General features: G+C 38.9%; 2 protein-coding genes across 2 annotated transcripts in view; one reads left to right on the forward strand and one right to left on the reverse strand.

Annotated features, from left to right (window-relative positions):
- Nucleotides 1–2,893: 2,893 nt before the first annotated feature.
- On the forward strand, nucleotides 2,894–55,408 carry LGR5 (leucine-rich repeat containing G protein-coupled receptor 5). Its single transcript, XM_010561780.1, has 17 exons — nucleotides 2,894–2,982; nucleotides 17,679–17,750; nucleotides 19,365–19,436; nucleotides 30,282–30,497; nucleotides 33,257–33,328; nucleotides 35,937–36,005; nucleotides 39,041–39,112; nucleotides 39,938–40,009; nucleotides 40,110–40,178; nucleotides 40,329–40,400; nucleotides 42,984–43,049; nucleotides 43,262–43,333; nucleotides 44,212–44,283; nucleotides 46,233–46,358; nucleotides 51,229–51,374; nucleotides 52,374–52,457; nucleotides 54,318–55,408. The coding sequence occupies exons 1-17, from the start codon at nucleotides 2,921–2,923 to the stop codon at nucleotides 55,406–55,408; spliced, it is 2,505 nt and encodes an 834-aa protein (XP_010560082.1). The 5' UTR covers nucleotides 2,894–2,920.
- Nucleotides 55,409–65,708: 10,300 nt separating this feature from the next.
- The window catches only part of ZFC3H1 (zinc finger, C3H1-type containing), a 52,852-nt gene continuing 46,471 nt past the window's right edge, over nucleotides 65,709–72,089 (reverse strand). Inside the window, exon 36 of the mRNA XM_010561781.1 lies at nucleotides 65,709–66,204. The gene's annotated coding sequence lies outside the window, so the exon portion shown is untranslated. The remainder of the gene's footprint in view (nucleotides 66,205–72,089) is intronic.

A 72,089-nucleotide genomic window follows, 5' to 3' on the forward strand; every position in this document is an offset into this window, starting at 1 on the left:
GATTTCTCTCATAAGTCCCTTAGTTACTTCAGTGAACAAAAATTGGATTAAATGCATCCATGGCAATTCTGACCCAAAAGAGTATTCTGAATCTAAAAACTGTAAGCACAGATGAACTACTGCTTTGCCAGTGTAAGCCGTGTGACATTTTTAGGGAGAAATAATGTCGCCTATTTAGCCAACTGGTACAGTTGGAAGAAGTAGAGTTTTTTTATTTTTGTGCCTGAAAGTTTCTCAGTTTTTCCAGCTGTATCAGCTAGCCTAATCAAAGATTTTACCTCATCCTGTAGTAGTAGTCTCCCTTATATTCTTAAACCCTTATAGCTACAACAATAGCACATCACCAGTATAGACTGGGATGGCCTGTGTATTAGTTACTAGGCTGTTAAAAACTAGTTTGGAAAGACGTTATTGAGCAAATTTGGAAATAATTTCTGTTACCTCCACCATCCCTGGAGGTATTTAAAAGACGTGTAGGCATGGCACTTATGGACATGGTTTAGTGGTGGATTTGGTAGTGTTAGGTTAATAGTTGGACTCAATCTTAAGGGTCTTTTCCACCCTAAATGATTCTGTGATTCTATGAAATATGCATAGGTAATGTTTAGTTGTTCTGTTGCACAAAAACATCTTTGTACTTTATGTTCCAAGAAAAGAATAATCTGGGAAAAAAGGAGCCTATGTAACAGAATGAGACTATTTAACTGGTAGGTTTGAAAAGAGCTAGCAATTGCTGCAGTGTAGATTGGGAAAAAGAAGAGGTTCTTCTCCATCATTTGATGTGGAGCACATACTTTACCACATGAGTGGAGTCCAAAAAGGAGACCAGGACATTGTAGTTCGCTGTTGGTAAATCCACCTCTGGGGTCTAAAGATGTTTTTAAGAAAAGTGCATGTATTATTTATTTTCTCATTGTGCATCAAAGCACGTAATGAAAGCCACCTTCTTTTATTCTGATCTTCTCAAGATATTAGGGTCTGGTCTGTAGATTGCTTGTGACAGGGTCATCATGGGGTCCTGTGGGTGATACAAGCAGACAAGTACTGCCTACCACTGATAGAAATTAATACGCTAGAAGAACAGGCTTCAGGTTCCCTGGTCAGGCAGAGCACTGGTTAATGCTGGTTTTGTAGAATGCCCTAAATATATGTCTGTCTGTCATAAGATGATTCACTCCCATCTTCTGGCTTTTTAAGTCTAAAATGTGTTTTGGTATGTTTACAAAAACCCATTAAGACATGTGTTGAAAATCTCACAATCAAAATGATATTGTTAAAATATTGGGTTTATCTTAATATTCAGTAGTATATGATTCACTACCTGGATGAGTTTTTCTTTTACCAAATAAATCCATGTTTTTGTTCCTTTGCCAGAATAAATCCTTTGAGCCTTTATCAAAGTGAAAGGGTAATAACCTGCTAAACAGTATGAAAGAATTGGGTGATAAAGTATTACAGTAAAGAATGAATTTAGTAAGTACACAGTTCTCAGATTATACCTTGATTTTGAAGTGAATGCAGAGACCTTACCCAACAGTGATTTGATAATTGTTGTAAAGTATTAACACATTTCCTTTATTTCAAAATCTCTACGTGAAGTATGTTTTTAGATTATACATTCTAAAATTCAGCAAAAGATCAAACATCAAAATTAACTATGCTGACTAAAAGCATATATTCTGTAATGTGAAACAGACTGTGGGTAATAAGAAGTAGATGGAATAGGAATAGGATGTCTACCCACCAAAGTACAGATACTTACTTACCTTGTAAGCTCTCAACAGCTGGAAGAAATAAAGTTATCTAAATACTGCCTGAAGTAGCTGGAAACTATAAGGGCCTCTACAAATATATATATATATATATGTTTAAATAGTGAGGAGTTTTAAATTATCACATAATGTTTGCATAAAATATGCAGGCATCCAATATTTTTATTTAACTCTCTACAGGAATTTTGATGTAGTTGCATAAGTCGTATCTTCCACACAGAATTTTATTATGCGGTCTGTTTACAGTTTTTATACTTAATGCAAAGCAATTATAATGGTACTGTGGGGCATGGGGAAGACAATGGAAAACAATGAGAAAGCATGTTAAGAATAAAAAGGTATTTTATAAAATTTAGTCTAAAACATAGCTTGAATGAGCTCTGACAGAGCTGATATGGCTGGTTGTTTCCTGTGCCAGGAACTACCGTGGAACCCCACCAGGAAGTGTGCTACAGAGCAGGATCACATTACACCCTTGTTTTATGGTTCATTTCACTTATTTAATGCAATTTGAGAACCTGCAAAAAAAGAGCACTCTAAAAAGGGGATGTTTATTATTTGAAAATATGTCATTTCTTTGACTCAAGTAAGTTGGGGGTTGGGGACACCTGATGAGCCTAATGTAAGGCAAGGCAAATCAGTACGACTGTGCAGCAGGTTGTACAGCAAAAGCAAAATGTTCCCATATTCATGAAAAGTAAAGAATGATGCAGATGATAGTTTATATCTGTACGCTTTTGCTTGTCTACTTCAGTATACCAAGTGTGCTACAGTGCTACAACAACAACAAAAATCGTAGTAGTTTTCCTTTACTACTCCAAGTAAATTTTAATACAGTACAGCGGTTTATTAAAATTATGTAGACTAAAAGGGTTGTTTAGTGTTCCAGCTGATTTATAGAGCATGATAAAACATTCCAAAATCTTTGGAAACAAGGAACATGCTACAGCCTGTATTTGGTTTGACAAAGCTGTGTTCATATGAAAGAATGTTTAACGTGCTAACTAGATAATGATTCATCAGTTCTGGCAGAGGAACTAATTTTTGTTAATGTAGTACTTAAAAATGTGTGGAATGAACAGCTGGATACCACAGTTGTGGCATGCCATATTAAGTCTCTGTCTGTTTTCCCCTACAGTGATCTCAGTATGAACAACATTACTAAGCTGCCCTCAAACCCTGTGCACAATCTCCGCTTCCTGGAAGAGCTGTAAGTATCATTGTATCCTTGATGGGCATAGTCAGCACTAGACACATTCCTGTGTTTGTCTCTCATACTTACTGTGGGAACCAGATAAAACGGTGCAGGAAAGCTGTCAGCCTGACACTTTTGGCACATGCGGAAACACTTAGTTGAAAAAAACCAATTGCTTGTGATTCTGGAAATGAACTTATAAAAGAGTTACCGTGAGGCTACAACTTCTCTAAGCAGAGACAGAGCCAAACAAATTAAAATTTTTAAACAAGGGCTGTTTAAAAGAGCTGGATTGCTTTTTGGAAATAGTTAAGCAGCAGGATATTAAAAGTTTGAATACTGGCTCATGTTTATTAAAATCGCAAGTAAAGCTATAATCAAAACCAAAACCTGCTGCCTTGTTCTGCCTGTGTCAAGGACAATTGAGTCCACATTTCATAGTATCAAGGCTTCTTGTCCTAATCACTTTTAATTACTGTTTCCTTACTCTTAAATTTAGCATCCCTGAAGGCTGACTGTAAAATGCAGAATCTTGCAAAAAGCTTAGTTACGCTATCTAGTACGTTCACTGAGGGGAAAAAGTACACTGAGAAAACTAGCTAATCAAGCACAACATCAAAAGAGGAATGCTGGTTTGAAGCGATGGTGACTAACCAAAAGTGAAAAGTATTGTGCATTCATGAGGCCTGGATTTGGCAGTGACCCTAGTTATAATGGCCCAGGCTTAAAAGAAAATTTAGGTTCCTGAGGAGTGATGGAGACTCTGTAGCTGATGCACCATAGATCTTGTGGGAAAAAGCTGGCACCTGCATTTGCATGAGTACCTCTAAAAGTTGATTAAAAGAATTGTCTGGGCATCCAGCCTCTTATGAAACATGGTTTATAAGTTTTTAAAACTGAAGGCCTCCTTTATTTATAGCATGTTTAGCTGCTAACACACCATAAAACCCATGTAAGATATGCAAATTCATGGTGCTGCCCTTCTTGCAAAGACATGGTCTATTTTAAGCTATGAAATGTGTACAGTCCTCTGCAATTTAGGTGGGTATTGCACTGACAACTTTTGCTGTCCTTGCTATCGCTCATTTGAATTTTGCCACCTGGTCTTTCCAGCCGGCATCTATGAAAAAAAAACCAAGAAATTAAAACCATTTTGTACTGCTAACTTTGAACAATACCCTATTTGCAAGCAGATTTTCCTTTCTTGTCTTATTTTTATTAGTGGTAGCATTTGTGTTTAGAAAGCACTATTTCTTTTAATTCTTTCTCTTCCTTTACTTCTTGTCTTTGGTTATCATTATCTGTATTGCTCTTGGTGCAGCTTTCAAATAACATACAGATATGGACATAACAAGGAGAGATGTCACACAACAAGTGTTAACAGTATCAAGTGTGTATGAAGTGAATCACGTCACAAAGACCCTGTTTGTGGATTTTTGCATCATGTTTGTGTTTGCTTGTCCAATCTGTCAGCTGTAATAACCCTACTAAAAACTTTCAACCCAATGGTTGGTTTCTCTCCAGCCATTAAAGAAAAGAAAAACAGAAGTTTGGGCTTTTCCTGGAAGGAAATTCTAATACATTAAGCCAAGTTACCTTCACTCTTTCATTTTATGGTCCAAAGTTAGATGACCCAAATAGTGACACTTGCATCGCTGCTTGAGAAACTGTTCCGCAGTCTACTTCATCTTCCTGATAAAGACCTTTGAAAGTGTTCTTACCTTATTCTTGTGCTGGGCCTACTTTTTCCACTGGAAATATTAAGCCGTTATCCTTATAACCCTCTGTTCCAAATTAAGTAATTCCAATCCTTCATTGCTGGTAGTATCATAAAAATATTTATTTCTTTACTATGTTTTGTTTTACATATACAGTCAGCTCCTCCATTCGTTTCACACAAGCCAATCATTTCCATTTCTCATTAATTGTGATGCTGTTTTATGAAACCCTCCAGTTTGTATTGACTTTTCAAAGAAGCATAGAAAACTGAAGTCTTTGAAGAGGTGAGGCAACTGATTACCTCTTCTTAATGCAGATTCAAACCCATTGTGCTGAGAGATTCTTCAGTGTTTAGAGGCATGTAATACAATTCAGTCTAGTATTGCATAGAAAAAAATATAGACAATGGAAAGGGAACTGGATATTAAATTTTGAAGTAAAGGGTAACAGCCATTGTAGTTCCCGTGCTCTTATATGTTCATTTCTGAGCAATGATTGTACATATGAAAATTATTTTGCCCATCCAGGCATTGCCACATGATTTTTATTCCCAGCTTACCTGGGAATTCTGTGTTTTGTTTCTGTTGCTTAGCTGAAGGGGACTATTGCAAAATATAACTTGGCCCATAATGCAGACATTGTAAAAATAAGATAATACATGACCTTTATACCAAAGCAATGTTTCCATGAAATTAAAATGCATCTTAGTAATATCTATCTGCTCTTTGAAATACAAGAACAGGAGCTTAAAATGCATTTTTTAGGGTTTTTTAGTGTTGAAATAAGTGTTACTAATCCCTTTATTAGAGGTCTGCCTCAAAAATCTGATAAAAGCTAACAATTGATCCACTGAGTTTTAGCTTAGATGTTATGTCCTAGGTGCCTGGTTTGGCAATACTGGTAAGTCTTTACCACAAAAGAACAGAGATTTTATTAAGACAGTTAAACCAATTGTTTTGACTCCAAAGCAAGGATGGATAAGCCAGGTCTGTTCAGCAAGTTCTGACCTTCTAAGCTGAATCTGATTCACTCTTCCAACCAAGATTAGACACCTCTGCTATCAGCATTCTTGTAATCCTGATGATTATGCCTGGTATTTATCCTTAACTAAAGAGTTTGATCACTGAAGTACAACATATTGAAACTATGCTGTATTTTTGAGGTGCGTGTTCCTCTAAAAATTTTGGAAAACCTTGCAGTAATTTGAAAACTGAACTGTTCAAGCTCTTGAAAAGTTTAGTTTTGAGCAAGACCTTTTATTTGTGAAAATGATGGGCCTTTCAGGCCTAATTTTCTCTTAAAGTGCATATGATGGAACTCCCACTAAGAAAGAAATATGCTTCAGCTGCTTGATTATCAGCAAGTTGCTCTGCATGAACTTGTACAACACCATTAAGTCAAATTCTTTATTATAAATTCAAAATAACTGCAGATATTTATCAGTATGACTGAGTCCAAGACTCAGTCTCATGTGGAGTATTTCTAGATGTATGTCATTGTGCAATATGTGTAGAATGCCCATATTAATAGAGCAGTAAGTTAGAGTAATGCATGAAAAAAAGGGGTTTTAGGAGGGTAAAGAATTACCTAGGGTGGGACACTTATATAAGAGTTTAAGAGGCAGCTACATCTGAGTCTAGACATATCATTTTGTGATTAAGAATACTTCAAAGCAGTGCCTGAAACTGTTTCATTTTATAAATTAATGTCTCTATCAAGAGTGAGGAAGAAAGCCAATAATAATTTAAAACTATTTTAATCAGACCTAACTACAAATATCTCCAACTAGATATATCTCCACACATACATACATATGCATATGCATAAATATATGAACACGCACCCACACATGCACATATATAAGGCTTTTATTTTAATTTTAAACACTGGAACATTCCACAGATAAGAAAACTCCAAGTGATTTTTAGTATCTTGCTATTTTTCAGCAACTTAAAATAGGTGTTTTAGTAAAACAGCAACAAAGGACTGGTTTATTACAATTATTTTACCTACAGAGTAAAACAGTTCCAAATAGCTTCCATTTCACAAAATCAAGCAATGAAACCACCTTAAATTAATAGCAACCTACATATAGGTGCAAGAAAGTTTACTGAAACCCATGTTATTTCTTAAAATAACCTTGAAGGGAATTAAATGTATGTACAAAGTTTTTCAAATTGATCACGGTATTATTACAGCAGTTACTCAGGCAGAAGTGCCTTTAAAAGTTCATTTTACTACAATACTGAAGTGCAGAATTACAGATACAATACAGAACAGACATATTATGTGAATCTCGCCATGATTTGTGTGGAAATCCCTTTACACTGCAGAAGTGGTCAAGAGGCCACTGTATACATGAAAATGAAGTCCTAAATTACCAGACACAATCCGTTACCATCTGTTCTTATTTATTGTTTTCCCTTCTCTCTCGGTTTGCTCTTTCTTCCTACAAAGAGGTTTTCAAAGCTGCTAATGGGAATTAGGTGTTCTTTTCCCCACTGACTTGGAGTGGTGGGACTGAGCTCTCTGGTCATTTACATCTTTGAAAACTGAGAGCATTAACTCTTGGGGTGTCGTACAGTCTTTATTTTTGTGCTAGTGCAGGCACATTATGGCCAGCACTGAAAACTGATTCTGCACTTTTCACTATTATGTAAGCTAGTATAAAACATGAAACTGCTGCAGCCATAGTCCAAAACTTTCTGGAGAAAGTGGGCGAATCTTGTAATTTACTTCCACAATCTTTGGACAGGATGCTTAAATAACTAAAATCTTTCCCAAAGATTAATCTGCATAGATTTAAAAACCTCCAAGGCAAAAAAGTAGAAATACCTGCAACTGACATGCACAAAAAAAAGTAAAAATAGAGTATCTATTGGCCTCAAACTGTCCACACATGCTTCTTTCCGATGTCACTTAAATATGTTTTATAGTTCTTGCACAGCAGGTTTTAGTGGAGCTGTTCGTGGTGGAAATTGGCTTGCGCCACCTCTGTCAGCTAAAGTTTCAAGAACTTTCACTGCTAAATGACTTACAATCCCATAGGTAATTTCAGAGCTGCACACAATCCAACACGCAAGTTGTGAATTTGATTTCTTCACATAAATTGTGAATTTGGTTTCTTCACTTCAAACATGCATACATGTAGAGACGATCTGTTCAGACTATGCCACTGTGTTCGATACGTGGTGTTTGTCAGTGAGAGGTACCTGGCACCAGCCAGGCAAGTGGCCCATGGCACATTGTAAATTCTGTTGCCATAAGACAGACTTTGTTGATAACTCAGGGCTGTGGCTCCCCAACTTTGCTTTAATACAGCCAGGGAGACACTCAAAGTCCTGACGGAGGGAAGTGCAGTGGTCATTTTGAAATTAACCGTACGTTGGTAAAAACAGTGAGAAGATGTTTGTATAGTTAATCAGTTGGAAGCAATTACAGTAGTTTTCTCCTGTAGTTTTTGCATACACAGTTAGTTTGATTACCTAGAAAAGAACAAACATAAACGCAGAAGTTTCCTACTGTATGGAATAACAACTTGTAACCTTTGCATTCACAAAACAATGGCCCTGATGTTCTGGAGCTGTCACTGCCTTTTTTGCTGTCCCTTTGATGCCACCAAAGTGCGCAACAACAAAGAATTCTCCCATGTGGATGTGTCAGTCTGACACCCTCCAAACTGCCCTTTTTGCTGTCTTATCAAGAATGACAAGATGAGGAACAAAAAAAAAGAGAAACAACAGAGCAAATGCCTTACTAAGTCAGAGCTACTTGCATTGCTTGTTGAATAGCTTGTGCTGACAGACAATTATTCTGGAAATGTTAATGCAAATTGCATGGAGCAACCTTGACATGGGAACTGCTGTGCATCTGTGGTGTAAAGGGGCAGAAGGGGAGAAGATGGGGGAAGGAAGAAGATAAAAGAGAAGTGAAAAGAGTAAGATATGCATGCAGGAGGAAACAATAAATGTTCTAGGTTGATATCCAAGAAACCTTGTCAGTGCTGCTGCGTTGCTCTTACTGAGTGTGTGTTGAAGTTTATTTTTGGCTTGTAGCTTGTAAATGCTTTCTGGAACTTGTAATTTGTTATCCGGCAATATTCGTTAGGAACTAGTTTAGAATATCAAAAAAAAGTCATAGGAAGAGCTTTTTGTGTTTTGCGATCAATACAGATAGTGAAATTATACTTAATTAAACTAAGGTGAAACGATGCTTTATTAAACGTGCTATATATCTGTAGAACCTGAGGCAGGATTTTAATTTAAGTCTTACACATTCCATGTGTACTGCAGCAGCAAGTATGCAGAAATAATTTCCTTTTTTGTCAGAGGAAGTTCAGCTTGTTTGTAGACTGCTTGATTTCAGTGCAGTGAACGCTTCTGATACCTACACTGTTCAATTTTCCACTTGCTTAGGTTCATGGGTAAAGTATTCAGCCACTATCACATTTATATCTAATAGGTTGGCAAGCACAGTAAAACCAACTTCTTCTTTCTTAGTTGTTTTTTTGAATTTCCAAACAGGAGGAGCAGTAATTTCTCCAGTAATTCTTTGGTGTTGCTTCATTGTACTACTCAGAAAACAGTAGTAACCTCGAAACTTGGATCTACACAATTTGTGTCCTTTGCCTATCACGCAGGAATGACAAAACAGCTAACACATTTTTCTTTATTGATAGTTTGATTGTAGTGTGTTGTACTGCAGTACACTTCACCCAGTTCCTGTTATTAATGATTATTACTATTAGTTCTTACCCTTTCTGGTGATATTGACTCTACTGGGATAAAACAAAAACCAGTATCAGAAGTGTAAATGGCACTTGGAAGACCCAGCCTAGGAAGTGTGATCTATATGATCCACCATTTGTTGCTGCATCTTGCTGTAACATTTAAACACTGAGACAGGAATTTTAACAAGTTTAAGGTTACTCTGGGAGTAGTGATTTGGTGACAGCATTCTTTAAACACAGAAGTAAAGTTACGTCTCCCACTGGTTCTATCCTCGGGATCCACTGCTGGGAATCGGCGTGGGATTCCCCGGCTGATGCTGCAGTACCTCCCGACAGCTGGCCTTGCTGCGATCAGAAGGCAGGTACCTGGCTGCCTGTTCAGCAGAAGGGCCCTCCTGGAGCCCTGTAGAAGGACGCTGCCTTCTGCAGCGCTGAGAGCAAAACAGCTTGTTCTCAGCACTGGCCACGGACAGCTTCATGAAGGGAAAGATCAGTTGTCTTTAGCATTCATGCCAGGTGCATAAAGAGTCTCTGCCTTTTGTAAGTGGAGAAAGAAATAGTACATTTTAGACCGTATCCTTAACTGACAAAAATCTATGATCTGTTTTATCAAAGCCAGCTCAAGATCAAATACACAGTGATTTCATTCCAAGTGCTTGAGGTCAGTTGGAGTTATTCCAATTTACACCCTATGAGAATTTGGCACATGCATTTTAAAAGCCAATTAGGCCCTAAAGCAAGAGCAGATTGTGTTATATTTGAATTTCCAACTAAACTGTAAGTAGCAATAAATATAATATACAGCACAATTACAAGTTGCACACTCCCCTCCCCTTTTTTAAAGAAAGGAGAATATCTTTACATTTTCTTCTTTGATCTCTCTGAGCATCAGATTTTTTAATATATCATTTGACGCACATTTCTTTTTATATTACTATAATGATTACAGTTTTAATTAACATGACAGATTGAAATATAAAAAGGTAATTAAAATACAGAGTAACATTTAAATTCCTAGTCTAACAAAGTAATTCCTCAAAAACATTTTGAAATATATATGTTGATATCATCCATTAATTAACTAATAATTAACACAGTAATTAATCATCTGTTAATTCATACATTTCTATTGCATTGGCCCAAGAATAATCACTAATAAACATCAAATTAAACTCTTACCTTGAAATTTTAGTTGACTTTGGGTAAGTGCTTGATGAGTATCCGTATTGTCAAAGCTTTTTTGATGTAAGAAGCAAGAACATTTCCTGTTACCTATTTATGGATGTGTATGTAAGCTGAAGAAAAATATCATCATAGAAATATATAAATTATATATACTGGTTATATATTTACATAGTTGGACTAAATATATGTGTAGCTGTGTGCTTGTGTATCTTTGATTAAGTTTGACAGGAAACAAAATTGAAGCAAAAGATTCAAGATTGGTAATTCTTCCTTGAACAGAGGCAATTTTTTATATCCAGAACAAGCTGTTTTAGAAAAAGATTTGAACATTTATGTTTTCCTGTTATACTTCCACGTTGTTCTTCCACAAACAGCCATTTCCTTTATTAGAAATGCAGGTAATAGTTTTAGGATTGGTACTAATGCTACTGGTACAACTCCTCAGAGAAGAGTAAATTGCTGGCAAATACGATACTAAGGGAGGATGCAAATGAGAGTCCTATTTCTACTTGTGTCAACACAAATTTTTGCACAGACATCAATGAGACTAAGATTTCACCACGGATCTTTATCAGTTATTCAGAGCAATTATGGCAGTTAGAGAGGCGGATCAGGCTTTTAAGAAAGAAGTTTCAAATTACAAAAGAGAATTTCTTATCTGTACCCAAGGTATAAAAGACAATTCACGGTTACATGAATTTTAATGGAATTTTCTACATGGCATGCTAGTGGTTTAGCACCAAATTCAGGAAGGTTAGTACCACATAGCAGCAGAACTGTCCCAACTGCTGGGGTTTTTCACTGGCTCAGGCCTTCTGTACTTTCAATTTATATTCACAAAAGCAAAGACTTTTTTCATCAGTCTCTAGGTTCTTCTATATTATTTCTTTTCAATTTTCTGTCTGGAGAGTTTGTTAGTCATGGTATATAATGTAGCAAATGAGGAATGAAATGTCTGTTTTCCAAGAAAACAGGCAAATATAAAACTGAGTTGTGACATTATTGATGTTAACCTACTCATCTTTAAACATACATACATACATATATATATATATAACACCAAGTTCAGGATAGCATTCTCTTAGCATGTGCAGTCTTTGCTCATTCTTTAAATAAAATCAGCAAACCAGTTAGTGAACAGAAGTAAAATGCAAAGTCAAAGGGACATCAAGGCAAGATAGTAGTTCACAGAATTATTATTGTAGAAATCCCTCAGTATCTTTGCACAGCTGAAGGATGATTTCAGATTGCATTCACAATTACATTCTGCATAGGATATTGCAGTATATGTGGAGTGATAAAATATAATGCAACGCAAGTTGTGCAACAATATGTAATCTAATCTGTATTAGAGGGCATGCACTGGCACTAGTCTAGAAACATTGAGTCAGTCTGGTATTGTTATTATAGTTTACTGGCATAATAATAAGAGTCCAATATATTTATCATAAATTTGAGTGTAATGAAGTTCTACTTAACTGTATCTGTTCTGAAATAGAATTATGACAGATTTCACTGGATTTTCACTTCTTAATAGTGGAGCTTATCTCCTTTCACACTGCTTATTCCTGTCATATGTTGAGCCACCCCAAGATCCAGAGTGCCATCTATTCTCCTACATTTCAGCACCTTGCAAGATTTGATCAGTAACTTGTTCCAAAAAATTCCATTGTGCTATTCCTGTTAGAACACAACATGAATATGAATTAATGGAAACGTTATGCTTTTTTCCAAAGGAGACTATTATCTTCCTTTCAAGTCCTTCCTATAGGTTTGATACTGCTAGATTTTGAAATACACTTTAGAGGTGCTTGTTCAGCATTTGCTGCACTAGATCTTACTCAAGCAAAGAAGAAAAGCGGTCACCACCCATATCATACTGTCACTGTCTGCTGCAGACAATGAGGAATAGCCGGGTTAGATTTGCCACGGCTTCTTTCCACAGTAAGTGGAGAGGTGCTTTCTTTGTTAAATGCCACAGTTTGTTAGCTGTAGAGAGAAGACTTTTCAGTGTTTCAAGTTCACCTTCCACCCCAGCAAGTAATGAGGAGACACTCGGACCCAGGCATGGCTTGTCCTGATGCAGAAAACATGCGCATACAAAGCAGTTTTGAGGTGGCGAAGAAAAATTATTGTACTAGAAACATAAAGAAAATAGTTGACTGTGCTCAGTCACAACTTCGTGTTTATTTGCTTCTTGCTGAGGAATGAAGTTTTTCTTTTCAGACATGAGCAACAATCGAAAGAAAACAAAAAGGTTCTAATCATTTTCAGAGCTTTCTGTGGGTGTCTCATTAGTTGTGTTGACTTTGGGAATGTTCTGCTGACTTGGTGACCACCGTTTCTCAGAACTATGACACTGCAGGAGAGGTCAGAATACACCAAAGGGGTAAACAGATGGGGAACACTCAAAGGAGAACCCAGACACACCTTTTCTTAGATCCAGCCATAGGCCATGAACCTGACCTGCAGCACTGCAGCTATTCCAACAGTGAGCAGAGATTGCCAGCTGGGCTGAACTGCATTGAAAGATATTTTATAAAATGCTGCCATTTAAAAGAATGGAGGCAACATGCTTTTCTCTAAGCTTATTTATTTTACATCTTTTAGAAAGAAACATGCAGTAGTATAAAAACTTAGTCTATGCTTAAGCCAAAAGTATTGTAGTATTTTGACTCCAACAGTGGCAAGTAGCAGGTACTGAGGATAGCATGTGGTAACACTTCCCCATAAACTTTTCCAGCCTCCATTAATTTGCAAGATTATATGAAGCAGTGTAGGTATAATCTAGTTCTAAAATAATATAGCTCCAAAAGTATGGTCCAAAATCAGAAATGCTGTGTACTTTTGATTACTTTTTCATTAAAGAGATGTGATACATTTGAGTCTGAATGTACTTTATGAGATATTCCTAAAATAATGTCAGAAATGCTGGAAATAAATAACTTTTAAAAATTCAAATTCGAAGTCATTCAAACAATAGAAGCCAGCCATTTGGTTGTGTAAGTGCTATAAACAAGCTAGTTCATTCCGGCTCTCAGAAATCATTAACTAAATGCTGAACTATAGAGACAGATAGTATGTCCATCCTCATCTGTTCAGGGAAAGCAATATTTACCCATCCAGAGTAAAATCACTACCCAAAGTCCATCCAAAGTTCAGTACAATACTGGGCAGCTTCCCTCAAATAATTTAGGGTAATGGAAAACAAAATCCCTGAGGTGGAGAAGAGTAAACCCTGATAGATACTTCATAGATACTGTAGTGTCAACAAGGGGATTAATTTTCCCTTATGCCAAGACTGAGCATAGAAACACAGTAATAGCAGGAAAAAGCTGCAAGGAAGGTATTAAAAATGGTCAGGAACAAATAAGCCAAACTTAATGAGCTTTGCAGCAGGCCTTAAAGAACTGATGTGCTAACTTTCATCCCAGAATATTGGAAGAATTAGACAATGATCCAAATGAATCGGTTTTGCTGATTTTTACCAAATACCACAATGCTGAGGAATTCCAACCACACACCTACCACAGCTGGGAAGATGCTACTGTTGTGCCAGTGTTCAGAAGGGTGCCATGGAGTGTCTTGGGAATAGATAGGTGGTTTGCCTGAAGTCAGTTCCACAGAAAGTCATGAAAAGGGCATCATGAGAGAGAATTTAATATGGTAACTGAATGTCAGACAACATCATTACATAGAAAATAGTTGTTGCCAGATGTCTACCTTTTCTGACATGGTCAGTTTGCTTCGTGAGAGAACTAGACAGGCATACATGTATTTTGGCATTTGTGATATATTTGATGTAGCCCTCTACTGAAATCTGTAAGGCTATACATGATGAGCATGATCTGCTGCTGCATAAGCAGAGGAGTATTATATAAGATAGTATTAATCACTGTCTGCAAAATTAGTGAGCGCTCTCTCCAAACTCAAAAATATTCAAAGCAGAACTTCAAGAATGACCTGAGGTTTGAAAAACTCATAAGGAGTAAATGCAGAAGCTGTCTCTACCAAAAAGAAAATTAACATGTGGTTTCATCTGTCTAAAGTGTTTGTACAAGACATATTTAATAATTGAGAAGTTGTGATCTAGAAGGAAAAGAAGCAGAATATAAAACAAGGGTTGGAATCTGAAACAAAACAAAACAAAAGAGGAAAAAATTACATCTCACTTTAGTAGTGCAGGTAACTATCACTCAGAACAGCTCAGGAACATGGCTCAGCATCCCTCGCTTACAACTTACCGTCTGTCAGCTTTGGATATTCCTCTAAAAGGTGTTGGAGCTGGGGCCATGCGTAGGGGTCAGGCTCTTAGGGTGGTATATTGTGGGTGGCTAGATGGAACTTACAGTCAGAATGACAGCTGTTTAAGCTGGCAAATCTTCTCCTGAAGCCAGTTTGACAGAAGACCTGGCCACAAAAGGAAACAGGGAAAAAACGTGTAGCATGTACATGTATAGGTGTCTCTCTGTCCTTAGGTATTTCTTTCTAAATATATTAGATATACATTACAGCTGCCATAAAAATGTCTTAAAATTATGATAGTACATTTTCAAAAAATGCCAAACATTAAGTCTTACCACAGAAAGCCATGATGATGCTCTGAAGCTGGGGAAAGTGAGTATTACACATTGAAACAAGACTTTAAAGCTGCATAGTGTCCCAATTAAATTGCCAGTCCTGCATTTGCAGCAGGGAGGAGCGTGCTTGGTAATTGCCAAAGCCTTCTCCAGGAGCTTTTAAACAGGTCTGATTTTCTCAGCTGGCCCATTTTATGAAGAGTATTCCAGTTCAAACAGGCGGTATGAACATGTAGTGTGTTTAGCAGTTTGCATTGCGACAGTTACGAAAATTGCCGCAGCACAGCCACACTTAAAGAAGGGATGGTGGCCTGAAAGAGCACCAGCTTAAGTCTTTAGACGTGTGGGTTTAGTTCAGTTCTCTGCTCTTTATCAAGCTTTCCATGTGACACTCAAAGCAGTAATCTACAGCTCTAAGTGAAAACCTCAATATCTGTACCTACTTTTTTTCCAGTAAAGTTTTGCAGACGCCTCACTTTCTGGTTCATGCCAGACTCATGTTGAGACTCATGTCCAGTCATGTCATTAAAATAACAGATCAAAAGGGTGCTGTGGGGGTGAATTCTTTCCAAAAAATCATGTCATAAACTGAGATCAGCATTAGATAGGTCCTGAGCCTCTACTAGTCAGTGATCCACAAATGGCATTTACTTTCAGAGACCCAGTCTGGTGTGCCTGACCTAGCACACATCTGCTTGATCCAGCAACAACCCAAAAGTCATTGCCATTTTCATTCAGAATGAAAGCTGAAGCTGGAGAAGCCACTCACACATCTGGAAAAAAAATAGACTCGGCCTGTGAGTGCTTCACCTTGGAGCAAGAGTGACCCAGGTTTGGTTCACTCATCTGCCTCCAGGTACTCAGGTGCACGTGCCCAATTCTCAGATGTCTGAACGACAAACTCCGGTGTACTCCAAAGGGAGACACAAGCTCAGCAGCTCTTGTCTGAAGCTGAGTGCCTCTGCAGAGCACAATTAAATTCATTAAACAGAGAGAGGAAGAGCCACTTGCTTGGAGTTACAGGTCACATTGTTCAGCAGGTGTGTGTGTAGAGGGAAGAGCCTTTTCCACAAACTGGAAATGCCTGAAAAGTCTTTGGAGCTGGGATCTAGAATCATGTTTTCTTTCTTTATGGCCCAATTTATATTTTTATTTTCTGCATGAAAGAGGTGTCTAAGGAGAAGGTGTGCTCAGGACCCTGTAGTTAGCTTGAGGCAACTAAACTCCAAAGGAAGACTGCGTTGAAGGGCCAGTCAGTGCTGGATCTTTGGGACTGCAGTCATAAGCACCCGGCCTTTGCCATGAACAGTACTGGCAACCCTGGTGCCTACTTCAGTGCTGTAGGTTCCTCTCTGCCAGCTTGGTACCTAAGGCATTTTCTGGATCTAGTCCTGTGGTCTTTCCTAAGGGGCCAGAGGCCAAATCAAATGTCAACTCTGTTATCACATCAGCTGGTCTGTGGTAACTGTCTGCAATTTTGGTGTGCACTATCTTAGCTGATGGGAAATATCAATTGCACTTGGCTTAACTTGGTCTGCAAATAGAAGAGGGTTACATCATCATATCAACCTGCATTTGTTGCCAGCTAAGAGCAGACACTATGGCTCTACTGACACAAAGTAACTTGACGAGGAATCTGACCCCTGCCAGTCAGTTTTCCAGGTAGGGTACAGGTATCATAGCACATTCATGCCGACCTGAGATGTCGGGAGGCTAAATGCGAGATGCTGTGGAGATGCACTGATGGGGAACGTGGAAATACCATTATTTCACATTAAATGCATGAGATCTTTCCTAGGCATAAACCTTACAGAATGCGGTCTTTTTTTGTCAGAGTTAACATGCTTTACAGAGGTATTTGTTGTACTTACATAGGTCTGTAAAATACTTTCAGGCGTTCTGAGAAGGAATACGTAATAGAAGTAGGGAAAAAAGCCCTACAAATTTTAGCAAATACACTTTATGCCAACCTATTACACATCTGCTCACAGGAAAAATTATGATTCCACCAGTATGGCAGTTTTATGTGTAGTTATTTTAAAATGAACTGTGGCCATTACTATGTGGATATATTTTGATATTAGTGCAAATGAGTTAAATGTTCACAGACATCATACGTGCACAATTCCAAAAGTGCATGGCTGTAAATCCAGTGATGCTAATTGTTGTCAGTATATCTGTATTTTAGTTGCTGAGATTGCTGTAATCCTTAAAAAGAACAATATGAAGAATTCAGTGTGCATTCTAAACCATAAGCTCGATTTGCAATGAAATTGCATTTTGTCTCTGCAGTCCAGCTGTCAGTAAATCAACTGTACAGTTAATGGCTTCTCAGGTTTTTTTGCTTTTAAAAGTGTATTAATGACAAAACAAGGCTATTAAACTACTGCCTCTGGCATCAGTCACTCAAACATAGCTGTGTTGCACTTTTTAACAACCAAATTAATTCCACATGAAGAGAAAAAGTATTCACTCTTTTCCTTTTTCAAACTTTGCAGACGTCTTGCAGGAAATGGCTTGACATACATTCCTAAGGGAGCATTTGCTGGCCTTTTCAGTCTTAAAGTGCTGTAAGTAAACTGTGTGTTGTTTGATATATTTCTGATTTCCTAAATGCTCCAGGGAACTAATTAACCAGTGAAGTTTTGATCAAGTAAATTACATATTTTGATCAGCTCATTTTGAACAATTCAATTGAAGTGAAGATACATATGAACATCATTAAATCTTTGTTTTTTCATATAGAAAATATCCTAAACACAAAGGTTGGAAAACATTAATGGCATTCTAAAAACAACTTGCTCATCAAGTAGATGTCTCTGTACAATATCAAAGGTAAAAATTGGTTTGGTTAATAGTTTCTTTAATTGTCTCAAAAGTTCTGATTTCAAGTCTAAAAATCTTAGTGAACTTTTTGTGATCACACAAAACTGGGGGTAAATTGCCTTTTCCTTTTCTTGAGAGCCAGGGGGAAAAAAACATTATTATAGAAAGAACACCATGTAATTTAAAATGCAGTTTGTATTTCATATCTTGTTCTTTGCAACGTAATTACTATAAGATAAATTATGAAAAATATGACAAAACCCTGTATTATTTGGAGTAATAAGACAGTACATATGGTTACTAAAATTATTAGCAGGCCACATCTCATAATATTTATACTAGAGGGTATCTTTGCCTATGTAAAGTTCAAGAAACTGTATTATTATCAAGAACACCAACCTCCTAGGCAGCATCAAGCCAAGCCAGATGCTACTGTAAGAGTATACAAAGCTCTGCTGAAAAAATATGTAAGTGGGAAAGAAGTATGAAGAGCTTCCCACTCCATCTACTCTTAAGTTGGCCAGCTGTAGCTCTTGGTGGCCTAAGGAGATTTAGGCCTGCCAAAAATGATTTAGTTTACAATGTGCCATCGAGTATGCCTCATTTTGAAGGCAGCGTGTACTACTTCAGTTTTACCCACATAGAATCCTTTTATATATGTAGCAGTTGGTCCAAACAAGGATATTAGGTGGTGTGAATGAAACCACATTCAAAGGGAGGAAAAGATTCTTTTGGAATGAAAAGTGATTTTTCAATCTTTGCAAGCTAAGTGATGTGATATATCAGAAAAGAAATTTGTCAGGTAATTGCTAGAAACCTTCCATTTGAGAAAATTTATTTCATTGGGAAAAATTCAGCAGTTTTTACAGAGGTAGAATTTTATTCAAACCAAATCATAAACTCCTGATACAGTCAAAAGTTCTGTTTGCCATAGCAGCATTTGCCTGAATAAGGATTTCAAGGGTCAATCCTTCACAGCTTTATCAGAATAAGAAACTGCAGCAGTTCAGAAGGAAAAAAAAATCAGTACACGAGGATGACAATTTGGGAATCACTGGAGGCAATTAGGATCTCAAGCACTATTGAAAGCAAATCGGATTTATTCTTTTAACTTCCTCAGCTGCTTTGAAAATCCTGCTCAAAGCTGATGTGTAGCTGTTAACAAAGCTAATATGCTACAGGTATTTGTTTGCTTTGAAGAGAACTGGCATTTGACAGGGGCAGAGGAACAGATTATTTGTGTAGCTTTCCTTTGTTTGTAATCTTGAAGTAGAACCAGTACAAAGGAGGTAAGCTTACAATAGAAAGAAAATATCTTTACTGTGTTGATTCTGGTTTTTGTGCTACTCAAAATGTAGGATGCTGCAGAATAACCAACTACGCCAGGTTCCTACTGAAGCACTCCAGAACTTGCGCAGCCTGCAGTCTCTGTGAGTATACTTGATAAATGAACTTGTAACCTTGCATGAACAGTAATATGTGATTATCTGTTAACTACTTGTTAATATCACTTAATAATGTGCTGAATCAACTTTTTCTTTTAACTCTCTTTGAGCTGCTTTTCAAGAGAATTGTACTCTCAATTAAACATCAAAAGTGACTGATTTCATTCCAGTAATTTCATGACAGCGGCAGCTTCTTTGCAGTGTTATAAACTGTTTTACCATCTGAGAAGACATTTCTTGCCCTGCAATGCTTTCCGTCTGTCAAGAAGAATATGGTCCCTTGAGCACTGGTCTTTCCCATGGTTTCTTGTTAAGATTCTTCACTGGGGAAAAGAAAGAACCCCAAATGACTCCCATGGTTTTTTTCATTTGGCATAATTTTTTTCTTTTTAAGCAGTATGGAAAACACTATTAACTCATGAAACAAAGTGTACTAGAGGATGCTTAATTATATTCTGTGCTTCAGGCAGGTCTCCGTATTTATAGTTCTTGACTGTGCTGTGCTGACTCAGTCCACAAGCTTCAGTTTTAACAGAACTCCTGCCAAAACTCTAGACAAGGAGTGAGGATTGGCTGCTTCGTGGTATGAATGAAATTATTTTGATGTGCTTCTGCCCCGTAACATAAGGATGGTTGTACCAGGTTATGCTAAAAGCTGACCTAGACCAGTATCCAGTCTTCAACAGCAGATGCCAAAGGAAAACTAGAAGGTCCGGCAAAGAATATAGTAATACTCCTTTGGTAAAATGTCCCAGCTGCCGGAGGTTTGTACTCAAAGACTCACTGAGCATATTGTGGCTTCTTTGAATTTAATCGCTCTTAAAGGGTTTTCTTCTCTGAGTTTGTACGATTGCTTTTTGAGCCAACGTAACATGATTTTTCGTGGTAGCGTATCTGCTGATTGGCTAGCCCTGTGTAGCATGGTGAAGTAGCTCCTGTTACTTACTTGGAACTTCCCACCACATTTGATGTCCCCAAAGTGCAGCATCAGGGGAAAGTGGAAACAGCAGTTCTTTATTGATGTATGCCAGATTTTATAGACTTCTGTTGTATCTCCGTTAGTCATGTTTTTCAGACATAGGCTGATAGGATTGTTTCTCATATGGGAGCTATTCCCTTCCTCTGGTCATTCTTCTCACTCTTACTGAACTTTTTTTCAGTTCTCATATATATGATTTGAGACAAGTCAAGGAAGGATCAGACCTGCACAGCATGTTTAAATTTGCACACCATGGATTTATAGAGGGGAATTATGGGTGCTTTTTTGTTCGCTTTCCTACTAACTCCCCAAACTTTGTTTTGCTTAAATTTTTTTTAACCTTTACTGAACACTGACCTGTTATTTTCATACTTACTACAACTGTGGGACCTCTTTCTAGCATGTTAGTAGCTACTCGAGAGTTTTTCATGTAAAGTTTGAATTGCCTTTTCCCTAAGTACCTCACTTGACACCTATCTATACCGAAATTCATCTGCCATGTTCTTGTTCAGTTGGTTGAGTATCATGAGTTCCTTCTGCTGCACTTGCAGGTCACATTTTGCAACCACAAGGCCACTCTTGCTGTCTCAATGCAGGACACAGTAAATAGAGTATGTTTCTGAATTATCCACAGAATTTCATTGTCAACTGATGCAAAAAAAAAAGACTAAATTTTCTAAAGGACCTACTGATTTTGAATGTGCAGCATAAAATATCTAGATGATTGAAGATAGGCAGGCAGGTTCTTTGGACAGAGGAAAATGTCAACTGACTCTTCTCTGTGCTTTAGTTGAACACCTTATATTTTCACAGAATTACTTTGAAATAAAATTATTTTCCAAAAAAGTTCCAAGATCCAAATGTGGAAGTCAATCTGGAAGTTCAAATAACTATCACAAAAATTGTTGCTACAGTGTGCACTGATCACCAACGTCACTGGTAAAAGTCTTAACAATGACAAGGATAGAGTGAGCATCCGTAGCAAGCTATCCAGTCTGGTTAAGATGTATTGGTTGAGAAATGTACTGTGTTGAACGTGCTCTTCTGTTTTTTTAATATAAAGAAGTTCCACCAGAAGGTTAACATCTTTTGCATACATTCAATTCAGCCAAAATCTGAATAACAGAATTAATGAAATGAATTGATTTTCAGCAAAATTATGTCATCTGTGTATAACTTACCACTACACAGACACACATTATACTGTATTAGCTCCCAGGTTCTTACGTCCGTCTTGAACAACATTTACCTCCTTAATATACAAAGCATTTGTTAAGGTTCCTAAAGGTTAAACAGCCCTAAGAATTAATTATCTTATAATTGTTATTTGGTCAGTGCCTTTTTTCTTTATTGACCAGACAGACTGAAATATCTCAGCCATATACTTTTGAGGTTACAGTTCTTTCCTTTGATCTTTGAAAAAGTCATGAGAAAATGCTGGTCTAGTGACTATAGTAGATTTTCTTTCTGCTAAACAAACAAAAAAAATCTTGTTGAGATCACATCGCTGTATACATATTCTGGACCAAAACACGATAAGCCAAGCAAACAAGAGTTCCTTTGTTGCTCTGAAAGAGACTGTTGAATTTTCAGCACAGTTTCTAAACAAAATGACAGTCTCACTCAGACTTTGTTGCAAATTTTTTTTTCCTTGGGTGAAGAAGTTGAAGAAGTAAACCAAACATAGTCTATGTAAAGGACCGATATTTTGTGACAGAATTAAAACAGAGGAAGAATAGGAGCGGTCAGTGGAAACCTTTAGACAGCTGTGTAGCAGACCCAAGATGGAATGATACGGGTTTGTACAGAAAAGCTACTCACCTGAAAGACGATCACCAGCAAAAGAGACTTCTCTGAGGAAAGGAAAACTATTACTCTTTTGTTTGCTTAAATGGGGTTGTGCCTGTCAGATGAAGGTGTGCACAGATTCAGTTTCTTGTTTCATACAGTCTAGGAATTTGCTGCTCACAGGGTGGTTCTTGCATTGGTTTCTGATTTACAATAGGAATTATTTCTTGAAACCTTTGAAATAGCAGGAGTCTTTTCAAGAGTGTAATTAAGAGGTTAAAAGCCTTCACAAAGGCAATTCCTATAAGATAGCAACTTCTTGTATTTATTATGTTTAACTATGCAGGTGGCATGATTCCTGAAAGCCTGGTTAACCCTTTGCTTTAGGTTAGTATAGATGCAAAAAACTGGAAACCAGTGACAGGACTGAGGCCATACTAACTGCTACCTTAATCAATGTGAAGAGGATTGTGTCAAAATCATTTTTATATAAGTATACATATATAATTGTGTGTGTGTACATGCACAATATATGGGTATATGTATGCACACACAAGTTTTCCATGTTCACTCATCATGCAAATTCATCACATATTTTTGCACAAAAAGGTATTTCTGGATAATATGCTCCCCTTATTATCTAGTTCCAGGCTCAAAAATTACAGTATAGGTATCAATATTGATAGATACATTAATTAATGTTAAATGGCATGTGGCACACAGAACAAGAACTGGTGTATTGCTGGAATGAGCAACAATTTCTTCCACTCTCTTGTTCAAGTTGTAATATTGCTGCCATGCAAAATGGCGTGAGAAGTTTGAGTGATAAATATTCATAAATTTCTTAAGGCTTGACCTAACTCTAGAATAGATCAGTCTTCTTCAGACAGCAGACATTATTTAATAAATACTATAAAATGAGAAATGGCCACAAAAAAATTAACCAAAAAAGCCTAAGATCTGTGAATTTCATCTTCCAACAGCAAAAAATCTATGAGAAAACCTTTATACTGTTGCCTCAAAACAAACAAACAACAATATGTTTTTTTCTGTCACTGAAGAAAAAATAAGATTAAACAATATTAAAACTTCTCCAATTTTATAAAAGTCTTTGTAGTTCAATAGTCAACAACAGTGATGTGCTACTTTGACTGATAAATGAGTTCAGCTACCAGAGCTTGGGCAATGATTGTGTAGGACTCCAATGCCCTTTGTGGCAGGAGGATTTAAGGAAGTAACCAGAACTTGTTGATTTTGAGATGTGGTTTTGATCTCCAAGTTCAGCATAAGGATATCTTCAATGTATTATATGGGCTATAATTTTCCTCTGAAAACTAGTGTGAATACAAATTATCTGGATTACTAGTCCTAATGATTCAAATGGCATTTATTTCCATTAAGCCAAAAAGAGGAAAATATGTTCGCAGGTACCATGGTTGAAAGGGAGGAACACATAATCACTGACGTGTCACTACTTAGATCTTGGCAGCAGGGTCTGAAGTGTCACTTGAATGCTGTCTTCCCTGTTACTCACCTTGAGCAAATGTGTTTCTTTAGAACTGACTATAAGCAGATGGTCTCTGGTTTTTGTGTTTCCCACAGCATCAATATCTCCATTCTGCTTTTAAATCAAGCATTTTAGTGATTTTTAATATACCTGTATAGTCCAAAAATCTTTTACATGGTATATTGATTTCTTTTTCAAGTATCATTAGTAATTAACAGCTTGTTTTCTGTCCAACTTTTTTCATTTAATGTATGTATTTGTTTAAATAGGTAACTTTTTTTCCTCCAGTGTGATTGTCCTGCAGTTTCCAGTGATATCCCTTATATACCAGAATTGGCATATAATTTAAGTATTTTTGAACAAGAAGGGATTGGTAAAGCAGGCAATGACATATCAATAACTTTTTTAAAATTTTTTCCCTAAACATGTTAACACAAATTTTGTATTACTAGCAACTGCTAAGTTGCAGATTTCCATTTGCGAATGTTGCTAAATAAAGGAGGAAAGTGTAATTGGCATTGCTGATGGAAAAGCAATCCTTTGCAGTGAATACTACTCATGAAACTTCACTCCCTATTTATTTTCTTGTTTAGACATCATTGTTAATGAGCAGCTTTTACTGCTGCATTGTCAGACACAGAAATAGTCAAAACCAAGAACACATTGGGTGCTATCTCACTGCCCATGCCAAACCGGTCATGAAGGACATTTAAAAGCAAGCATTATTTACTGTATCACCTGCTTTCATTCCTGTAAAATTTAAGAGGACTTTTACTTTAATAGTAGAAAATAGGGCAGAATACAACATAGCTCATCTTCAAATCGCTGGAAACCGTTGATAGAGGGAAAAAATAAACTATTTTTTCTCCCTTGACAACCTGCAAAGTTGGGATTTAGGGAAGCAAATTAATTTGACTTCACAAGGAACAAGAAAATAATATCAATGAAATTTGTTTTAAATTTCCTAACAGAATTTGTAAATCACTTAAATTTTATTTTTAAGATATTTTGGTATTTGTGGAGCAGCTGATGGTGACCCCGAGTTTTACATAAAAGATTACCTAGAAATCATCTTGGATGTTCTTAATTACCTGGCTGGAACAGGTCAGCAAGTGGATTTTTCATCTTCCTACTCTTCCAAATATTTGACATTACAAGAGAAGTTTCCATTCTTAATCCAAACAAAGAGTTGAAGACTTTGAGGGCAGAGTTCTGAAATGTTTCCAGTTAAGGCTTGAAACTAAAAAGCCTTTTTTTCAGAATTGTTAACTTTAAACAATTTTTTTTCCGGTTTGATGCTTGTGTTAACAATCCTGATTTTTAGTTAAAAGAGAATACAACTTTGATGAAATCACATTCTCCCAAGAGAACTGTTTGCATGAAAAGACAGGAGCTTTAGTTGTGGTTTTCCATGTCACACCCCATGGTAATGCAGCCTACAGAAGGCATTATCCTTCTTAGGAAACCCGGTACCTCAACAGGTACCCACAAACCCCCTGAGGAGGAATTTCCCACAGTTTAAATCACGTTTGTGTGTACCCATGCAGGTGTCTGTACACATATGCAAAGATGTCTCAAAACTCACCGTTGCAGTCTGCTCATGTTATTGCACATCTTAACCATCCGAGCTACTAGAGCCCAGGGGCACACAAGAGTGACTGAAACATGGAGCACTAGTACAATCACAGACCACCTCTCTCAGTCACGCTTTTCTAGCTTGATAAGCAGCTGGGAGGAAGACAGAGGTGCAAGGCTCCCTAAAATGTATGTGCTACTAATTTTTTTGGGTGCAGTCCCTAACTCAACCATCTGTAGGGCCAGTTGCTTTCAAAGTGGGGTGCAAATAGGCCAAACTAGATCAGCAATTCCAGGCCACTGGGTGATGTTTTCTTTCATCTAGTAGAAGCCACTAGGCATCTGACTCTTTTCTGTCTTCTGAGTAATCTCAAAAGGGGTTTTTTTTTGTCACATTTGTAAGGGACAGACAAATTTCTCAACCTCAGAACTGCTAGCCAAAAATCATCCTGCATGGCTGAAGCCCGCCAGGTCGTACACCACATGTGAGAGGAGGACAAGAAGCCACTGTTGGAGTGGTTAGCAGTACAGAGGCTCACCCTAGATTTCCAAGAAGATCCTCCTGGGCACCACACAGTGACAGACTGTGGCTACAGCCAGCCTAGCAAAGCAAACAGTGCTTCAGAGTGCTCCCAGGCACTGGCCATGACAGTCTGTCCTGCTGCACTGTTAACAGGGTCCTTGGCACACTTTTGACCCGTGCCAAATAACATTTGCGTGAACTGTTCCCGGGAGCCATCTGGCAGTTCTTGTGCCCCTGGGACCGTCCCCAGTAGGTGCCCTGCATACAGCCACCTCGCCTGGGAGGCGAGGAGAGGTCACCAGCGTAACGCGGGCCACTCCGAGCCAGTTGGCTGCAGGACCTGGGAGCATTCCCAGCCACACCAAATGTGCCGGTCTAGCTGTGGATTCCTGATCTGAGTCTGCAGCCAGATTCCTAGGATAGCCCAACAACTCCTGCTGGCTTCCACTTTTTTCCACCTGTGGGGATTGAGGGTACCCAGTATCATAGCCAATCTTTGTATAAACATAGCATTACAATTGGCTGGGTTTGCTTTATGCAACGTGCTAGCATCCTGGCCCACCGTCTCAAATGCAGGTTAACCAAACACGAGCAGCATGTTTGGATACAAAGAGAAACACTAAGGATTGAAACTCCCAGAGCCGCAGAGACCTCCTGATGTAAAACTGAGCAGTGGGACAGAAACAAACGCTACTAAACTGTGACTTGTGACTTCTCTTTTTTGTCTTGCTGTTGCCATACTGGGTTCTTTGTATCAGTCCTGTAGAAGCCCATACAAGGGCAGAGATGAAAGTGAGCTGTGGGAACCGCTGTGCTGGTGTGTTGTAATTAAGCTTTTACAATAGTCCTATCATTTTCCCCTGTGGACTGAAGGGGATATCCTGCGTCAAAGGCCATGTTTGAAAAACATGGCTCACAATAGCCAGCTATATTTTCATTACATCCACTTTTCAGAGCCAGTTTCGATGTCACTTGCCATTATTTAAATGAGGCTTTAGTCAAACTCCTGTGAACAAACCCTTGAGATGGTCCGTGTCACCACACGCTAGCAAAGATGGTGGGGCTGCAGGTGACTGCCTCCTGCCTGTTATATGGGGGGGGGGCCCAGACAGGCCATGTCCCCAGCCCCTATCCGTCATTGACCCATACCTTGGGGTGAGGCTCCGCTGTGGCTCCCAATGTAACAGAGCCGGGTCAGGAGAAGAGGAAGGTGGTAGGAGAGGGAGGAGCCTCTTTAAAGGAGATTCTTTAATCCACCATGCCCAAAATCAGTCCTCGTGTGCTCTCACTTCTCTGCCTCCCCTACCTGTTATGTATAGCCCCTTTTCATTTGGTTTCACCTCTCCTATTTTAAACTTAAATGTCAGAAGAAACATTTTGTCCTTGACTCTTTATCTGTCTTTGTGGCTCTCCTCTTTTCTGGTCCCTTCATTGTATTCAGGCCCTCATCCATTGCAAGAAGAGACAATCCATGTAATAGCTGTTTATTTCAGAGAGGAGAATGATGTGGGAGAAACCTCCTTCCTGATCCCACATCTAGCATTGATTTAACACTGAATGAATGAGCAAGACTCTCCCAACAGGACATGAAGGAATTTCATGATCACAGGGTACATCCAGTTTGTAGCTGGGCTTGCTCTTGAGAAAAAACTCAGAAAAAGGAAAAAAAATATATATTCCCTTAGAAACCTACCAGTGGCATAAAACTAAGTATCCGGTCATATTGAATTGATCAAAAAACTGCAAATCAAATATTTTTCAAACATCTACCTTCACCCATTTTAGAGTACCAATAAATGAGCCCTGTTTACAATTCTGTATGAATAATATCTTTTCATAATTTATGCACATGGCTGTAGCATTTGCAGTATGTCACAGGAAACACCAGTGGGATACAGTCCACATAGCTCAAGCATTTACTTTGAAAGGTTTGGACATTTTAAGTGAGCTCATGGTGAATTTCATACTGGCTGCTTTATTTACATGCTGCCTATCAGAAGAAATCAAGTATTTCTGTTTCCCTAAATTGGCTCCCTCTGGAATATAATAGCAGCTTTCAAACTCACCACATGTTATCTATCTATTTTCAATTCTAAATAGGGTCCTGTTTGTGAGTTAATGGGTTTAGTTCTGGAAGTGCCAAAACTTTGATCAACACATGTAAAACAATTGGCTGAAAACGGCGATTATGTTCAATGCTTTATACATCAGTGTGCATTACCTACAGTATGACAGGAAACATAACCACTGCTGAAACCTTATAATATCTGCAAGAGGGAAAACAGTACTTGGAAATTTTAAAAAGATTAGATAACCAAAGAGTACTTGAGGCAGTACTTCTTACAAGCACTTGCAGGATATGTAATCAAGTTATAGGCCCTGCAGCACAAATCGTTGTAGCTTCTTGCTTTATTTAAACAATAATTCAACTACCTAGAATTTCATTTATATTACAGCACTCCTCCTTTTCTTTCTATGTTGTGTATTTTGTTTACATAGGCAGTGGTGGGTTTATATTTGGAAACTTCAGCTATAAAAAAAATCAGTTCCTTGATTTGCTACTGAATATTGGTAAGATAAAAATCCTGGTCTCACTGGTGATAGCAGAAATATTGCCATTTCAGCCACAGGACTGCATACAAACAACTGACTGTTGGCTTTACCACGCAGCCAGGCATCCTGTGAGTAACTCCTGTGGAGTCAACGGGGATGTCAGAGCTGCACAGGCAGGCTCCATATTGAACAAGATGTTAACTGTAATACAGTAACACATTTAGTTTGAATAAAGCCTCTATTCTTTAATCAGTGTAACTGTCAAACTAAGGCAACTGTAACTTCTTAGTTTACATACCAGCATCACCCAGGGAAGAAATTTACTTCTGACTGAACACAAAGAAACCTCATCTACTCGTTTAAATTATACCTTATTTGAAAACACAGGCATAGCATGGTTGTTGCCTGGGGAATGGGGGAGGTACAGCATGAGTATTTCTAAACATTTCCAGCCTCACCCATTTGTTGACAGACCCTTGAGTTATTTTGGAAGCTCTGTCTCTGCTGCCTGCCATGTCAGTTATTATATTGAAAATTTAATTGTACAAGGGCTTTGACACTGAACTTTATAAATTTGTTCCAACTGACCTTGTCTCAGTTATTTGCCAGCCTGGCACGGAGCCTTAGCAGTCATTATTTGTTCTCATGCAGTAGGTAGGAGCAGCATGGAGCAGGAGATAGAATGGACCTGACATTTTACATGACTGTAAATGAGGAAGCAGCTTTAAATAAAGAGATTAGTATGCTCACCACAAAGAGTATTGCGTTTCTCTCAAACAGACCGAATTTAGGTTGTACAGAATTACTTCTTTGTACCCTGGGTGTGGCTGTTTGTTCTATAGTGTTTTCAAACATCTATTTAAATTTATTTCTCTTTCACCATTCACTTAATTACTCCTCTGGACAGACATCTTCAAGAAAAGTTTTAGAGCATAGCTTTCATGTTCTGAACAAGGTACAAGTTACTACAACACATTAAAAGCAGAAAAAGTGTATTGGAGTACAGATCACCATCTGGATGTTTCACAAAGTTTCAGAAATCTGAAGCACGCTTTTAAATCTTTCCCTGAAAGCATCACAACGGGAAAGCAAAACAGAGCAAAAGCAAAAGCCAATGAATATATGACATAGTATTTCTAGTGCCACATCTGCAAAAAGTTCAGTAGATCTAATCCTTATTTACACAAGTGTGAGAGCAAGATATCACCTGCAGACTCTGAAGAGGTACAATGTGCAGTTGAGCTCCCTCTGTTGGCTCTGCAGCGACTGAAGTGTATTTAGTAACTTTCAAAATAAATACACGTATTAGCAATGCTAATCTCTATTCAAAAACCATTTTGCTCCACTGCTAAAAAAATGTGAACTTCAGTGTTTGTTAGAATCATTGGAATAAACGATATTTAAGAAAAGGTAAAACGGGAACAGAGACTCAGAAGTGAGTTTTATTTTTGGCTCTTAGAATGAGTGTCTAGTGTATGAAAACCCAAATCATCTTGCAGCTCAGTGATTTATAGGTTCTGAAAGAGAATCTCTGGCTGAGTTTCTTGCACTTTTTTATTCCATACTTTCAAATAATTGGGAAAGGAAACAAATTCATACTCTGTCTGTAGAGAGGCTCTGCTCAAAAACGATCAGTGTGTGCTCTCAGTGAGTTGATGGCTCCAAAGGAGAGCTGTCTGCAGGGAGCCGGCTGACAAGGAGACTTGTAGACACCATGTCAGGTCTCAGGGGTGAGGCTGCAAGCCAGGTGGAAATGTAGAATCTCCAGGAAATGAAAAATGGATGTGGCAACCCATGTCCATCCTTTGGGGTTGTGTTCTTGGTGATAAATTCTGATAGCCATTGTGTAAGTAAGTCCACTGTTCTTTTCTCAGAGTCAATTTTCTCTATTTCTTTTTCTCCTAGACGTCTGGATGCCAACCACATCAACTATGTGCCCCCCAACTGCTTCAATGGCTTGGTCTCCCTTAGACACCTGTGGCTAGACGATAATTCTTTGACAGAAATTCCCGTCCAAGCTTTTAGAAGTTTACCAGCACTTCAGGCAATGACATTGGCACTGAATAAAATTCATTACATACCAGACTATGCTTTTGGAAACCTCTCTAGTTTGGTAGTTCTGTAAGTTTTATTGATTGCTTTTTAGACACAATCTCAGCTTCTTTGCAAGGCTTTGACCTCTTTATGATAAATTACTTGAAGATGCAATGTTTAATTCAGATGTTGCTTGAGACAATCTTTAATGATTAAATATTCCCCTAGTCCCTCCCCAGTTGGCAAATGATAGGTAAATAGGTATATACATGGGTTAATTAAACATCTGTTTTGTTCTTACAGTCTTAATATTAAATTGATATCTTGGGGCTATAAATCTGCAGTTTCCCTTTTACATTTGTACTAGGCTTAGTGATACTCCTTTACCAAGAGGTCAGTTTTGTTTGTTGCAGAAATCATTCTTTTTGAAATATAAATTAAGTTTTCTGGATTGTGTATGTACTACAAACCAAAACTTCAAAAAATTATCTTGGTGAAGCAGATTTTTTACATCGTCCTACATTTAAACTAGCATTTGCTAAATCACTTGTTTTGATCTAGCTTAGAAGTTTTCATGTTCAATAAAGAACTATGTAAGGGCATTAAAAAATCACCCTATCATCTGGTCAGCAAAGCAAACAGGAAGAGATGAATTGTGTGCCCTCTTAAGACTCTAAGGCTGAATGAGGGAAGATTAGAAACAGGAAATGAACTGAAAGCTTTCTGGGTGACTTGGAAAGAATGCTGTCCAGTAGAAGAAGTATGCATTTCCCTTCATGGAAAGTATATGTAGTTTTGTATTTTGTTATACTTGCATACCAGTGCAACTAAACAAAACCTGTGTAGCTTGCACAAAAATCTGGAAGGTATATTGTGGACCGCGGTTTCAGTTTTTTATCTTCTGGGAATGAACCAAGTGGAAAAAATTCTAGACTGGCTGGAGAAACTGAGGTGGAGAAGTTATTTCAGGATACTTTGGAAAACATTAGCATTATTAAAGAGAGAATAATATATTCAAGCTTTACAAGCTGCCTGAAACCATAGTCTGTAAGACACTTAGCATATTTTAGCATATTCTAGCCCCAGTGTAAGCATTGAACCTGGCACACTCCAGGGTTCTTTATTGACATTTATAGTCACCATCTCTGTCTGGTGCTTAATATATTCATATAAGCATATAGGGCACCAAAAATGGCAGTAACAACCGCCGTGTGCTGCAAAATCTTTGCCTTCTCTTTACATTAAGTATCAATCCCATTCAAGTTAAGGAGCGGATGGACTTGTCATTTGACTGAGCCTCTAGACTTGTCTCAGTAATGAGATACTTCTCATAGATTGAATGTTGTTCTCTAGATCCCTACCAGAAATATAGTGTTAAGAGAACAGTTAAGAAATGCAGGAGAAAATAATTTCTTTTCAAGCCCTGATTGCTTCTGCTCAAGTTAGGTTTCCTTAATTCAGATCTGCCTTGCTTATTTCTAATCTTCTGGGCTTCATATTGATTAATAATTGAATCATTCCTCATGATCTACAACATCTGATATTTTTGGCTCATCAAAATCTTTGTGTGTGGTTCTGCTTTCTTTTGTTTGCTACTCTATACAGTCTGGCAAATTTTCAACTCAGTGCAAAAATGCATGGTCAATTGGAGCAGGTTTGAAGCTCTATCATTAAAGACTCAACCATAATTGGAATTTGAAGATGCACTCTTCATGCTAACTAAAGCATTAAAGGTCAGTGTAGTCATTAAAAAAAAAAAAGTTGATTATGTTTCTTCCTAGCAAAGGAAAAACCCACAGCACATTTGCATTTTGCCATCAGAATCCCTGCCTTTATGGACAGGTAGACTCAATTTCTGTAGGTTCAGCAGAACATTCAGAGAGTCTCTGACCTTTAATATTATTTTCAGAGTAGAATGAAGCATTGAAGGGAAAGGGCCTGGAAGCCCCTCATTCACAGCCCTTCTTTTCTTTTAAAGTACTACTCCCATAGTTTCCCTCCACTATAGGGGTAGAGTGTCAAGAATAAAAGGGAAAATCTGCTGGGAAAAAGGCATCCTTTTTAAAAAAAACAATCTGAAGTGGCTCCAAGTTGTATATACTCACATTAATGAGCTTCACGTAGAGTGGGTTTTTTCCATATTGGTCTAAAAGGCTTAGAAATAGGCAGCACTCTGAGCCTTTGGGGGGGGTGTTTGAAAGATATAAAAAAATTACTTTCAATTGCTAAACATTTGAGAAAGTAGCTCTTGATTTTTGTAGTTACAAAGGAAGGCAAGTTACAGCACTCCTAAGATTGGTTAGTTTACTCATCTCAGTGAAGCAATGACTTTTTTGTCCTGTGGCTTTGTGTCTTCTTTCATACTGCAAGCCTAATGCCCCTTTCCTGTCTGCTGTATTATCCATCTCCTCACCTGCTCCTGTGCTGTGCCATACCCTCTGACGCCCTCTGAATACACACCTTCCAAATATACATCTCACACACCACACAGTTTTTAAGACATGTTAATTAACCACCAGTGAGATTATGTCTATGATTTCCCAGTATTCGACACGCAAACCCCAACCTGGAACTCCAGGATATACCCTTTTTAAACAATCTAGGTGGTTTTAAAACAAATCCCTTCTATGAAACCAATGGAAGCCTGCGTGGGTGGGGAGATATCAGGAGAAAGGGGGGAGGGCATTGAAGGTGCCTCCTATACATGCTCTTGCAAAAACATGACTTGCATATAATCAGTGCATGCCTGAAAATAAGTTTCTTTTGATTTAACCATCAAAATGTTTTGCTTAAGTCCACTGTGTGTAGTGTGCTTTCCTGACTGTGTGCTTAATGTTCCCCTGCAGACATCTCCATAACAATAGAATCTACTCCCTGGGAAAGAAATGCTTTGATGGGCTCCACAGCCTAGAGACTTTGTGAGTTGACCTCTTATTTGTTTCCTTTTTTCTAGAGTGTTTTCATTAATATTCTGAAAGAATAAAAATAGCCTAAAAGCCAAATGTGGTTTTTGGCTTGCCTAATCGCTACAGGATCTAAGTGATGGTTTACAATGACTCTATGTAGCAAATCCTATTTTTGACTATAAAATTAGTTTGCCTTTTTAATAAGCATTGTCAATTGATAAATTGTTTGAATGACAGTTGAAAACTGTACTGAGCATTGAAAAAGAAGTGGCTATTCATGAACAGTTACATTTGCCTAGTTTAGTACTATTTGTTTGTCTTGTTTAATCAATAAAGCTAATAGTCACAATGAAAGCTAATAGTCACAATGAAAAGCTTTAACATTAAGAAACTGTCTTGCCATAGAGGAGGGTTATAAAATTAGATGGTTTTATTTTTTTATCCCTGGAAAAAGCGAAAGTGCCAGGTGGCCGAATTATGCATGTGTTTTACAAGGCAGGAAGAGGAATGTTTCAGTTGTATCCAAGTTTTTGTCTTTAAAGAGCTCTAATGAAGAATAGCACTGGTAGAGATTGACATTTCCTCAAGTTTTCACTGTAGTTCTGTTCATACCAATTCAAATTTTCTTGAGTTTTCTAACAAAAAATAATTCTACAGAAGAACACACAACAGGAATGCGGTGCTGACGGTTATCAAAGTATTTTGCTAGAGTTAGTCAAATAAAGATGTTGTCTGCTAGAGTAGCCCACAGACCCCAAAAATGCTATGGGGACAATAAAACCTTGTGTATCCTTCCCCCTGGCACCTGCCACAGTCAGCTGCATCATTTTCAGAGATTTTAGGTATTTCATCCAACCAGGACAGAGCCTAAAAGGCCTGTTATAAGGAACAAATAGACAAAGTTTCAAACATGAATAATGCTAGTCTAAAGGTAACTTTTGCTTTCTCATCCACAGAACTGTGTACTGCCCACTTTCATGTTTCATTAAGATCAGAAAGCAAGAAGTTTGGGGCTTTTTTTTTTTAATCACTAATTTTGATCACATTGATCCCTTGCCACTGAATCGCAATTTTACAATTTTGACTTTTAGCTGGCTATGAGTTGAGAGGAAGTCCCTTAGTGTAGCACCGGAAAGGGGGACAGGAAAAGGAGAAGGAAAATGGAATTGTTTGTTTTGTTTTTGTAAGTGAGATTCACATGGCATTTGGTCAAAAGTGGGGAAAAACAGAACAATAGAATAAGTAATTGCAAACCCAGTCCCAGCCACCTGGCACAAGAGATTAAAATATAGAGGACAGTCAGGAACCTGGGAATAAGTGTAGGTGCAGCCACTTCAATTCAATAGGAGAATGTAGCACTTGCCTCAAGCATAGTAATTGCATACTGTATAGACTAGTTTCCAGATAGTTTCAAGATAAGCTAAAGAGATCTCGGTGTAAATGATGGACGCCAGCTTTAAGATCATTCATTTGCATGGACGCATAGGTCTGGAAATAACATATCACTGGAGGGCAAAACCAAACAGTACACGCCTGTAATCTCTTTTTGTCAATAAGCAGGAGAGAGAGATTTACAAGCAGGAAGGAAAGCCTTGTTGAGTTCAGACAGCAGTTTCCTGCCTGCATTACTTCAGCCTGATACTGTTTCATTTTCAATCTATTGTAAACTGTGATTTGTGTTTTGCCTTTTCAAAAAGGCTTTTGCTCAAGTTTTTCAGACTATATTCTTCACAAAGTAGTACCAGAGAGCATCACAGTAAAGTGGTATATGTCAATTTTAGTTTCAGGTGTCTCCTGAATGCTAAAGGACACACGTGTCATGCTGAGGGCAGAAGTAGGCTTATAGTCCATTCAGCCTACCAGAGTAAAATCTAATTACCACTGCAGCAAGAGCAGTTCTTAAAGTGGAGGTCACTACCCTAGCTAAACTATCATTTTTATGCTTTGTGTTTACAAACATTCTCTGTATGAATATTGACAAATCTTAAAATTAACAATACAGTTAATGGTAATGTTGAATTTTTACTGTATGTTTTTCCACTTGTTTTAGCCAGAGGAAGATTTCCCCCAATCCTTTTTACCATCCAAACTCCAGTATGTCTTATTTTTACCACTTAACCATCAGGAAAAATCTCTTCAGAGGTTTTTTCATCAGCGAAAAAAAAGAAAGACTAATACAACTAGACAGTGAGTCAGAGGCAAATGAAACCTTTGTAGTAAGATGTATTAGCCATGTAAAATGCGGCTCACCATACAAAGTTGTTGAATATTCTGTTTGAAAGATTTTTTTTTTCCTGTTAATACTTTCAAGTAATGAAAAGGGTGGGCAATTTACAAAACAGCAAATCCCATAGTAGTATCTGAATCCACTTATGTTGTCTTTATTGCAGAATAGCTAAGATATAACTAAAAATAGGATGCTGATAAAAAAATAGGAATGATAATGTGCCCTAAATAGAGTTTGTTGGAAAACATCCATACACTTTTGAGGATTTCCTGGCTTTTGGCTGGATATGTTTATTCAATGCATGGAAGATGATATTTCATTACAAATGCCAACAATTCTGTATTATCCACTATGCATTGCATAACCTAAATAATAAAATCTATTTTCACACAGAGATTTAAATTACAACAGTCTGGACGAGTTCCCCACTGCTATCAGGACACTAACAAACCTAAAAGAACTGTAAGTACAGAGCTCATATTAGGAAGGAGGATGTTTTGTCTAGTGTGTGATTATTTTTTTTTTTAATGCTGGTGATTTTATCAGTAATCCTTAAAAACTGATATCCTAGGAAAAACTAATAAACATGCCATCATGCATAAAAGATCATTTTCAACATTCAGTTTAGAGCATTCAGGTTCTGACAACTTTTACTTTTATACTGCATTCTGCAGTGGCTTTTTTCCAGGAACTTCATCCTTGGAATACAGTAAATAATAAACACAATTAATTCACTTTGAGTCCCAAACACAACAGTTGGATTATGCAAACAATTCAATATATCACAGTCTTCTAGTCTAAGAAGAAGAAGGTGTGGCACCCTCATTAGTCCACCAGATTTTAATGTCTTTACCTTCTTTCCTCCCTCCCCCCCATTAAATTAAAGCACTTTCTTTTCAATATAGATAGTCCTTTTAATGCTGTAAATAAAATATTTCTGGATGCATAGACATAGTTTGCATTTAAAAAAATCAGCAATTAAAAGAACCCAGCCAAGTTTATTGTAAGAAACAGTTGAATTATAAAAAAAATGAACGAAATTATATTCACACATCATACGCACAATGTACACTTAAATGCATACGTTCAGAATTCTTTCCATTTGAATTATTTACCATGTTACTGGTACCATCAGCATAGATTTTTGAAAAAAAATAGGTAATCATATACTAGTTGGACGTGGTTGTACCCCTGCTACATCACAAACTAATCTTAAAGCTGCTTTAAGTAGCTACCTTGGATTTTTTCCAAAGGAGGGATCCCCAGGCAGTGTTGACTTCAGCTCAGCACCTCCAGTGTTGGCAGAGTGCAGCTCTGGAGGAGGGAGTGGGGCTATGAGTTTCTCAGCCCTACTGTTCTCAGCTGCTGCTACGTCATCTGTTGGCTAAAATAATTGGTATGAAATCCAGTGGCCTTGAAGGATAGCCTTTTTGCTGACCTCTGGAGTTAGTACCCAAACATGGATAATCCAGGTTTGCAGTAAATGCACCTTGCCTGATCCAGCAAAGTGCCTGATGTGCTTGAAAATACTTACTGACCCCTGTAGGACTTCACCTCTAAGTATCAAACTTATTGTTTCAGATAAGCTCCTAGGTGCAAGAAATCTTTGGAGTGTGAAACTGCAACTTGACATCCCAAACCCAGCGCAGACCATGAGACCATGTGCTTCAGTGCTTTGTTTGGGCCCTGGAAGCCGATCTTATAAGTGCAAGGTGTCTCCCACAAGATTGTGCATGCCCTGCTGTTCTCACCCAAGTGGGAACCCAGGCCCACAGAGGTTTAGCTCATTGCAGGGCCACCTTAGTAAGGGTGTTTCTGGGTGGGACCTCATTTCTCTGTCAGAATTTGTGCTGAAAACACAGGCTATGGCTTTTTGTCCACAGCTTGGAGGCATCCAAGGCAGCCAGTCAGAGCTGGAGATCTACTGGCAAGTGGCCAGCAAGTCAGGGCCATATCTGTTTGATGCTACAGGGACACCATTGTCCCAGATGCTCTGCACTTCAAGGTCTCAGCTGTAGGAGTAGTTACCTCTCCAAAGTAAGTGGGTATAGCTGTTACCCAAAGTTAATGCACGCGTAATGTTTTCCAGACTGGATTTTAAAGATACCTATAGAAGCATTTTTCCCAGTGTGGCCTTAATACAGTCTTTTTACCCAGAGGTGTAGATAGATTTCACTGCTATTTTGCTGAGTATGTGAACAAACAGGCTAGAAAGTGCCTTCCGTTCAGACAGAGTGCATCACTTGGGTACAGTGCCCCTGGACACAGGCTGCAGCCGTGAGCATGCTCTCTTCTGACCAGCTCAAAAGTGCTTCAGGCTCTTCTGGGCATAAATGTTCTGGAGCCTGCTCTTGGCTGATGATGGGGCTGCTTCCTCACCCTAACTCAAGTCAGAATGGTGATGAGGGGCCAGATACTGCCCTGGGAAGTAGTCATGCCATTTCCTTAGCTTTTCTGCCATGCAAGGAATCCCATTCAATGCAGCCACAAAACCAGTCTGTTTACTGGTTCTAGATTAAATGGGATCCTCATATTGCTTAGAGTCTGCATCTGCATGATGCAGTTTTTATTGCATGCAAAAGAACTAGGGATTTAGAGCCTTGCTCTGTAGCTCATCAGCAGTAACACAATGCCTAAACAAGTAAAACTGATAATGTGGGACCTGTTCAAGTAATGGCCAAGTGTGCTTGCATCAGTGAACAATTTGAGGCTTTCTAAATGCATAAATTTAAGCTGGGAAGCCTTTTTCATACCCGACTGAACTAATGGGAGTTTCCCACACAAATCATCATTGTTCTTTTGAAATCTTAGTTGTGTCTTTTGTTTTTCACAATGGAGAATTACTCATATGAATAAAATCCAGTAATTAATGATGAAACAAAGATTTGGCCCTCTATCCAGCAGGCACAACTACTTTGGATAGTTTGTTCATGTCCACATTTAAAATATTTCAAGAAAAAGGTGTTTGTGGGAGTCTCAGCATAATACAATATAATGTATAATCATTTACTTGATAAACTTGTGCAATCCATTATTATCCCAGCAAAAGAAATAGTTGCTTTTCAGCAAGTACAGCAGGGAATATATATACTATTTATTGATACTTATTTAATTATTAATATTTAAATATTAATCTTATTGGTTCATGTGTGTGTGTGTGTGTGTATTTACATTATATCTGTAAACATACACACATAGATAAATGACATACAGCTACAAGGCAGTTTCCTGCTGAGGGCATCTGAATTTTAAAATGCCATTTTGCAGTTTACTTCATCTGAATGGTTTTGTTCATTTAGAAAAGTGCAGGATTCCAGCTATTCCATTGCTTTGCTTTTCTTTTGCTTTTTTCAGTTCTGTCTTATTCCAGAAAACAAGGACATATCTTTACATACAGACACTTCTCTTATTACAAACAAAAAAAGTTGTACATTGTGAATACAGATTGTGCCTTCACTTTTTTTTTCTTACTGTGTAAACCATGTTTCCTTTTGTAGGGGATTTCATAGCAATAACATCAAGTCAATACCTGAGCGTGCATTTGTGGGTAATCCATCACTTATTACAATGTAAGTGATAAGTCTTTTCAATGACTCTTCCTATTAGAGAACGTGGAACTAAGTATCATATTTGTGGCTAATAGTCAAATAGCTCTTCTTGTAAGCGTACTGTGTAGCACATCATTACACAAGCAAACAAGCTCGTATCTTTCCAACTTTGTGGAAAGAATGGAAGTTTGCATGCCATGTTTAAGGGAAGCGAGTAGTGTTCTCTGGCCTTTAATGTTTTATTTGAACTATTTCTTCTAAGTCTCTTAGCTTTACTGGCAATGTAGAAGCTAGCAAAAATTACTCTTGATGGATTCCAGTCCGAGTTCCCATTGTCTTACATGAGAATGCATTTAATGGGCAAACCTCAAAATAAGAAATCGTAAGATAAATGTAAGAAAAATAGTGACTCATCTTGAGCAATATTATTCTATGAGCAAGAGCAGCATGACTTCAAAAGTGCAAGGGAACTTTTTCTGAGTAGGTGAAGTTCTGACTTCTTCACCTGCTAACCTTAAATTTGTCTCAGGTCATAACAAACTTCTTCATATCTGGATTTCTATCTTTGCAAACCTGGGAGGAAGAGGGAATATTTCATTGACTGGCTTCTGGCTTTAAAACCAAGAAAACAATGACTACTTGAATATTCAAAACGTGAAATGTGGTTGATGGATATAGATTAGTGGGTGAGAAAAGCCCAAAGGTGCACCTCTGCTACAGCCAGAGGTGCTCAGTCTGTGATTCATCATAGAGAGTTTACTCATTTGCTTATAGTATAATCATGTAATATATTTAGAATCTTTTAAAACATTTTTTGTAAAAAGTCTTTTTATCCTCCTTTTGCAGACATTTTTATGATAACCCGATCCAGCTTGTTGGAAAATCTGCTTTTCAACACTTACCAGAACTCAGAACTCTGTATGTTTACTTTCTTATTTTTCTTTATATATTGCAATATTAGAGTTATCCCACACTTCCCTCACCACAGTTGTATTGAAATTATGTTTTTAAATTTTAGGACTTTAAATGGTGCTTCACAGATAACAGAGTTTCCTGATCTGACAGGGACTACAAGTCTGGAGAGTTTGTAAGTGCTAGTGAAGTATTTTTGCTTTGTTTTATTTTTCTGGATACTGACTTATTCTAAAGAATGTCCTAAAAAAATATATTTGTTTTGCAATCTTTAAAAACTAATCTTTTTTTTTCTTTTTTTTTTTTTAACAAATACTTTCAACAGGACACTCACAGGAGCACAGATCACCTCTCTCCCCAAATCAGCTTGTGACCAGTTACCTAATCTCCAAGTGCTGTACGTTTCAGTAAGATTATTAACATCACATTAATGCAAGAAATTAATGGACAAATTAAATCATTATGATTTCAAAATTACCTAATTACTGCTATTTCTGTGTATCACATTACATCTTAGGAATTCAGCTCAGGGAGCAGGCCCCCATGTTACTCAAGAAGTTCACAACCCACTTATCAGTCAGGATTTCCCATAGGTTCCTGAAAAAGATAATTACTTTGCATATTTTTAGGAAGGGGTAAAACAGTCCTTGATTTTTTAATAAACAACAGAACTACCTTATTTTCATTCATTCTGTCTCTCCTACAGTAGTCTGGGTTTTTTTTCCTCACTGAGACAGATAATTCAGTGGAGTGAGTGGAAAATATAACTGAGTAAGGAGTGCAGTTTTGAGTCCTTGTTATGCTCCTCTTTTAGTTTCTTTTTCAACCAGACATAAGTAGCTGACTGAAATTTTAATAGACTATTCCTTGGCATAGTTGGGGTATAGTTTTTATGCTAAATATCCAATATTATTTTAGCTTGGAGATTTCCTTGGAGTTTGCTTAATCACTAATGAAAGTAATCATCGTGTCCGCTTCTTTGAGAATGAGCCAACAGCACTTTCCTCTATGTATTACATCACTAGGAATGTATTTGGTATTAGTTCTCTGGCCAACATTGAAATAGCACTAATTATAACACATTATTTGAATACCAGCGTGGATGTCATGAACATTTCCAGAAAAAATTAAGTTTTAGTTGATAGACTCAATATAATCATTTCCAAATGACTTCCAATAAAAGACAGTATAATGGTGTGCTGAACCCCACAAGTTACTTGGAGACTGCGATCTTGGAGGGTCTTCCTGGCTCAGATACATGCACAAACACTACAAGCACAAATGCTGCTTTGAAAGACAATTTATGCATCCTACGTAGCCACCAATACTTCCAAGTGTGGATTAATGTACATGGAGGCTTCCTGAGTGTCTGTGCACCTGCAGTAAAGGTGTATGTGAGACCATGGTCCCAGCAGTCCTCAACAGACTACCCTCAGCACAGTTGGGTACGCACCTCAACACAGGAACCGAAATCACTTGCCATCTGCTGCTGCCAAGAGCCTCATGTACTAACAAAGTGGGAAAAAATCCGTAAAAATAAACAAGTAAAGTATTTCCTGGAGCTCTAACAGAAACTGGGGGGAGAAGGGTTTTGGTTTTGTTTGTTTGGGTTTTTGTCATGTGTGAAGAGGGAGTGTCAGTATGTACAAAATTCAAGCTGATAATATACTTTTAAGAAGACGTAAGTCACAAATCTGTGGAAGACAGAACAGCCACGGTCCGCCAGACATACCAAACATCTTTTACCTTGGCCTAAAAGCCTCCAGCTCCCTTGAATTCTCCTCTGTCATGTCTGATTTAAACCACAGTGTACCTGTGAAAAATACAAAAAGAGGCTGTAATCTTCCCTGCTGTAACAAAAATGCACATAAATTGATGGTAGCCTTTGTGCATAGTAAAAGCAGAGTAGAATACCTTAAAAACACACATGGTCATTACTTGCACCATTTCCACAAATACAGAATAGTCTAAATGCCCCTGTTGGAATAGTAACGGTGAAAATAAAATTTTACCAAGGGAGTAAATGGGTGGAGATGAACCAGTTTTAAAGAATTTGAAACGGGAGTGAAAAGAGATTACTCTTTTATGTGATAATATTGATTAACTGTGGGAAAGGACATTTTTCCTAATTATATGCATAAGCTTTTTTTCTATATTCTTTTCACTAGCAAATTTCCCATTCAGTTTTTCTTAGGCAACATGTATATATAGGATGAGACTGTTGGGGGGAGGGGGAGTGTTTGGTTCCTTTTTTTTTTCCCTCCAATTTCTGCAAATTGCCTGGGCTTGGTTTTGATTAGTTATATTATACTATAAATCAGTCCAGATGTTTCAGTTATTCTGTAATTTGTTGAGTTTTGGCTCAAGTCTTTTTAGTTTTTTTTTTCCCCCCATGTAGTGATTGATTTCAAAGTTATTTCCAATATTTTTTTAACCATTTCCCTCAGTTATAAGATACAACAGTCTACGGATCAGAGGCAATAGTGCTTAATTAAAAGTGTAGAACGGAAAGCTGATTACAGTCCATTGTGATTATTACCAGAAAAATATAGGATCTTCTCTGAATGAGTATATATATTTAGTAGGTTATTTTAAATGGTTTAAATACTGTTAGAATTTAAACACGATGAATATGAAGTCTGTGATGTAAATCCAATATTCCCTATGAGCAGATGGCCAATATCGTTACTGTAAAACATTCAGCAGAAGTCTACACTTCAGGCAGGAAATCTTCAGACAATGCAAGGAATTTGCAAATGTAGGATATGGAGTTAATACATTTTGCCTTTTCCCCTCCTCTGTCCTCCTCAGTTTGAAATCAAAATCTGACAGATGAGAGATGATAAGTGAATTTGCACATTTCTGTTCTTCTGTGAGTGTGGATAAAAGCAAGTTGTTTTAAATTGAGTGTGAAGGCAGACAATGAAAGATCTTTTAACATCACTTTGATGTTCATCTTTTCTTTTCTTGTGTATTACAGGGATCTGTCTTATAATCTGCTGGAAGATTTACCGTGTTTTACTGCATGTAGAAAACTCCAAAAAATGTAAGCATCAAACTACCCTAAAAAGCCTAAAAAGAAGTATCTATATACAAATGTGTTTAAGCATCATTACCTTGGTTATTGCTGGCTGATTTGACATATCCCAAATACATACCCTTACAGTATATTGAAGTGGATCATAAACACAAACTAAAACACCCTGAAGTGTCCTCCAAGTGCCTTTGAAACTGAGGAGATTCTTATTGCTATTTCAGTGACTTGCATCACAATGAAATCGGTGAAATCAAAGCAGACACGTTTCAGCAGCTGGCTGCTCTTCGGTCTCTGTGAGTACAGCCCTAACAGCCATTCACCCAGGTTCTTAAAAACATGGGGTATATACTGTCTGCTCGCTATATGCCCCAAATCATCCTTGTTTCTGTTTTTCCTCACTTTGATCTTTCACCCATTAGGTCATAACTGTGAAAGGAGAACAAACATTGTGAAGGTTAGCATCTGCAGCAATGAATTCAAAGATGTAAACTTGTAGCTATAAAAGCTGTTACTTCTAAATGTTTCTGATGGAGATGGAGAGAGATACCGAGCCAGAGCTGGTATCTCTTGGCAGGTTCACGTAATAATCAGCTCTAGATAGCATGAAATCTTTTTATAGAGAACAGTGTCTTAAGAAATAGAGTCCGGTCATGTGCGGGTTTCTAGTTTGCACACAGACGCATGTCCTAGCAGAGTAATTTTGTGAAGAAATTACTCATTGTTCTAAGTTTTTGCATGATCAAACCCATACATTTTTTTGAGTTGCTTTCAGTCTCTTTGATTTTTCAGGGGCACTGAAGATTGAGATTAAGTTAAGCCTATGGACAATGGATTTGCTGTTCTTAGTCACATCATGAGGACCTCTTAGAAGTAGCCTGTATACCCCACCCTTCTTTCTGCTGCCTTAGGAAGCAGACTGAAAATAACTGCCTTAGACTGTAGAAGGCATTAAGACTTTTTAAGAAGTTGTCAGTTTAATAACTAACACCATTAACTGACGAACATAATTTAAAAATGGAAAAAAGATTTTGCACTATGAGATATTCAGAAGTTTATTGAAAATATTGGCATGTAATTAATACCTTTTTTATATTTAGGCCTCCTAATCAAGGGTATGAAAACTTCCATATTCATTCAGTGGGTATGTAATTTTCCACTCATTTTCTTGTAGGGATTTAGCTTGGAACAAAATTAAAATTATTCACCCCAATGCCTTCTCCTCTTTACCATCTCTGATCAAACTGTAAGTATTTGTATATCTTTTACATTTAAATTTTCACATTTTTCTTGCAAGAACATATAAAAATTTAATAACTTGGTGCCCCAGCAGAAATTGAGGCTTTCTCTATTCTAACTTTCTGGTCGGTTGAATCCATATCTAAATGCCTACTTTTTTGTACTTCACCAATTCCCGTAGGTATTATGGCAAAGCTGCATATAACACTGCGTAAGCAGAGTGATTTGGGGTCCACAAAGAATATCAGTGCATCTGCCTTTCTTCATTCAATTTGTTAGCAGTTTAGTCTCTTGTAGCAGTGGGGAATATTTCCTGTTAGTTGTGTTTCAGGACTAAGGAATTGGATTACCAATTAAATAAGAAACATTTTCCAGTAAGAATCTTTATTTCATCGTTCCTCATTTGATAGAATAGTTTTTTTCTTTAGTAAGTGCAGCCAGAGCAGTTAGTGGTCAAAACATCAGCAGCCAATTTTGCAGGCCTTGTTCACAAGCACTTCTCAGTCCTTACTAACTTTTTCCTACTTCCCACTGTCATTGTAATGCCTCTTTAAGGTGAATCCCTGAGGCATTGGGAGTATGGTGAAGACATGAAAAAAAATTCCTCTGGAGTCCTCCTGCTGCATGGTTGTCACAAACATACATTGCTGGGCATTTGCTCATGGATAATCCAGTAGCTGCTGGGAAACATAAATTTGGAAAGGGGTATTAATTTCTGTCGATGTGCAAAGCCTCCCCTCTGAATGGTGCACTGAAAAATGTCCATAAAGACAATACTGTCTGTGACGTCCCTTTTGGGGCCCTCCTCAGAACTTTCCTACTTTGTGAGGTGAGCAATAAATTGTAGCTTTGGTCAATAGCATAGAACAGTCAGAGAGGGTTAAAGAAAAAAGCCCTTTAACACACGCGCAGTAACACAGTGTGCCAGTGTTTCCTGAAATGCTAGTCTCTAACCCTGGTCTGACCACCCTGAAGTCAGTGGTCATTCTTACCATTGCAGTAGGACCAGAATTTCACCTTTGGTATTTAAGTACGTTGTGATCAAGAGGACACACACACTAAACCAGATAGGTGGAAGACCCGTCTATCAACATACCTTATTTTATGTCTAGCCCTTAGATTTCAGTAGATAGTTCAAGAGACAGGAACTTTGCTCTTCAACCTTGGGCATAAAAGCATTTCAGCAGCATCAGACTCCCCTTCTTCCTCCTTCTTGACTGTTGAGCATCTTAAGTATTGCAGTGTAGATAATTGTGAAGAGGACTGAAAAGGCTCTATTTATTAATATCTATAATATTGATTCTATTCCTATAGAATAAATGGGAGAGGGAGAAATAGAGAACAGAATACCTCTGGACTTCCCCCTCTTTGATTACTTTACCATATCTCCTTGATCACTGTCACTTTTTCATTCACCTGTTTTACTTTTCCCACATCTGCATTGTCTTCCCTCAGCTCCTTGGACAAACCTCAGCTTAGAACTGTCACCTGCATCTGCTCCAGCCCAGACCCATCCTACCCTGAAACACATGTCTTCCCCATACACCTGACCTGCTCCCTGGGGAGCTTTCAGGGCAGCCGTGCCCTCTAGCATCCCACTGAATCTTTTAAACTGTGGGAAGCTGTTCTGGTCCTGCCTCCCTTTCATTCAGACAAACTAATGAACAGATTTTAAATTAATTTGCTAGTCTCAAAACTGGCACTGTGAGTGTTTGGAGTCAAATTTGGCAACAGACTTAGCTAACTACTAGATATTACTGTTAGCTTTCTGCTAGACACATAGGTGCATACTTCCGAGCAGTGCTGCAGCTTTGCTCTGCTGACTGGGGCCTCTGTTTAATGTAGTAATTTTTGATTGAGTTAGAAAAGTCTAACCTGTTTTTCCAACGTGACACTTCTAGTGCTGAAGAAAAAAAACGAAAACCCGTAAGCTGATTTTTATTTGCTGTTATGCAGGGATGTGTCATCCAACCTTTTGTCCTCTTTTCCTGTGACGGGGCTACATGGTTTAACTCATTTAAAATTAACAGGAAATCATGCCCTACAAAGTTTGATATCATCTGAAAATTTTCCAGAGCTCAAGTGAGTATATCATTAAAACTAATAAGCCACATTTGTGTTCATGTGCAAGGGAAGGTGTGTCAGTGTGTAACGCATGTTACTTCGTATTGTCAGTCTTTGATCTGTGCTGTTAAAACTAAAACAAATATGATAAAAATGATAGACTTCTTTTATTATGCTCACTTTTAACTGAAGAAACTATGAAGGGTTTTGAAATATTAACCCAAGTACTTGCTTAATACGAGCCACATCTGCTTCCTGGTGATATGTTTCAAAAGCTGTTAAAACAATACTGCTAGCAGCTTAGTGATATGTCCTTCTTCTACTGGACTGTGCTTACAGAACTTCCATTATATTTAATGAGAACACAGCAAATATCAAGGGAAGAATATACTCCTGAAGTTCCAAAATATTTGACCTCTTTTGTTTGAACATGTTTTTTTCTGTAATCTTTTGATTAAGATTCAGGTAATACTTGGTCATTATTACTAAAACATTTTGATGCTCGTAATTTTTTGCTGGATGCTCTGTGATACAAGAAGGAAATGTTCTCTAGAGATCATTGGCAGCTCTGCCAGTCACTAGATGACCATAGAGAAATCACAGTAAAGAGAGTTTTGCCTCTGACTTCAGGGTATTTGGGAGTGTCCTCTAAATCTCCCTTGATTTTTATATTTTAATTAGAGGATGCCAAGTGCAACATACATTTTTTCCATGTTTTACTGTAAAAGGTTTGATATCATAGCATTTGAAACAATTAAACAGTGTGCACATTGTTACAGAATCACAGAATGGTTGAGGTTGGAAGGGACCTCTGGAGGTCATCTTGTCCAACCCCTCCTGCTCAAGCAGGGTCACCTGGAGCCAGTTGCCCAGGGCTGCATCCAGACAGCTTTTGAATATCTCCAAGGATGGAGACTCCATCCTCATGTCTTCACTAGATTTGCCTTTTGCACTGGAAAAGTCCTATGAGTCTTAGCAGGCAGACAACTCAAGGAGATGTTGCCACTAATGAAAAGGACTGGAGTATTTGGAGTTCTCAATAAGGGAGTCATGAGAAGTGCAGAGCTGATAAAAGCTTTGCATGCATACAGCACTGGAGGGATCCACACTGGAACACTTCTATGATAGCGTGTTAATATAAGGTGAGAGAAGAGCTGCAAAAAATGGTTCCAAGGTTAGGAAACAATGCCTTAAATGTCTTAATAAACCCAATATTTGTAGTTTGTCACAGAGGAGATTGGGCAGTGACTTCATCACAGTGTGTGAAACTACTTTATAACACAAGCATTCAATGTACGAGAGGCTTTATGTCCCTCTTACACTAGAGACCTCAAGATGGGTCTCAGAGGTCAAGAAGCAAGTACCATAAGAAAACATGAATGGCTGAGGCTGAGCTTCGGCCATAGTTTTTCTTCTCTCACTGACTGTCCACGTGTTGAGGCAGGTGACAATTCTAAAATACCTGAAGGTTCTTTAAAAGAATATAAACACAAGAAAATGGATTACTGCAACCTAGCAAATATATAGTGATGTATATACCATGGCCTAGAGGCATAAGAGGTGCTGTAGTAGTCCTAGAATAATCCACTATTCAACTGAAATATGTACAACTAAGATTTTTTATTTCTTTTATCAAAATTGTACTTTATATGATTTTTCCACCAGTAAAATTATGTACATTGCTCATATGCAACTACAGTGTATTTATTCTGGGTAAGTAGTTAACAAGGATGTGTCAGGCAGTAGCTTAAGTCTTAAAAAAAGGGATAAAAAGTATGTTTATCGTATCTAGAGTTGATTAACATCTGTAAGAACAAATTACATTCAGTCAGGAGAAAATGGGGTAAAATCCTGAGTTGGAGTCTGCAGGACTTTTACTTTAAATCAAAATGAGGCCAGGACCTCACACAGGGTCACTGCACAGACAATGCATGAAGAACCAAACTTGAACAGAGATCTAAAACAAAATGAAATTTCACCCTTTGTAATTGTTGGAACGAGACACTGGTTACAACATTAAAGACAAATTCCTGTATAAAAGCTTCCTCCTCATCTAAATGGGTCATTGCTGTTCAATACACAGACACATCAAAGAGCTGAGCATCCTCTGCCCCACCTTCAGCAATGGCAGGAGAACGCTCTACAGCACCGAGCCCAACCTGCTATGGCAAGCTTTGAGGAAGTAAAGTCAGGCTGCCAGCCACTCCTTCCTTATTTGTCTGATGCTTTGATTCAGCTCTGTAAAGAACTCGGTGATTTTGCCTTCCCATTCACCATCAACCCCACACCTTTGTGAGGTGGAAAATGACCTTTTGTTCTCTGCTGCTTAGTCTAAAAACAGAAAAAAAGAGGCATTCCTTGCTGCAGGAAAAAAATTATCAGGGATACAGATATCATCAGTAAGATAAGCAGTATATAAAAATAAATTCAGCCAGTGTTTCTAAAAGAGTTTAATTTGACAAAGTCCAAATCTAATCTCCCATATCAAATAAGCACCAGCCACAAAAAGGACTGCTTCCAGCACTGTGTGGCTGAGAGTTGCTTCCTTTTTATTTTTTTGTTGTTGTTCTTGTTAAATGTAGCTTTTGCAAGAAAGAACTTCCTCTGTCACCAAGAAAAACTGATACTAATTTCTCTGCATTGGAAAGTACGTTTTGTCCTCTGTGTTCTGGGTCCCAGTCATTCTGTGCAATTATGCTTTGCACACAGATTCAGAAGCATTCACCAATTTGAGGCCTATATGTTTATCCTAGTAATTAAGGGGGAAAAAAACCCCAAACTGTTCAGGTTTAAGAAAGGATGCTAGAAAAACCTACAGAGAGGATAAGAAATGGGAGTCTTGGTCTTTAATGATAATTTAAAAGCAGTGGGGTTTTTTGGCTACTTCATCGAAGTAGTGGACCAGTACAATGTAAGAGGTCCACATTCTCAGTGTATGACAGGCCAGCAGGCTGGTAGAAGCGCAACAGCATCTGGAAATCTGTCATTATTAAGCACAAAGAGCTGTTTGAATAACCAGAGAATACATTTCTCTTAGTCCCTTGAGCCTAAAATATCCACTAGCTGTTCATTTCCCCAGCTGTATCAATGTCTTCCAAAAGGTCTGAAGCTGCAAGTTGCAGTGATCACCTTGCAGAACTGTCAGTGTTTCTTTTGATAAGGGTTTTTGTTGTTGGTTGTGGGGCATTATTTCAGAAAAGGGGCATTTCTAGTTGGGGATTGGGATTGGTTTTAGTCCAGGTGACTAGCTATGGGTTACTGTGGTAATCTATGGGTTTAATAATAGTTTATTTAAGAAGGGCTTCAGGGAAATGTGTTCAAAAATGTTTAATGGAGATAATGTCCTTATTTTAAAAGATGGCATGCACAGAAATGAGTTAGAAATTAAATATTTAAATCTGCTGGCATGAGATTCTGTGATAGTTAGATCTTGGTTAACTTGAACATTTATTGGAGTACCTCAAAAATATCTTATGATGTAGCTTTTTGTATTGGGTACAAGGGAAGAGATTATTGTTGCTAATTCCCAACAGAAATGTAAGTATATAGAGTCTAAATGCCCCAGAATGCACTAATTTAAAAATCACTTCAGAGCTTAGGGTTCCATTTGTTCCCATTTGTACCGAGCTCTTGGCTAGTGCACAAGTTTAAGCCCTGTTGGCACTGAGCCCGATTCAGACTGATTTCTTTGCAGATTTCCCAGGGGGTTAGAGGTTCCTTGGAATGCTCATTACGTTCATTTACATGATTAACCTGTTGAAAGTAATCTGATAGGAGGATCTAGTTCTATTTTATTCCTTTTAAGTGAAGTCAGAATAACTTCTAATCACCTCTTTATCTTTGAATTTTTTGGTTTATTGGGCTTTTGGAATTAAGGTGAGTTGTTAGGTTTTATTAGGTACTGTTGGTGAACTGTGCAAATTAACTATCTCTGCTTCCAAAGCATAAAATATAACTAAGAATAGAAGAAGTAGTCTATAGAACTTGAACATATGTAGTTTTTCCATGCTACCCCAGAATTTTCACATCCCCAAAGGAATTAAATTCAAAACATACCAGAAATGAGCAATTTTCTGACGAAAGAAAGCCTCAAAATCATTGAAACTCACTGACCTATACTCAGTTATGTGTTAGGAATACCAGTGATCTTAAGAGTTAGGAATGAGCATCTGGTGTCCTGCAATGACCATGCTCGTTTCTAAGACAATTAATAAAGTAAAAGCTTTTTCTCACTGACATCTGTTCTCACACACAGTGCCTTTCTGATTCATTCACCTTTTGGTTTAGAACACTGCTTTCTTGATCTGTGCACAAAAGACAATCTCCTTTTTGCCATCTTACTGTGAAAAGAGTTGTATGTAGAAAGAGGTGGATAAAGTTTGAATTCCAAAAGATCTCATTCTCCCCAAGCTGGAGAAATTCCATTTGGGAAGCGATATTTTGGGTTTGCTTGTTAGGTAGGTAGATGCAGTTGTGATCTTTGGATCTGCTTTTTTAAAGGAAACCATTAAGAAAGTAACATGGAGAAACTGTTGAGGTACACTGTAAAATCATTCAAAATCATAGAACAGAAATACAACTCTAAGAGTAACATTCACTCACTGGCAAGGGACATATCTCCCACCTTCATATCTCCCATGAAAATGCATAAGAAAACTTCATTGTGCCTTTACTAAAATTAGCCTAGAAAACATCTGCATTTCTGGTATGGAATTTCATCTGTGAGTCCTCATTTTGTATTATCATGACTGATTTTTACCCATAGATACTTTTACTTTCAGACATGTTATTTAAACAAGTTCCTTTATGCTAACAGAAGAGGAGCAGTACAATCCAGTAACTCTGGTGCTAAACGAGTATCATGGCATGCTTCCTTATTCTTCTACAGGGTCATGGAAATGCCTTATGCTTATCAGTGCTGTGCCTTTGGAGCTTGTGAGAACCACTACAAAATCTCCACCCAGTGGAACAAAGATGAGAATAGCAGCATTGATGATTTTCACAGGAAGGATGCTGGGTTATTACAAATTCAAGGTAATTGTCATCTTTGGCTTTTAAATCTACCTGAAGGCTAGTGAGCAGCCTGTGATGTTAAGCAAATCCAATATTCTTTTACAATCACAGCAGCCTCTCCCTCTCTCTCACCTGATATATGTTATTCAAACAATCCTATGCTTAGCAAAATCATTTTTTCAGGTCTGCCTCTCAAAAATCTCACTCACTCATCTTTCCATCCAAATAATAACTGTAATAATGTGGTAAGTGAAGTCTTCCCTTTATGTGAGAGACAGGGAAGTGGTGCTAGTACGTAAGCCCATACAAGGGCAGGCCAACAAAATCTAGTTTCTTGCCAGCTTTGGAAGTAGCAACACATCCTTGGCTCTCCTGCTGTCCACACGCTTCAGGATGAGTCACAGAGCTTATGTGGCTACTTTGGCATAGCTGCTTATATTTTTTCCTGGCACTTCCTGGGTACCAGAGAGTGCATCTGCTCTCCAGGACATAAAACTACTGTATTTTTCTTCCCCTTCAGCACAAGGTCTGTTACTTGACCTGTTATGTAGGTGCACACATATATTTTATACCATCCTACTGCTTTCTGTGCTATCTCCACTCCTGCAAACCAGTAAGTCTCAGAGTTCAGGGCTAGTGCCACCAAGAATAGGGCCAAGAATACATGGTAGAGCAATGACATAAGAAACACAGAAAAACTTGGGTTAATTCTTAGTAGCCTGGCACAACAGCAGAATTCATATTTTAAACTCCTTCCTAGGCAGTCGTCACACTGCAAATTAGGTAATAGAGAATGTACCTGTAAGTGATTATTTTCACAGAAACGATGGTGCCAACTTTTTAAATAGTCCTGAGTACAGTAATTCAAAACCAAGTAGGCATATGTCTGCTTCTGCTCACAGTTTGGCAGGCAAAGGGACAAGACCAGGCCTTAAATACCGCAGGCATTTTTGCAATTTATACTAAAAGAAGTTTTCCTGAAAATTGTGGTGTCAAATCTGGGTATTTTCTCCACCACAGATGAGCGTGACTTTGAAGATTTTTTTCTCGACTTTGAAGAAGATTTGAAATCTCATCATTCAGTGCAATGCTCACCTTCTCCAGGTATGAAACTGCCAGACAGATAGGAATCCAAGCACAGCATTACCAGGTATTCTAGATGCAGAACAAACTCTGAGTCTGATATTAGGACAGCAAACATTATTGTGATGTTTCACAATAATTTGATGAGATTAATACAAATACTTTGCACAATAATATAGAATTTTGCATTGAAGTCCAGAAAACTATACAGCTACTAAATTTATCTATGAGCGTAACAAAAGTTTTACCCAGTCCTCAAGCAGATCCTCACTCTGGGCCCCTTTTCACAGGAGTTGATCCCCTTATCAAGGGAAGGAGAGAGCAAAGACTGTTCTACCGAGACACAGATGATAAAGGGGAGCAGAATCTTTGCTCACTCAGTCTTTTGCAAAGCTAAAGTAATTCTTCTGAACTTCACTGCGTTATTCTACACTTGAGCTTCTTGAACAACACACAGTTTCATTCAATGTCTAGGAAATACCAAACACTACTGTATTGATGTACACAGTCCATCACAAAGTACCCCCAGCACTGTCATTTTCTTTATAGAATAGCACATCCCTGGCTTCGCAGTGTGGCAGAAAGGAAAAAGAAATACATTGATTGAATTGCATAGCTACAGGCCACCAATTCCACTGAAAGTTTCCTTTAAGGCAAGGAAAGAAACATGTCTTTGGAAGGTCACTTCTGGCTTTAACAGCTGTGGTCATAAGTTTTGCTTGCTTGATTCAGCAAACATTTTCCCTAGCTGTTCTTGCCTTGTGAAACATGAACAAAAAAAACCCAAGTGACAACTAGTACTTCAGCATTCATTCCAAGCCAAGATTCTTGTTTGTAACAGCAAATAATAATAAATTTTTATTACTTAGTTTAAAATTTATGTTAAAAAGTTATGTAAAGAGGAATAGAAAAGGCAGGAAGCCAAAGAATTTAGAACCATTTGACCATCACATATTCTCCTGTGGCCTTAATATAACTGCTGAGTTCACAAAAACGTCACTGTCTTCAAGGTAAGTTATCACCAGACCCAAGAGCAAATCCAGCTTCCATGCTGATCTTTCAAAGGGTATCTTAGAAGAACTTGCCAACTGACACAATAGATGCTTATGCCTACTTGATGGCAACAACTGTAGTCATATGGAGTGCATCTCAGCTGCGGGGTTTGTGTCTTCATAGAGAAGCCCAGACCATTGTGGAGGACTTGCTTTGGGAGAGCATAGCTGGCTCATACCAAGATAAATACTGTTTCTCAGACTGCAGAGCATTCAGCTTCAACCGCACAGCATATGTACCTCAAGTTGATGAGACTACACAGCAGGCTTCAGTCATAATGACCTGACTTCAGCCACAGGTCATCAGAAGCCCCACCAAAAAGGCAGCACTTCCAAATGCAAAGACAGCCTCAATTTTCTTGGACTGTGTAATGACTTGTTATAAGGTAGGCAAAGTGCATCTGTCCATATCCATTACATCGCACTTCACCAGGACTCATTAGCAACCTGTCCTAGTTTAGTGACAGGTATCTTTTTTAGCTTTTTGCACACACTGACAAACATCACAGCATTTCTTGAAACAACAGACTGGACGTTCACATTGCACTTGTACTGCTAGGTGCAAAAAGAAACCATAGACTATTCAGGTGGAGGGACAAAGACTCGTGCACCAGTAATGAAACATGCGTCATGCATTCAGCAGCATGTTACCAAGGTCTCGGATTACTCCAAAGGAAGAGCAAATTTCTAGCTCCCCTTTTGGACTGAAATTCACTGCTTGGCTATGCTGAGAACCTGCAAGAAGCATGAAATGTAATGTCTTAGAAAGCACAAAATTACTTCTAAGTTTACATGGGTTTCCCTTGCCATTTTTATTTTGTCATTTCAGGTCCCTTCAAACCATGTGACCATCTGTTTGGTAGCTGGCTGATCAGAATTGGAGTGTGGACCATAGTGGGTTTGACCTTTATTTGCAATGCACTGGTGTCCGCTACAGTTTTCAGATCTCCATTGTATATGTCCTCCATAAAACTTTTGATTGGTTTAATAGCTATTGTAAATGCCTTGATGGGTCTGGCTAGTGGAGTACTGGCTAGCGTGGATGCCTCAACTTTTGGTAGCTTTGCTCAGTACGGAGCACGGTGGGAAAGTGGAATTGGTTGCCAAATAACTGGCCTTCTCTCCATTTTTGCTTCAGAGGCTTCCATTTTCCTCCTTACCCTAGCTGCACTTGAACGTGCATTCTCTGTAAAGCATGCTACAAAATTTGAAACAAAATCCTCCATTGCTAGTGTAAAAATTGCCATTTTCTTTTGCTTTATGTTGGCACTAATCATTGCAGTGGTACCACTCCTTACTGGGAGCGAGTATGGGGTTTCTCCACTTTGTTTACCACTACCATTTGGAGAACCCAGTGCTATGGGCTACATGGTAGCACTGGTATTGCTGAACTCCCTCTGTTTTCTGGTAATGACTATTGCTTATACAAAGCTCTACTGTAGTTTAGAAAAGGGAGAACTAGACAACATTTGGGATTGCTCTATGGTCAAACATATAGCCTTGCTACTTTTTACTAATTGCATTCTTTATTGCCCTGTGGCCTTCTTATCTTTTTCCTCCTTACTAAACCTCACTTTTATCAGCCCAGAAGTGATTAAGTCAATACTGCTAGTGATTGTCCCACTGCCTGCATGTCTAAATCCACTCCTTTATATACTTTTCAATCCACACTTTAAGGAGGACTTGGGAAGTCTGCGAAAGCAAACTTTGTTATGGAGGAGATCAAAACATGCTAGTCTGATCTCTGTGAATTCAGAAGACATAGAAAAACAGTCTTGTGACTCAACGCAAGCATTGGTAACGTTCACAAGTGCCAGCATATCATATGATATGCCTACCAGCAATTCACTAATGCCATCATCTTATCAAATGACAGAAAGCTGCAATCTTTCATCAGTTGCATTTGTTCCATGTCGCTAGTTTCAGTGGCAGTACAGAAAATACCTATGTTTACAAAATTTTTAATCCCGAAAGTAAGTATGGATGGGTGCATACAAACTAGAGAGTGCCTCTGAGTTATTGTTGCACACATCAGAAAACAATGACAAAACTTGCAGCAGGCTGAAAATCCAATACTTGAGCCTTCTCAGCCTACTTCCAAAATGCTGGGATGAAGAGAGAAACTGAAAGCTGCTGCATTTTGTGCAGTTGTATCAGCTGCTCTCTTTTAAAGTAGCACTACTCAGAAAGGGCTTCAGTTGGCCAAGAGCAAAAATAGCATGTTAAATTGTTTTCTGAGCACCACCTGATACAGTTTGTTTTCAGGGGTTGGGGGTTTTTTCCTGTTTACTGTAATTTGGTTTTAATAATAGTTTTTCAGTGCCATGATTGTTTTTATAAGCATCTGTGTATGGTCGTCATTCAGCAAGGTATCTAAATGGAGGAATAATCCTGTTCAAGTCCTAAAGGTTTCTGCAGAATAGACTTTGATGAAGTTCCATGTTTGATAAAGCTGATTTAATAGTTTAACGGGCATTGGGTTTGTTTTTTAGAAGTCATCTGACTTGACAAAGCATTTTTAATTGTCAGCTAAACCTACAAAATTAACATGGTGTGAAAGAAGTTAATCAAGATCCTGTCAAGCGCTTAAAATGTAATTGTAAATGGCAAGCCATTGTCACATGGGTATTTTTCTAGTGAGGTTCTGCACGGTTTGGTCCTGAATTGCTACCATGCCAGTAGAATTACTCCCAGAATTACTGCTGATAACATTGGCAGATGACTCATAGAATTTGAAGGTGGAAAATACTGCATAGAAAGTCATCAATACAAAAAGACTGGCATGCTGAGGGCAATTAAAGGACACCAAAGGCACTCACATAGAAACATTCATTTAAGGTAATTTGTCTAGGAACAAAAACTGTAGTCCTGCTCATGGCATGATCTGTGTCCTATGAAACAGTGATTCTAGAAAGCTTCTAGTTCATGGTCACTAGTCAGTCAAAGATTTAGAGGCCGCTGTGTCCTTCTGGGTAAGGATAGCCAATATCCTTAGCCAAGGCAATGTCAAGTAAGAGTGAAGAGGTTGTATGATCTGTGTTCTTAGTGCTGACGGAAGCACTACTGGGATAATTCAAACAGTTCTTGCATTCACATGCTGTAAAGAGCATTGTGAAATTGAAGAGGATATGAATATCATAAATTTAAAGCAGCTTAAGAAAGAAGTGATTTGATTAGAGATTGTAAGTAGCTACTTCTGGGAAACAGAAGTTTGAGAGCAGAGAACTACTCATTCAAGAGGAGAAGAATCTGGTAAGATCGACTGGAAGTTGACATTAGGGATATGCAGCATAGAAATAAAGGTGCAAATTGTTGACAGTGATGGTCATTAGCTAGTGGAACTATCTGTCACCAAAAATCTCTAAATTCAAATTGGATATATTGCAAAAAAATTTATTGGAGCAGCTGTTGGAATTCAAGGACTTCTGATGGCTTTAGTTTAGGAAAAGGTTAGATTAGATTAACACAGAGTTTTTCTCTGGCTTTAAATCTGTTAATACTTTGCTGAATCAAGGCATCTATGTTTACACATCAGAAGCATCCCAGTTAGAGAGAATAGACTTCAGGTCTTTGCCAAGTCTACTGTCAAAATATCTTGGACAACAGAGCCACCTTCACTTCCCTAGAATATCAGTCTTTGACCCTGGCCAAGCCATCAGCAGATATTCCAGTATTCTTTTCTCAGAGCTGGCACCTTTTGCTCGAGTAAGCTGATCATTTAAGACACGAAAGTGCACAAATTTACTTTTTTTTATTGTTAAAAATAGCTCCCTGAGGAGTAACATTTAATAGCCCAGTACTCACTGCTCAGTTAATGGCCACTCAACCTCCAGGTGAACGAGACTAATTTTTGAACATTACCAAGGTTAGGCTAGCCCAGTAATTAAGGTAATCAGTTACAGATGATCTCTGTTGTTCATCTGTTACTGTACATAAAACTTCCTGGGACTCAAAGGATGTATTTTCACAATGAAGAATTTGTTGCCAATGATGGATATGCCTTGATTTTCCTGTCCATTCACACTGGCATATTTTTAGTTTTGCAGTTACAGATGGCATCAGTTGACTTTGGCTGACATGTTCATCCTTCAGGAAAAAAAAAATGAACCAATGCCGAAATTATGTATGATAAAGTCAGCTGAGTACTTATCTTAATCCTTTATCTCTTGTGGCTTTTGAAGCAGTGCAGCATACAGCTGGAGAACGATGCCTGAAACCACTTTGGATTAAACAGAGGATCAGTCAACCATTGCACAATACCTATTACCGTGTTTACTTAGCTTTAATTTAACTGGGGTCCATCTGTGCTGCACTGCTTAATGTCAGTGAAATTCCTTTCAGCTCGCTATATTTAAGAAGTTTGTAAAGTGATTTGAGGAGCAAAATAATGTTATAATTCTAAAGACTAGTTAAAGAAAGCTTCTTTTATCAGAACTTTTTTAGCTTGCAGAAAGTCCTAAAGGCTTTGTGTCTTATTTTTATAAGCATGTTTGAAATATTTTGATCAGATATTTTAAACTTGAAATTTTTAAAATTCATTTAATAGATTTTTAAAGTAAAATGTGTAAATATAGAACTGTATTTATTATTACAGTGAAATGCAACCACAGTAAAGTACGTGAGATTAAGCCCTGTACAGTTTCATATTGATATTTGCTATATTTTCTGCTCATATATATTACTAAATTCATTATCTGTAAATAACATAATGTAAATGTGTAGTGATTGTAAATAGGTGACATGCTTTCTTTTCTATCAGTGTTCCAAACATATGTAAGTTGTAATAAAATGTGGCTACACGGTAAAGAGCATTTAATCGGGACCTAACACCTCACAAAATGGCATGCATCCTCAATTAATCCTTCCCAAGTTATTGTAATACTTACGCTAACCTCTCTAGGTGTCCGAAATTTTTGGCAAAGTATAAATTACAGGTTGCGTGTTCTCATTAGGTGTCTGGGGAGCAAGAAGAAAAAAGACTAGTGTTTCATTTCAACACAGACTAAGTCTTTTACCAAAACTTCACTCACAGACCCTTATGAACAGATCCTGCTCCCGGTGCACACTGTTCGTAGCTCAGTGACGACCTCTCCCAATTGCTACGTGCGAGACCGGCACTGCCAACCGTGTGACAAAGGCGCGCATCAGGTCAGGCGATGGACGCGCATGAGTTACCAGCAGGCTTCAGACCTTATTGGACCACATGAGAGATGAGGTTCTGCTGCACTAGGCTGCTGCTTCTGGTGAGACAGCAGATTCTCCCACGTGCATCCTCATATCCTCTCCAATCTCTCACGTGGCAGACAAAGCGGGTCAGGGTTTACCAAACAGCTGGCAAAGTTCAGCTGGTACACGGCGGAGAGGCAGTAGCAGCATCACACATGAAATGCATAGGATGCAGATACTAAGGGCGAATGAAAGGTGGGGCCAAAACATGGGACTTGGCAAGAGTCAGGTTGCTCAGGTTGCACTAGAAGTTAACAGCTCCGTTGAATTAAAGACAGGCAGTGGCTAAGCACAGTCATGTCATCATCTAGGCATCAAGGAAAGGCAAGACAGTGGATGCAGTCCTGTTAGGAGGGACTGCAGCACAGGACAGTTATGTGTGCTTGGTTTTTCAGAGATTGTGATTGTAGGTTATTTCTGTGAAGTACCTGAAAGAACTAGGTAAAATAACAACAAAGTAAAAACTGAGAAAGAAGAAAAAAAAAAAAAGTTAAATGATCCTAGATGTAAATTGATTTTAGCAGGGAGTGTGCAGGTTCTCAGCGTAGATAAGGAGGCTGGAGCGGGTGGAGTCATTTCAGCCAGAAGGGTCAGCGGAGAAGTAATTTTGGTGGGTGAGTTTCAGAATAGTCTTAATGAGGTGGGACAGAACCAGCAGTGAATGGGGATGAGAAAGGCATTAATTATCTTTACGAGGAAAAAAACCAGAAGCTTGACAAAGATAGCACAGGGGAGTGCATAAGCCAGGGAGGAGCGAGGGCTTCAAGAGACAGGACGCAAACAGGGGCAGGGTTTTATGGGATATTAAGAAGGGTGGTAGATTTTGTGAAGGATGAAGAGCTCAGAGTGGGTACAAAAGGATGGAAGCAGTGTGATGGATAAGGAGATTGAAATGGTAAGAAAACAGGCAGTGAAGATGCTTTCACGTGCACTTATTTGCACCAGACAGCATAAGCAATATGGCAGGGGCCATAAGGGAGAAGAATGAAATTGTGTTATTTGAGGAGGGAAATACTACAGCTTGAACATAAAAGGGAAAGAGAATAACTACAAAGGAAGAATGGGCTGGTTTGTGAAAGCCTCAGTGCGGAAGGGGAAAAGAGGCATCAAGGTTATACATCTTGGTACGTGGAAGAAAGATTTTTATTTTTGTACCATATAGTGAGCAGTAGTGTCTGTAGTCAAAACTTTGGTGTTCCGGATAATGTACTATCACACCTAAGTACAGGTGACTTCTCCCTTAAAGCATTCACGCCAGACATGTAGTGTTATCTGCAATGACAACTGAAGGAGAGTTTACTGCAGGCTCATGCGATGGGTTATGTAGGTAGAGCAGACAGAGCACACCATCTGCTCACTACTCTGGCACACTAGATAGTACATGACTGAGTTTTATCTGGGAACTCAGTCCTCAGGGAAGGTGCAGATAAGTGAATGGCCAAGGAAGAAGAGCTAGTCAGAGATACAAGTGAAAGCCATGAAGAATATGGGATCACCTGTAAGAAAAATGGATGGGGATAAAGGCCAAGCCTTAGCAGACACTAGCAGAGGAGCACAGAGAATGACGCTGCAGGAGAAGTGCTGCATCAGCTGGGCATGCGGCTTCAGACCTCGTTCCCAAAACGGGGGACAACATCCCTGGCTAATCTGGTGGTCATATTTGATCTCGAATTGAGACCAGCCACTTGCACAGTCCTTGCTGTTGCTGCTGCTCCATGTTTGCTCTCTGCCTTAGTGGCCTACATAAACTAGACAGCAAGCAAGCTGCTGCCGCACAAAGTGTCCAGCTCTCTCCTGTCCATATTGTCTGTCATAGGAATTGCAACTTTACAGTATTGGGCACCACTTTTTTCCTCTGACTGTTGTATGAAACACTGGAACAATAATCTCCTAATCAGACATTTCTCTGTCATCAGTTTAGGTTGCTGTGTGAAAGTTAAGGTCCTGCTGAAAATCTCATTACTCAACCACTTAAGAAAGGCTCAAATAATTAAAAATGTTTGTAGCAAAATTAATGTTCTTCCTTCAGGAAAGCACTGGAAGATAAGGACGTGGAGACAGAAGAGTAAGAACATGAGTACAGGAAAGCTAACAATAAAAGACCAGAACTAGGATCACAGCAGCAACAGCAACAGTGTTAGAAAATCCTTTGCAGATCCACGAGGCACAGTAATTGTGCAGATGCTCAGGTGCTGCAGGAGAACATAGCTCTCAAACTCCAGCAGAGCTGCACTGCTTCCACCAGCAAAGGATGGACCAGCATCTCCACCAACCACAATAAGCACGTCGTGTTCTCTTTCAATAAACATGTGCCAACCAAGGGACAAAGCTGTCATTCTGCAACAATGTTATTGTAAAAAATAATGTGGGTATTGTTGTGTATTATCTAAACTAAGCCTAGGAAATTGATTCAACTCTTTATCTGTCTTTGCTTGAACAGAGTCCCAGTTACATGAGATGAGAAATTTTAAAGAAAAATGCAAACTTACCCATGCTAATAAATACAGTAGAAGGAATTCCATGTGTTATACCTAATGCTTGCAAGTTTACTGGAAAGAAAAGGCAGTATCAGCATTAAGAACATCTTGTTCACATAATGAGAATCACAGACTTGTGCTCCAGTGACTCTGGAGACGTAGGAAATTTGAGTATGTTCCCTCCATAAAACAATTTGTTGTGGCATTGTCGCAATTATCTAAGGATCCAATCTCAGTCATAGGAAAAAACAAACATTAAGAATATTCCTCTTGAGAGCTGGCCCACAGCCAGGATTTCTAAAAAACTCAGTCACAAAGAGTACACTGAAAATCCCTATTTAATCTTTTCACAGGTGGCATCATTTTCCACTTGTCAAGCAAAAAATATGTTTCATTAACAAGGGAAAAAACTGTCCATCTGTGAATCTAAAGACTTCCACTAAGTATTATGCATGCACATACCAAGAGTCTTCTCCAACTGGCCTTGAAAGTCTCAGGACTCCAAAACTAATACTTGAAGGAAGTTTCAAACATCTCCTTTTTCATCTGGTGTCATTCTTGATATGTAATCACTGTTTTGACAGGTGTCTGCAGTTATTAATTTGGTTCCATGCATAACAACAGCTTCTCACGACTATCTATAGCTGTCACTGCAGTTATTATCAGCATTTCCAGTTTATGAACTGACCTTTTCCTGGAGGAAGGAGCTCTCCTGGCCTTCTAAGAAAAAAGTAATTGGGAAGATTGTTCTACTAGAAACAGATTTTGTCTCTTATAGGAAGTACCACAGCCTTCTGTGAAATTCTCCTAGGCCTCTTTTCTGGTTAACTATGAAAATGAACTCCAGAAAGTTTTGTGTGGCCGAGGAATGAATTCTAGGATATGAAAGCAGTCTTAAGTCTGCAACGTGAACAAATGCCTCAGCACTTCTCTCCCTGAACATCATGATCAGTCAGCAAACGAAAGAGGAGCCAAGATCCTTGTACCAGGGAAGTACATAGAAGAGATGATCGATGAGAATGTGTCTAAACCATGGCAAACTAGCCAAGTGGAAGAACCAGCCACCAGCATCTTAATTCATGAAGTGGGAGAATAGTTCTCTGACTTAATTGAATGCCCTCCTGTGAGTGCAAAGTATGAGGAGTTTTGCTTTATTTGATATATACTTCTCCCAGTATACAGACAATCCTCCGTATTGTTGGATTTTCCTGTGAGTGGTTTGGGGGTTTTTTGTAGGTTTGGGCAACTGGCGATATTCTGGAGTTTGTGAGATTTCAGCATATTCCTCAATATTAATGTGTAATTGCATACAAATTTTATACACAGATTCTTGGAGCTGACTATTTGTCAAGGAAATTGGTCATTGCTTGCCACTAGGGTAGTCATAGTTCTACACGTTTGCTATTTTGTTTGGTGATGCCACAGTATATTTGATACTTGTTAAATTCAGTGTAATAGATGAACAATGTAGAAGGCCCATTTGTATAAATGAATGAGACAGAAAGCCATTTCCTTAGAAATAGGGTTTATATACTTACCTCAAGTTTCTCCTACAGCTGCTTGAAAATCATAGGAAGCTTGAAGAAAACAATAAAACATCAAAATTTTCCACTGGATTTGTCTCCATTTTGCAAACAAATTCAACACCAGTCCGTGGAATATAGAGAGGCTTGAGATGCTCCAGCTGCCAGAATGGTCATCGTTTATGTTCACACTTGAAGATCTAAAATTGTTCATAGTAGGTCCTACCCCAAAACACAAGACAATATAGCAAGTCAAAGTTTGCAAGACCTACCCTGCAAGAAAGCATCTCAGTTGACAACTTCCAGGAACAGTGTTTAATCTAGCAATTGTCATTCTGACCCAATTCACTAACTTTGTATTTTAAAAGCCAAAAATAGGACTACATTCATGAAAGTCCATTTAATGTCATTCAACTTCAGTATGAATTTCTCTAAGGCCAGGGCCTAGTTCTCCCCACCTTGGGCAGGGTTTAGGCGCTTCCTTTACAGTATAGTCTTAACTCCAGCGACAACTGAAGTCAACCAGAGTTTCCTGCTGGAGACCAGGAATCCCCATATGCCTGCATAGAAACTCCCGTTCATATTTTAAAATGCCCTGATATGGTGAAATACCCTGACTGTGTAAGCCCAGTGAGGAGGGGACATCCTCAGAGAGTAAAGATACCTTTTTGGCACTATCCCATTCATTTACTGCACACTGCAAAATGCTGTCGCCTTGAAGGCGGCTCTGGACAATTTCCGTGTTCAGCCACAGATTCACCCAAACGCTCTGTAACCTTCCTGTTCGTACAAAATCTGCTTCTCTGGGTGACGCTGGTACTTCCTCGCTGCTATTTCTACCTGCTGCTCTGTCCCACTCCTCTCGTCCTTCTGGCTAAGTAATACCCAAGATGTGCCTCTGGCACATCAGTTTAGATTCCAGAAAGCTTTGCAGTTTTGGGGACATGTGCTCTTGCTTGCATTTATCCCAGTGAAGGGGACTCCATATCACCTCCTACCTTCAGGTAACTTTCTTTCCAAACTACAGAATAACGGTATGAGTTACTGGAGGTGTGGATGCAGCTTCCGTGGCTTCCTGAACAAGCAGCTTTGCAACTGAAAGTCCTGAGCCCTCCTTGGTCTAGGCTTAAAAATACTGCAAGCGGAGCACTTAACAGAAATTTGCCCACCTCTAAGACAGTGAACACGGAGAGGTTGTATAGAGGTTGAGAGGTGGAATTTGGAAGAGGTACAGGAAAAGATAATGTTTGAAGAAGCTGGAGCAAAAGCATTTAAAAACCCTCATAGACACCAAGTGCCTCATTCCAAAAAGCAGCAAAGAGAAACTGAAATGGCAGTGGGCAAACTGTGTATGCACCCATGTGCTGGGCACAGGGGACGACTGTACAGTACCCTTTATTGGTATTGCAAAAGGGGGAAGAAAGATCTCCAGTTTTAAAGACAGACACGTATGTGCATCCACAGTATGAGACTATTCATGGAGCACCAATCAAAGAAAGAGGATAAAGATACTCATGCAGAAACAAAGCATTTCCATGAAAAACATCATTAAAAACCCACCTTTATACAAGGGTCAGTAGAAAACAAACAAAACAATAAATCTTGTTTTATTGGGTTCATCAAGTGTTAAGTTTGGTGAACTGACAAGCTATTCAACATTCAAATACATTTTTTCTTCTATTCACTCCACTTAAATAGGAATTGGTGACACTAGCTTGTACAGAACTGAAATATAGGTCAAAGTAAACTACCACTATTAATTATTTAGTTCTATCCCTCAATACTGCTTTTCTACCTACAAGAATTGATAGGCTTTCCCTTGAAAAACATTCTCTCTCCTTCTCCCATACTCTTGACGCTATTCTTTACACAACACTGCTGATGTACATAGGCCTTTTCAGGTCTTTAAGCACTTTTTCCCTCCTCGGAGGGTTTTACAGCAGTTAAGAAATCCATTTTGTGAGCCACAGATGAACTGTTCTCAGTATCGATCTCTCTCTACATTTATTATTATCTGTGTTAGCAGAGCACTTTGGAGCTTTGGTGACCAGCATCCCACTGCTCTAAGCACTGTGTAAGTACAAAAGGAAAAAGGCTGCTTGGATGCTCTCAGAGCTAAACTCTGAATGCAAGTAAGCATAAAGAGAAAGGGAAAAAATGGGTAAGAAAGCCCACAGGCCTTTCCAGTGTGGAATTCAGAGGCTTTGCAAGGACCTTCTGCACTTCGGTGGATTTTGGCAAGTTTTTATTTCCGTATCAAATACTCTTTTTTGCACAGTGAAACTTCTCATGTTTGTAGGCAGTGAACTACAGCATAGTCCTAAAAACTGTTGCTTTATGGTAGAGTGAAGCATTTCTCATCAAATCTGGAACCTCATAAATGATACACTAGGTCTGATTATTTTTTTTTAGAAGGTAAATAAGTGACAAACAATAGAGCCACTGTCCACAAAGTACCATTCTTACACCCAGAGTCTTTCATAATGACAGCAGCATCGTAAAAGTGCTTTGATCTACGAAGGATCAAATATCTTTGTTTCCTATTAACATGACTTTCTTTCCCAATGGAGCACAGAGCATTTCTGATAATGGCAGTCTATTAGGATAATTAGAAAAAGATTGTTCAGCTCTATTTCCCCCTTAGAGCTCCCTGGCAAATTTCTTCTTTCGTGTCATTCAGATTTTCTACCCCAAATACCTCTGTCATAAGGAAAAAATTTAAAAGTTTCACATTTTATGGCTCAGAAGTCTAGGCTGCCAATGTGATGTTAACCAGCCATTAAAAGATTCTGAAGGACCCAGACTGAAAATTAAGCCATCACCTTTTAAAAAACTAATAATTTTTTTTAATGTGAGCAATATTTTGAATAACTATGTCATAGATCTTTTAATAAGGTAGCAGGAATGTGCCCTGGCTGTATATGTGCGGGAGGCATGAGAAAGCATTACAGGAAAAGCTTGCCCCAAAGGATTTGCGGGTGTAATATGACCAGAAGCAGAATTCATACGACAAGATGACAGACGGAGGAAGACACTTGCTAAGAGAGTATTCCCAGACATTCTACTGCAAACCTAGATTTCTTACTGTGTCTTGCTGTGCGATACTCAGGCTTTCGCCTCTTCCATCAGAGATGTAGATCTGAGGTCGCAGGCAGTTAGGGTCAGCTGGAGAAAGTCGATCTTGTTTCGCCAGGCACCTAGTGCCACCGTGTGCCTCACGGCCGTTGTGAAACACTTAATTCCCTTCTCAGTTTCTGGTTCCGTGAGCCATCCCTCTTCCAGAAGGCTCAGAAAGACAATTTGAGGAAAATCCCTGTGCATATTTGGGGAATTCTGGCAGAAGGGATGCTCCCAGGCTCTCTCACGGTGGTGGTGGTGGAGACAGGCACAAGGCTGGCAATGGGAGCCCTCAGGCTTCAGTGGTTTTCCATCCGAAACACAGCATCCTTGATCAGCAAGATGGTTGCCAGTCACAGCAAAACACTTTTAACTGCAGAAAGGAAATAATCAATGAAGAGATCAACTGATAAAACTGATCAAAGGGCTCCAGCATTATAAGAGAAAAGGATCTCATCAGCCACGCTGAGGAAAATTATAGCAGGAAAGCCAAAGGCACAGAAAACAGACCCCAGCCAAGCAGATCTGGGAAAACGGGGACTAGGAAATCAGGTACAGAGGACTCTCATGTCCGTCCAGAAGAATGATCAGGGAAACAAGGAAACTAAGTGTATTGGGACTTACTTTTGTTCATATCTATGCATTTATTATTCTATAGGAAGCACATGTTCCTGTTTGCTTCAGCTATCTAAAAGGGTAAGCTTTAAACCCAGAGTATTTAGAAGGCTGGAGATGGGACAGGGATGTCCCGAACCTGTTGAAGCGTTACATTTGCCAATTCCAAAATCTTGAGGCAGGTGGGACATTAGAAAGTGTGCTGGAGAAGCCAAGAAAATGGTCAATACTGCAGCCCAGCAAGCGTGCAGGTAGGCAAATTACGGCAGGGATGTATGACGAGACTTACTTACACTCCTCAAAAGCCAAAACGTCCTAGAACATATCACAATTTGCACACATTTGACTGCTCAGTCAAATTGGGATCTTCATTGCCATCACCACCACAGTTTCTATAAGCCAGATGGAAAAATAATCACTTTATTAGGGAAGCATCCCCTCTTTCACCCTGCATAACTGTTTATGTACTTGTTCTTCCATCAGTCCTGAGAAGGCTGACATTTCATGCTAGCTCAAGGGACTTGAAGCAAAAGAGATGTGAGCTGCACCAGAAAGCTTCAGCTCAAAGAGCACTGAGGCCAGCGACCAGCTGCTGCCTCTTGCTGCCTCCAGGAAAAGGAATCAGGATCCCACCTTCTGCAGTTTGGGCACCCAGGATTTCCAGGATCCCAGCTCCATCCAGGAAAGAGCCAGGAGGCTCCGGTCAGTGTGCTTGGCTCTGTGAGCTCCTCTCCTTCTAGAGTACCAGCACAAAACCTGACCCATGCCCCTAGACACAGTGGCTACATCTGTACTGTGAATTAAACAATCTGGGGATATTCCCTGGCTTCAAAGCATAATCCAGGTCTACGCGCTTACGTTCCCTCCAATCCCTCTTTCCCTCAAAACAGAGTGGTCTTGTCCATCAGACTTGTTGGGAACAGTGTCTGGTCTGTGTTAATTCACCAGACAATACCTGGGACAGATGCTGTGTGGGCCAAAACCATGCCAGGAGCCTGCTAACAGCATGTTGAACTGTTAGCCTGTGCTTGAGTCTGTATCTTGCCCAGTCCCATTAATGCAACCAATGTTTCTGGAGTTTCTGGCACAAATCAGATGGTTCAGACTGAGAGGGTCCAGGGTATGGGCTTAGCATCCTAGCAGCATGTCCAGCAGACCTGGAAGCACTATATCCCAGGCAACCGGCTGGACTTCTGACTTTGCTTAGAGACTTTCCAGTCCGCTCCATTGTCTAATTGCCTGCGACCTAGCAAACACAACCCCAACTTCGGATAAGACCCATTAGCCCATCAGAGGGTGCTTTGTGACTGCATCAAGGCTTTGCGACTCCGGGTTTCTATGGACAATTCTCTATGCAGCCATTTGTCCCAGTTACAATTTAGGACTTCCACTACCTCAGAAATCAGAGTGTGTACAATACAGGGAGTGAGCTCAGGTCTCGACATTGTACCTCCGTGTTCTCCACCCATCTACGTGTTGGGTGAGAGAAGGCCAGACTGAAAGAGTTTTCATTACTCCATTTCAACAAACGCTTTTCATAACTTAAAGCCTCTGGACTGCTTAGTAGAATTGGACAGAAGAAAAGGCAGAAAGACATACAAACATAATAATCAAGCCTAACCTTTGATCTAGGTTGATCTGATAAAGCCCTGGCACAGGGCCTTCAAAAGCAGCTCAGCATAGCACTCTGGGAGGATTATGCTGAACAAGTGCTAAAAGCACAGGCTTTGTGTTCATTGGCACCTTACAGACACTGACCCACTCACGTGCTCATTTCAGACAAAAACATTGACATTTTTGCCTCCCAGATGAATTCCACGCATCATTTTCCTATCTCCCATCATGCAATTATAAATCCACTTACATTATTTATGGTGCAATACCTTTCTCTCTCTCCAGAAGACCCATTAGATTATACTGGGGCTTTACAACCAGAAAACACGTGGAAGCAGGACTTCCTACTTACTGAGTCAAAACTCCTCCATTCCGAGTTGGTGCACAAGTGCCACATGCCAGTCCCCCTGGACATTGCTCAGCTGGAGCAGACAGACCCACTATAAAAACAAGGAGCAGAAGTTCTTTGCAGTCTAAACAAGATTGTTGCCCATAATTCAGTCTTTGGCTTTATCCAAGTCTCCTGCATTTGGCTTCTGACAATTTAGCAGAAAATATGCCATGGGTTGCTGGCTGAAAAAAGTTCTAAGGGCAAGAGAGTCCTGCCATTTTTTTCTGTATCTAGGGAGCAGAGGAAAAAGAAAGGAAAAAAAACCAAAAAAGCTTAACCCTTTCTCACAGAGAATTACTGTCACCAACCCATGCTTGCTTTTGTGATGTTGTCCAACTTCTGCTTAAAGAAAATACATGTCTACACAATATTCCACCAGTTAGTGCCCTGTATAGTCAACAATGCTTTTATCATATGTTTGTGCTGTAGGGAGCACAGTAACCTCCCATGAAGACCTTTGGTTTCAGACCAACAGGGGATGAATGCACCACAGAGACCAACAAAATCCTCTGGATAATAAAAAGCCCATTATGTTCTGCAAATAGGCTGAGCCTCATTGGTGGATGGGGAATGCCGAATGCTGTTGTGAATGACTGCTCCCAGCGTATCTCAAAGCCCTCGTCTATAGACTCCAAGTTTATTGTGGGTTTCTGAGTCCATACTGGGTGCTCCTCCCGAAGACAGCATAGACTGTCCTATTGACTGCTGACACCAAAGGCATGGATGCTGACCTCTCCAGGCTCCTTCTGTAGTAAGAGAGAGCCATAGGCTCCTCTAAGAGAATCTCCAATTCTTTAATGAGTGCCTCAGAGTACCCGGCTACATCAGAATCCTCTGCCCACTGCCTTCTGTTGGAGACTTTGGCTTAGGAGGCAATGAGGTGTCTGTGCTGTCCACACAGTGCTGAGTGTCCATCTGCCACCGAATCTGGTCTTGCTATACACCATCGCCTGCATCCATCATCAAACCTTCAGCATACCCTGCACTGGTGGCTTTAGGCATAGCCTCAGCCATCTTAAGACTTTTGTGAATATAATTTTTTAAACCGCTGAGTTTGTCCTCTGTGTAGGCAGATTTTGAGTTGAACCTCCCTCAATCACTTTCCAGGAACGACGGTATCGTACCTGTAATCGCACAGTCTAGAGCCACTGCCCTTTTGAAAGCATGCTTCAATCTTGTTGGTCTATCTAGGGCCACGTAAGGAATGCACTGCCGCTCTTTACTCCCATCCCAACAGATTAGACAAAGTTCGGCTTTTCTTGACTGTACAGGGATCTGAACAGTGCAGGTCTTGGTGGCGACCTTCCCACTAAAATCTATCCAACCACTCCTGGCAGAAAAAGGTGCCTTAGCATCTCTTCCAGAAGAGAATGGAAGTTCACAGAAGGCTTCAGAGGGAAAAGGAAGCCTCAGGAGGGAAAGGTGAAAGCTGATGGGAAAGGCAGATGTGATTACAAGGGGCAGGGGCTGAAAAATACGGGCTATTTTCTGCTAGATCAGGCCCTGCTGTCTGCACTGAAAGGCTTCTTCCCATTTTTGTCAACTTTTTACTGAGCCATGATACGGTCACTTCTGCCAGTACCCCAGGTGCAGCACCGCAAACTTTATGATCGGATTTTGTGCTACCATTAACAGAGAGCAAACAGACACATAGATAATTCATTGCCAACAATTTTACAAGGTTAAGTTTCAGTTACAAGCCATGCTCTGCTTTATTATCTGCTACTCAGGTAGGACAAAAACAAATAGTAGCATGCAATAAAAAAGAAAAGTAGCAGTTAACGCCTATATCCTCTTTTAAGTCAAATTTTGATCTTGGGTTCCTTGCAAACTTTAAGCCACCTTACAGATAAGGGTAAGTGAACACCCCTGTGTTCTTCAGAGCAGCAAATAGCCCCTGGCATGAAATACTGGCCGACTCTGGAAAACAGCCCTTTGCTGCTCTCATCTCATTCCTGATCACTCCCTAAAACCAGCGGTAGGATGACCCCCAGTCTCAGGTGAAACAGCAGGTTGTGTAAGGACGGCTGTTGTTTTAGTCTAGATTCCTCAGGTAAGATACAGCTCCATCTATTTCTGTGCACTACAACTACCTCAGTAACCTACTTGGAATTTCTAAAGGATTTGAAAGACGCTGAAAAATTCTGAAATGAATGCTGCTACATCTTTCTTTGTACTCCATCCAAGCTAGTCAGGAGCATTGCCACACCTACAATTACACTCTCGTTACAGAACAGAGACGTGACATGTATATCTTATATGTTAGATAAAGTAGGTAGAGCTAGTCAACTAAGTCTTTTTATTAGATACATAACCCACAAATTTGGGGGTAACCAAACCATTTCTTGTAATCAAATACCACCAAGAGATAGATGCTTCCGTTCAACTCACTTCGAAACGATCTTTGAAATCTATCAGATGCAAGGATGCAACATAGCATCAAGCAAAATTGTTCAAATTATATCCTTTTGATATTCCCAGCACCAAGGAAATAAATCACTTTATTAGCCAGATGCTGAAAGGTAAGCTAGGTTTTAAGAAACAACTGACAAGGAAACTCTGTGAACATAAATGGGCTTGATTACATGCAGTTTGTTAAAAATTCTGTATTCCTAAAATAATGTAAATACCATGCATTCTCCCTGTCCCGCCAAAATCAGCATCAGTGAAACAGCCGGTGATTTTCTGTGGATACACAAATAGTGTCCTTTGGACACCAAAAGGATGGAGTTCAGTTTGTTCCACAACAGTTCAGGAAGTTAATGGCTATGTGAGGGAAAAAAAAAAAACAAAACCCAAAGCACAGAAATCTAACAGAGATGTGACCTAAAAACTGCAAAGGGAAAGGGGACTGCAGTTGGTTTGACTAGCTGACCTTCACTTGGGAACCTTATATTTGAAATCCAAAGTAGTATTACTAGTGGGGAGAAACGACATTATAGATCAGATTGTGTTTCTGTGTTCACAGGGATGAAGTCTCCTCATAATCCTAAAAAGTTGATCAGATGACTGATGCACTCATCTCTCAGCTGAATTGTTCCATGACATAAATTTGGGTGATCAGACTTCTCATTTATTCACATAAAACAGAAACTCTGCTCCCTGTAATTCTGAGTGACATTTCATGGGACATGAACTCCAGTTACCCGTGGGGAGGAAGGGGCTTAGTCAAGGTCCAGCCAGCTTAAGGAGAGATGCGAGTGCATCAGCGTCCTGGAGGCACAAACCCATCCCACAGATGGGCAAGGCAAGAATTACTTTTTTTCTTCTAACAGAAAATTTATTCAAGTTTGTCCTATTAAATACTCTACTTGATAAATATAATCCATTTTGATTATTTTCAAAATCTTGAGGTGGTCAGCTTTATGGATCAAAGTCAAAACAAAACCAGGCAATGTCCAAAATTGCTAGAAGAGAGCAGAACTAACAGAGGGCCAGACCAAGTGTTTCTCGGGAACACAGAAAAACCAACTTCTACAAGGAAGAGATTTTTGTGATGCTTTTCTTCCTTCACAGATGATTCACCTGCTTCCAAGGGGAAGTTTTCTGTGATTGCTGCCTGTTTATGGTGCATGTTTCCTATCACTCCTCCTCACTAGAGGCTGGAGTCTTTGATAGTCATCTTTGCATGAAGGGCT

The sequence above is a fragment of the Haliaeetus leucocephalus genome, unplaced genomic scaffold, assembly GCF_000737465.1.
Source record: "Haliaeetus leucocephalus isolate CR32 unplaced genomic scaffold, Haliaeetus_leucocephalus-4.0 Scaffold151, whole genome shotgun sequence".
Lineage (NCBI taxonomy): Eukaryota > Metazoa > Chordata > Aves > Accipitriformes > Accipitridae > Haliaeetus > Haliaeetus leucocephalus.

Bases quoted from the DNA above. Each gene is read 5' to 3' on its own strand.
- LGR5 (XM_010561780.1), top strand. From the start codon at position 2,921: ATGAACAACATTACTAAGCTGCCCTCAAACCCTGTGCACAATCTCCGC. The intron at 43,050-43,261 runs GTAAGCATCAAA...TTGCTATTTCAG, and splicing joins TGTAGAAAACTCCAAAAAAT to TGACTTGCATCACAATGAAA. The intron at 46,359-51,228 runs GTGAGTATATCA...ATTCTTCTACAG, and splicing joins GAAAATTTTCCAGAGCTCAA to GGTCATGGAAATGCCTTATG.